This window comes from Ananas comosus, linkage group 9 (genome assembly GCF_001540865.1).
Source record: "Ananas comosus cultivar F153 linkage group 9, ASM154086v1, whole genome shotgun sequence".
In the NCBI taxonomy this organism is placed as follows: Eukaryota; Viridiplantae; Streptophyta; class Magnoliopsida; order Poales; family Bromeliaceae; genus Ananas; species Ananas comosus.
This window is the reverse complement of record NC_033629.1, coordinates 4838325-4907241: the sequence shown is the minus strand read 5'-3', so window position 1 is coordinate 4907241 and position 68917 is coordinate 4838325. Positions and strand designations below refer to the sequence as shown.

The following is a 68917-nucleotide window of genomic DNA, read 5'->3' as shown; positions in this document are numbered from 1 at the left end:
ATTTCTAGAAGTTTTAAATGTTCTACATAATGTTTAACGGTATGGATCGTCGATTCGGAAGCTCTATCATCAAAAACAACTTATGAGCACGAATGCGATCGTACTCATAAGAGTATGGTAGCCGGAACTTTTATATATATATATATATATATAATTTTTCATCTGTTTTTTTTTCTTTCAACCAAACAACCGTTGTTAAAAATTAATTTTCTTTTTCTACAAACCAAACACTAACGATATAAATCCGTTTTTCCATTTCCTACAAATCAAACACTAACGACATAAAATTATTTTTTCACTGAAAATTTTTTTCACCGAAATTTTTTTTTCTACAGTTTTATGTGAAACCAAACACACTCTAAAATACAAAATAAAGTCATGTAACTCTCTCTAAATCGAAAGGCCAAACAGGCTCTCCCACTTGGAGCCATCCCAACGGAATGGGCTCCTTCGTCTGAGAGCTTATTCAGTTCTCTGACTTCGAAGAAAAATATTCTTTAAAAAAAAATAAATAAAAAATTGTTTTTGTACTTTACCTTTCTATTTTTAAAAGTCTAAATGTAGTTTCTTTAAAATTTAAAGTTTTTAATGCAAATACACAAAAATAAAAATTTGACTACAAAAGAATATGAACAGTGTCGCTAAGTCTGATTAAATCGAGGGACGAAAATCTCGTTCTTTTTAAGAAAATTCAAGCTCTCTACAATTGGCAAAGCACTTGAATCGATGTGGCAATAATGCTAATACGATAATTTTCGCAAGATGTAACTCTATATACATCTATGGAGAAAACCATCTATATGAAAGTGTCCATATATTATTGCGACTATACGATGTGGGCTATTCATAGAAATTCTTATGAAAAAAAATTAAGATAGTGTGTATGGCCATTAAATTTATAGACTTGCAATGAGAAATTCTGTACTGTATATGTAGCTGAAGTTATGGCCAAAAAAACGTAGTTCAAGAGCTGATTGACTTTAATTCTTTTACATGGAAGTTACTTATACTATGTAGGATTTAGTTTTTTAAAGATATCGCGCCTATTCCACAGTTAGGGTTGGAACTAGGCTAGGTTTGAGTCGGGTCATATGATGCCGAAGCCCAAACCAAAAAACTATTTTGGGCTTTGGTTCGGGTTTCCACCCAATTTTTTAACAAATTAAGGTTGGGTCCAGGCCCAAACTCAAAGCACAATATCCATCGGGCTTTGCTTAGGCCCATTTTATACATTTGTCATATTAGCCCATATATATTTTTATTTTGTATTAAATTGAAATAAAATGTGGGAATTAGATATTTAGTTACAATATATCCTAATATATATTAATATATATCCTTAATAATAAATACGATACTATATATAATATATTTTATCATTTGTTTGTTATATATATATATATATAACTAAATATTTTATTTTGGTAACTAATATATCCGGCTTTCGAGTCGGGCTCGGGCCGGCCATGGACATGTCCAAATAAGCCCAAAACTTTTTCGGGCCTAAATTTTTAAATCCAACACAAACCCAAAGTTATAATTATGACACTGCGAAGCCTGGCCGATGCATGGCCGACGGGCCGAGATTTGTTTAGACGTGGGCCCAGTTCTACCCTTAGGGACAGTATAAACATCCATTAATTTTTTTTTCAATTTTTGACTTTAATTCATATTTTTAAAATTTTAAATTTTGTGGGGGATTGTTGAAGAAAAAACTCAAAATTTTAAAATTTGAGTTTATTTTGTTTATATTTAATATATTATTATTATTATTATTATTTATTTAATTTTTTTGGCACGAAAGACAATGCAGAGGAAATTTTTTCCTATTATGTTTCTTGCGCCTGATGGCGGAGAATGTGGATGGTTTTTCCATTCCGTTTCGTACGCCTAACGATTAAAGGAAAAATGTAGAAAGAATAGATTCTTTTAATTCTCCATTCCTTGGCATATTCTTTTATTTAGTGCATATTGAAAGAATATACGTCAACCTCTGACACAATTGTGCTAGTAAGAAGAGAAATTCTGATCATACCTTGAAGTGGTATTCATGGTTAATCCCGCACAAAGGACGAGAATATGTCTTAAGATAGTACTATACTCACTTCTTGATTAGTAAAATCTGCTGAATTTTTAGTGTTTGCGTAAGTTTAATTTTATCTTTATTACTAAATTAATTAGATTTTGATTACAATCAAATTTGATAGTATACAATTTTTCTAACGAGATCGTATCTTTGCATCTAAGGAACGATCTATTGGCAAATAGATTGGATCGCGCCGCGTGTCAGGTCACAATTTTCTTCGCCAAAAATTTGAGTTCTCAAACTTGCAATAATTTTCTATTTTAGTCCTTATTTTATCATAAAAATTGTGATTGATAATGTAGTAGTATCTTCTCTGAAACGAAGCCATTAAAGTTTTAGATTGCTATGTTAAGTCCTACGGTATAATTTAATAAATTGAATAGTAATATGACGCTAATGTGATACTAAAGTGGTAGTATTGTAACTGATAACGTAGTAACGACTAAGAAACTACATCATCTTCACAATACCGTTATATCAATAGCACATTATTATTTAGTAAACTAAATTAAAATTTGAAACTTGATTAAAATAATTTATAAATTTAAAGCTAAATATTATAGTAAATTAAAGTTAGAAGATTCAAAAGTTACCTGCTTCACAGTAGGGGGAACCAAAAGTGTAATTTGGTCCTTTGCTTTCAAAGTTCCTCCAGACCGAGGGAACGGACTAAACGGATTCAACGGTCAGAGTCAAATTAATCCTACGGCTGAATTTTAATTACATCATTAAAGTCGAGGACACGGTCTCCGTCTTAATTATTAACTAGCCACTAGTACTCTCTTCTGGGTCCATCTCTTAATTTAATTTAATTAATTCATGGACCATATATATAGAAACCTAATTTGCATGTGATCACTAAATATGCATATTCTTTTTTTTATTTGTCTAATTTTGCTTGGATTAAAATAAATAAATCATGCATTTTACAGGAGATAAAATAGTTGTTTATAAATCTGATTTTTTTTTTTTTGTTAAAGATTATTTGCTAAAAGTGAATATGTGAAAATTCAAGCTGTTTACGTAAAAGGGCAAACCATAATTTGCCCCCAAATGGTTTTAGGGTATATTCACTTTGCCGCACTATAGTTTAAAAATTATATTTAACTATTCTATAATTTTATTCTTAATTTAATTTAATAAGATAGTAAATTGATATCTTAATATAGCATCTTACTACCCTATAATTTATATTTTCTTTAATTTAAAAAAATATTACTTTTCATTTATTTATAAATCNGAGCGGAGGCGGAGCGGAGGCAGAAACGGTCCGTCTCGCCTCTCACCCTCGTGCTCTCGCCCTCGCCCTTGCCCTAGTCCATGCACCCCCCACCTTCCTCGGCTCTGACCCCACCAAGGCCGCGCCACGACTTTTTTTTTTGCGTTTTTCTTTTCTTTTCTTCTCCGACTCTTCTCCACCGTCTCCGATGACGACGTCTCTCGCCCTTCCCCGCCCTTCTCATCTCTCCCTCTCCCTCATTTTCTGCCGCCTCTGACGACGATTTATCTTCGCCGGCGCCGACGTCGACACCATAGAGGTCACTGCAGCGCTACAGCCTTGGAGCGGGAGGTCCTTAGCGGCGTCGTCACCGGTGCTGTAGCTGTTGGCAGAGAAGGTGACAAAAAAAATTATAGAAAAAATAGAACAAAAAATAAAGATAAAAAATTAGATAAAAAGAATGATGAAGATGAAATTGTATCGTTAATTACCAAAAAAATTATAAATTGCATTATTTAAGATGTAAACTGCTGCTTTAATATAAAAATTATACTCTTTTAACAAAAATTATACTATTTTTTATCTTAAACTGTATCCTTTTAAGTGATATTTATACTATTTCTCCTCTTGTTGCACTGTTTCTCCTCTTGTTGCACTATTTCTCCTCTTGTTTACACAGAAATGGTGCAACAAGAGGAGAAACAGTGCAACAAGAGGAGAAACAGTATAAATATCTCTTAAAAGGGTGCAGTTTCTCCTCTTATTGCATTGTTTCTCCTCTTGTTGCACTATTTCTCCTATTGTTTATACAGAAATGATGCAACAAGAGGAGAAACAGTGCAACAAGAGAAGAAGCAGTAGATATATTTCTTAAAACAGTACAGTTTCTCCTCTTGTTGCACTATTTCTCCTTTTATTTACACAGATATGGTACGACAAGAGGAGAAACAGTATATATATATCTTAAAACAGTGCAGTTTTTCCTCTTGTTGCACTGTTTCTCCTCTTGTTGCACTATTTCTCCTCTTGTTTACACAGAAATGGTGCAACAAGAGAAAAAACAGTGCAACAAGAGGAGAAACAGTATAAATATCTCTTAAAAGGGTGCAGTTTAAGATAAAAAATAGTTATAACAAGAGAAAAAATGGTCTGCAACAAGAGGAAGAAACAGTTCGCAACGTATTGTTTAAAGGAGTGTTGTTCATAAACTTTCAATCTTTAATCCCGATGCAGTTTACATTCTGAAAGAGTGCTCCCCTCATCTCTCAAAAAAGTGTTAATTTCGTGTTAAAGAAGTGCGAGTTTTCATCTTAAACTGCCCAGTTTACATCTTAAGTAGTGAACTATATAATTTCTTTCTTGAGGTTAACATGCCAATTTCATGTCATCATTCTTTTAGTATTACTTTTTATTTTTATTTTTTTTTTTCTGTTTTTTTCTATAATTCTTTGTATTTGTCCACCCTTCTCACCGGGTGGCCGCGACGAGCGCGCGCGCTAAAGGACCCCCCGCTCGGAGCCCTATAGGCGCCGCACGTGAGCCGTGCCGGCGGGGTGTCCGACGGTCGCGAGTCGGCCGCCGGCAAGAGATGCATCGTCGTATGGCATGCGCAGGAATGAGGAAGAGGGAGCAGATTGAGAAAGGGCGGGTAGGAAGGACGAGAGAGGCGTCAGTTTCCTGGTCGCGAGAGGTGATACAAGAAGAATCAAAGAAGAAGAAGAAAAGAAAAAAAGCTCAAAAAAAAAAAAAAAAAAAAGGTGCACGGCGCGCCTTGCGCGGGGTTGGAAGGCGAGGAAGATGGGGATGCTATGTGAGAGGCGAGGGCAGATGGGCGGAGAATGAGGGGCTGAGAGCGCGGCAGGACGAGACGTTTTCCGCCTCCGGCTCTGCCGGCGCGAGAAAAAAAAAAAGAACCGAGAGAACGAAGAGGAGGCAGAAAGGGAAGAGAAAAAGTATTAAAAAGTAAAAAGGGTATTTTGTCAGTTTGCCTGAAAAAATGGAGCCGAATCTGCCAAAAAACGAAAAAAGGTGGCCCGGTTTGCAAAAGTCCAAAATAATGTGATTTTTTATGCAAATTGGCTATATATACTATATATATATATATATACTATATATTTATATATATATTATATAATATACTATATATATATAGTGTAGTAGAGACTTCCGATAAGCACCAACGGAGTTGGCTTGCTTTGAGGTTTTAGCTTTGGATAGATAGATGTAGGTTGGGATGTATGGTGATGCATATAATAGTGTTTGATCAAGGGTTAGTGAGTAATCAAGGAGTAGATCCAAGGGTTAGAAACTCAGAAACACCAAGGGGTTGGTGTTTCTAAAAGTATTCTAGCTCAATTATATATATATAGAGTAGGTCTTGTGTGCTATTAGGAGCACGGGAGCCTCCGTGCTCCTAAGCCGTTTTCGATGATGGAGCTTCCGAATCGACGATCGGCTCCGTTAGACTTGATCTAGCATATTTGAAGTATCTAGAAAATGAATTTTGTGACTTTTCGATATTATTTACCTAACGATCGAAAGGGTTCAAAATCAATGGCTAAAAATAAAAATCTTACAAAAAGTGGTGATATAGCATTAAAATTTTCGATCAAACATATTGATCTTGCTGTAAATAGTATAAAGAATTTTCTATCAAAATTTCATTTGATTTGAATACTTCTACACAGTTAAACTTGCAAACGGTATACATCAACCATTAAAAATTGTTGATTTTGATCGCTAGGAAAATGATACCAAAAAATCACAAAAATTATTTTCTAGATAGTTCAAATACGCTAGATCAAGTCTAACGGAGTTGATCGTTGATTTGGAAGCTTCATCATTGAAAACGGCTTAGGAGCACGGAGGCCTTCGTGCTTCCAAGTTATTTTCGATGTTCGGACTTTCAAATCGACGATCGGCTCTGTTAGACTTGACCTAGAGTATTTGAAGTATCTAGAAAATAAATTTTGCGATTTTTCGATATCATTTGCCTAGTGATCGAAGTGGCTTAAAATCAACGGCTGAAAATAAAAATCTTACAAAATATGAAGATATGGTATTAAAATTTTAGATCAAAGTTATTGATCTTGTTTTATATGGTATAAAGAATTTTCTATCAAAATTTCATGTGATTTGGATATTTCTATACCGTTAAACTTGCAAACGGCTCACCACGGTCATTAAAATTATTGATTTTGAGCCCCTTCCGTCACTAGGCAAATGATATCGAAAAATCACAAAATTTATTTTCTAGGTACTTCAAATACATCTTAAATCAAGTCTAACGGAGCTTGATCGTCGATTCGAAAGTCCCAATATCGAAAATAATTGGAAGCACGGAGGGCTCCGTGCTTCCAGAAGCATACCAGCCATTATATACGTATATATATATAATATATATATATATATATATATATATATATATATATATATATATATATATATGAACTAGGCTACTATACTATCGGTAGCACGGAGAGCTCGTGCTACAAGTTGGTTTCGATGATGCGGGCTTTCAATCGACGATCGGCTCCGTTAGACTTGATCTACACTATTGAAGTATTATGAAACTAAATTCATAATTTTTCGATATCATTTACTATCAAACAATGTAGTCTAAATTGAATGGCTCTGAAAATAAAAATTCATGAAAAATGATGATAAAAAATTTAAATTCAAGATCAGATATTACTGATTCTTACTCTAAATAGTTGAAAGTAATTTTCTATAAATTTTTCATCACATTTTGGATTGTTTTACACGTTAAATCACAAACACACCAATCGGCCATTAAAATTGTCAATTTTGAGATCTTTTGATCACTAGTCAAATGATGTCCGAAAAAATCTGAATTTAGTTTCAAATACTTTCATAGTGTAGATTAAGTCTAAAGAGCGATCGTCGATTTGGAAGCCGCATCATCGAAAACAACTTTGTAGCACGGAGCGCTCCGTCTGTACATAGCATAGTAGCCGGACTCTCTCTCTTCTCTCTCTCTGCTCTCTCTCTGTTTATATATATATATATATATATATATATATATAATTATATATATATATATAATATATTATATATATATAGATTAGATATTAATGGCTTCTATGATTTAAAAGTACCAAGTCATTGGTGCTTGTAAGTTTTAGCTCTTCGATTAAGGGATGTGCGTTAAGATGATGTGGACCCCTAGGGTTGAGTGGGTGTGTTGCGTTGAATAGTTTAATCTAACGGGTGAAAATGTTTTAAAGGCGTAGATCTAACGGTAAAAATTTACAAGTACCAAATACTTGCGTACTTTTACAGAGCACAAAGCCGAACTCTTATATATATATATATATATATATAGCAGGACTGCTGTGCTCTTAGGAGCATGGAGGCCTCCCGTGCTTCTGAGCCGTATTTTCAATGATGGAATTTTCGAATTGACGATCGGTTTTGTTAGACTTGATCTAGGGTATTTGAAGTTTCTAGAAAATAATTTTTGCGATTTTTGATATCATTTACCTAGTGATCGAAATGCTTCAAAATCAATAATTTTTAATGGTTGATATCTGCCATTTTCAAGTTTAACGGTGTAGAAGTATTCAAATCAGATGAAATTTTGATAAAAATTTTTATTACTATCTACAAGAAGATCAATATTTTTGATCGAAATTTTAGTGCTATATCACCACTTTTTATAGGATTTTATTTTCAATGTATATATTATATGATTTTGAATCCTTTCAATTGCTAGGTAAATGATATCGAAAAATCGCAAAAATTATTTTTTAGAAACTTCAAAAACGCTAGATCAAGTCTAACGGAGTTGATCGTCGATTCGGAAATTCGATCATCGAAACGGCTCAGGAGCACGAAGGCCTCCGTGCTCCTGAGAGAACAACAGTCCTGCTTTCTCTCTCTCTCTATATATACCAGTCAGTGCAAGTGCGTTGCACGTATAGATTTTTCTAATATAATTAAATAAATTAATAAATTAGTAGAATAAATAATATTATATTTAAATAGTAATGTCAGATTTAAAAAATTATAAAATATTACAAACTATAAACAAAATACTGGATAGAAAATATAGTAAAATAAAACTGTAAATTTGAACATCCATACATGAAAATAGTTTAGATTAAAATGAAGTAATAAAAGAAGAGTTAAATTCATTCTAATTTTGTTGTCTTAGTTGTCGTCATTGATGATCATTTTTTTTTTTAAGCGAGAAAACTTTGACTCGGTGATATTCATCACTGAAGCTTCGTCGTCGTCTTCAAGAATTTTTTTATGAGTATAATTTAGAGAAAATATCTTACTTCTTATTGATTCAAATTTATATTTTTCATTTTGCTATATTTTCTATATATAATACTTATGTGTATTTTGTTTATAGTTTGTAATATTTTATATGGGTACCTCTTAATTGAGTTATGAAATTTTGTTAGAAAAAAAAAAAAACAACTATTAGTTGAACAAATAAAACTTTCAATTGTATTCCTAGAAATATCAATGGTCAGGATGTAACCAATTGTTGTTACAAAATAAATGTCAAGTACTAAAGCAAAAGTTTTATTAAAATAACAAGATAAAAGTGATAATTAATTAAGGCTAAATTACAGAAAATTTTCTATCAAAATTTGATTTTTCACATTCTCCCTCTGTCATTTAAAAACCTACACTTTACCCTCTTGTAAAATAAAAAATGTTCACTTCACCCCCTGCCATTAGTGATCCGTTAGGGTTCCGTTTATAAAATATTATTATATATATTTTTATGCCAAAAATGCCCCCAGCCTTCTCTCCTGTTGCCAAAAATGATGAGGGGCAAAATGGTTATTTTATCATCACAGTTTACACTGTACCTTCTATGACTATTTTTTATTTTACAAAGGAGCAAAGTGTAAGTTTTTAAATGACAGAGGGAAAAAGTAAAAAATCGGATTTTGACAAGGAGGTTTTATGTAATTTAGCCATTAATTAATTATTTAATATAATATTTTAGAGAAGACAATTAATTTACAAAGTGAAAGCAAGTTACTATGCAACTAATTCATCAAATCATCGAAAAATATGAAAGTAAATTAAAAAGATTACTACAAGTACAATTTTATCGTATACAATTCACTCAAATATAAGTAAATAATCAAATTTTAAAAAAATTCAAAAAAACATATTAACAAAAAAAATTTTAAAAAATAATTTTACAAAACTAACTGTTCAGTAAGTGTATGAAGACCAATTAAATAAACATCACCAAATTGATTGAAATTCACATAATATTTAGAATATTTTTTTCTAATAGTTCTTTTCTCTTCAAATTCAAGTTGTAATTAATGTCATTGCTTATGACAACTTATATAGAAAAAAAATAGAGAAATAATAAAAATAAATAATTTATAAATATTTAATAATTATTAATTGCATTTATTTAAAGTGTACACTTTTTTATTCAACCTTTTTATTTTTTTAAGAAATCTCTTTCTTTCTTGGACAAAATATATCTCCTCAATCTCTTCGTTTTTTGAAGAAATCTCTTCGTTTTTTAGAGAAGATACATTTTCTCCAAAACTCTTAACTCCTCGTTTCTTGGAGGAACTTTTTCATATCTTGGAGAAGATACATCTCGATCCTTCACACTACGTTTATCGGATGCCAAGACGATGAAGAAATCAAATATTAAATTTTTTATTTCTTTATTAATTGAAAAAGTTCTAATATTTTTGTTTGTAGAAGAAAATATTTAAACCTCCATTTCTCCTATGCTTGAAAGATAAAAGGATTGCACATAATTTTTTTCTTTCTCTACTAATTGAAGAAACTATAAACTATTCATTTCTATGAGCACAAACATTTCTTGGGCTCTACTGGAAGAATAAAGGTCGTTGAGCCATATATATAAAGCACAATCATTCTAATTTATAAATTTAAAATTACAATTTAAACCTCTATAATATGTACTATTAGAATAAACTATTTATAAAAATTATATTTTTTAAAAATTATTTTAAAATTTAAAATTAAATATAAATTATTTACTATTTTTTTTAATATTGGCTATAGAGAATATCATACACAAGATGAATACTCTTTTCAATAAATCTTTTACTTCCTATCAATAATAGAGGATGGAAAATGCTCACAACATCAACCATGAGCTAATAAACTTTATCTATCAGAATTTAAATTTAAATCCAAACAATCAAACAAATTATGTTTATCTATTTTGTGATTTTGCATTTTAAATTTTACATCACTGATTTTTAAAGGTTAACTCTGGTACACTACATTTTTGTTTGTAGCTTCCTCATCGAAATTCGCAATGTAATTTATGAGTTTATTGGAACAAAATCACAATTATATTTTGTATACAAGAGAAGGAAAAATGTATTTAAATTTAAGTCCAAACAATTCAAAAAAATTATATTTATCTATTATATGATTTCACATATTTAAACTTTGCTTTATTAATTTTCAGAAATGAACTCTACTACACTATATTTTTTTTCTCCTTCATGATCAAATTTGTCTTTTAATTTAAATTTTCTTGGTATAAAAGTAAAATTAAAGGTTATATTTTTAACCTTAAGATAATAATTGAAGTTTAGTGTTTTGTAAAATTTTATAAATATCTAATTTAATATAATTTTCTATATTATTGTTGACGCCGGAGCTTAGAGGGGATGCGGAGATAGGACCAATATAACACGATAAATACTCGACCCGCCGTAGAATCCACCACGTCGAACTCGAGCACACTCACCGCTACGCGAAATCCACCAACACAATGGTTGAGTAACACTCTCCTCTTACAGAAAATCCACCTAAGAGATAGGACGAAGAAGAAATCCTTATTCTCAAATAAAAATAGAAACTTCAACTTAACTTAACTTGCTTTTCATTATAAAATCATTACTTATTTATAGGCTCTCAAATAACCCTTTATCTTCTCTATACATTAATGCATTCTTTAATTTTATGGAAAAAGTAAAAGACACTTTTAGGAATACTAAAAGACACACACAATTCTAGACTATCATAACTCATTTTAAGAAAACGAAAAGACAATTATAGAAAAACAAAGGGACACACTTATTTCAAAACGAACATTTATTAAGCAATTAATGACTTCATCCATCAACTTTAGGAGAGGTGTCAATTGTGATTTATAATTTAATTATACAACATTGTAATGAATATCTAGATAGTAATTAGTTGACTTTATTTTTTTTATTTTCTAAATAAATATATTTTGTTTGGAAAAAGAAAACTCCAAACAATTCAACAAATAATATTATCTGTTTTATGATTTTGCCTATTTAAACTTTGTTTTAATAGTTTTAAGAAATTAACTCTACTACACTATATTTTTTTCGCCTTCATCATCATAATTTGTCATTTAATTTAAAATTTTGTTGGTACAAAAGTGTAATTGAAGGTTATATAGTTAAGATACTAATTGAAGTTTAGTATTTTGTAAAATTTTAAATATTTTTTAAAATGATATAGAGAATTTAAATGAAAAATAAGAATTGCTCTAATTTAAAATAATTTTCAACATTATTTTAAATGATATAGGGCTGCCAGGTCCTTGTACCGATACAGGACCTGGCGGCTCCAACCCGAGAGCTGTCTGAGCTCTGGTCGCTGGTTGTACCGGTACAACCATCACCCTTGTACCGGTACAAGACATCCAGAATGCAGTTTTTGACTTCGATTCGGCTCTACTTCGCGTCGGTCGACGCCAAAATCATTCTAAGTCTTCCCAACTCATTTTTAGCCCTTCCAACATTATTGGAATGCAAGAGGAATTTGTCCATCGCTTTCCTTCGACACTTTAACCAATTTGGTTAAAGTTCGATTATCGTTTTCGGATTTCGATACGTTACAGTGTATCTAACTACACCGGTTCCGCATAGGGAAAAGTTAAAGTTTTATCTTAACAAAAAAAAGTATATAAACCAAGTTGCAGTAGCCAGTAGGAGAATGAATGAATAGTGTAAACACAATTCATATATAATTTGCTCTTTGTTTAATTTATTATGGACCATTCGAAACCGATGGCTAGCTAGCTAGCTAGATGCGCACGTGATAATTAAATAAAAGTAGCTAGATGCTAAAGAATCTCCGTGTGAGAGCTATATATATACACACAGATCTTTGACTTGGTCACTTCACTTGGCCTAGAGAAAAGGATTTCGCAGCCGACTTAATTTCTTCTAGAAGTTTATGATCGATCTCCCCGGTACTTGATAAGTAGGGCAAGTCTTGTGCCTGCTGCTGCAATCTCATCAACCCCATGGAGGATTTCCCTTGCCGTGCCGACTGTGCTGAACCGATATTGATTGCCGTGCGACAAGATAACTTCATTATCATATCTCAAACAGCTCTCTTTGACACTAACAATTCGCGATCTTTCTAAAAAGTTACTTGCCTGTTGGTAGATGATCCGATAAAACATAGGAAAAATTTCAAAAACCCCTTATATAGTTTTACACTTTTTTATTTTAGTACCATATGGTTTAAAGTGTATCAAGTTAGTACCCTGTGGTTTCTCACTTTATCACTTTAGTACCCTGTGGTTTTAAAGTGTATCAAGTTAGTATCCTGTGGTTTTATACTTTATCACTTTAGTATCCTGTGGTTTCACACTTAATCACTTTAGCATCCTATAGTTTAAAAAATCACAGATACTAACTTGATACAAAATTAAAACTACAGAGTACTAAAGTGATAAAGTGCAAAATCACAGGGTACTAACTTGATACACTTTAAACCACAGGGTATTAAAGTGATAAAGTGAGAAACCACAGGGTACTAACTTGATACATTTTAAACCACATGGTACTAAAGTGAAAAAAATTGAAACCACAAGGGTGGTTTTTCAAGTTTTCCCTAAAAAATAACTTGGTCTTCAAAAATAATATCACGGATCCATTAACAGCGATTGCTAGGGTGCAAATTAATCTTGACTAGATAGTCGAACGACTTTACTGGATTTTTTTTTTTTCTCCCTCATTGATTCTTTTTTTTTTTTTTTTTTCTAGGGTTATACGTAATTTAGTTCATGCTCCTGATGAATAAAACGGATAACGTGTTATTCTTCTCTCAAAAAAAAATAATTTGTGATCAAGTAAAAATTATTTGGTTTCACGTAAAACTGTTTGAAATAATTTTCTGTAAAATTTTCTTTTTTTAGTGGAAATTAAATTGAGTTTCTCGGTCCCTAGTGTTTTATTTGAATGCGCTGAAAATTAGTTCTCAGTTTGCTGTTGTTTAATTGGTTGGAAAAGTAGGTAACAAAGTTTTTTTTTATAATATGATACCGTATATTTCTATATATTAGATTATATGCATGTGAAAATTTATTTTTATTTTTTCATTGGACGTACGTTTACCTATTAAATATATTATGTTATATTATGTATGTATAGTACAATATATATAATAATAGAATATTTTATATATAAAAATGATATATATTATTTATTAGTTGGTGCATGAAAAAGAAAAGAATCGGTCCATACAAAACTTCCACGCCATGGTGGACCGCCCTGCAAAATGATGCCAGTGTACTGGTGAGCCGAAATGGGAGCAAGAAGTTTACGTTTTCCGCTNTTTTTTTTTTTTTTTTTTTTTTTTTTTTTTTACATAATCGAAAGATAAGAAAAATAATTTTATGGATCAAAAATCATTTTTAGGAATTTTTTGGGGGATCAAAACAGCCTCTTAGCAATACAATACTGAGGATTTATTCATAACGAGTGAAGGCCCGCGCTTCGCGGTGGAAAATTTATGAAACAAAATTAAAATAAATAATTAAATATTTAAATTTTAAAATTTTTTATTATTCAAAAGTTAAATTTAAATTTAGAATATAAAATGGTGAAGCTTAAAATTTAAATTTTAATATATCAAATTGAAATTTCAATATTTGTAATTTAATATTTGAATTTTTTAAATTCAATTTATAATTTAATATATATTTAAAATATTGAAATTTGAAATTTTAAATTTAGAACTTAAAATTTAAAAATTTTATATTTTATCTTAATTACTAAAACTAAATTTTAGAAGTTTACAATTTTAAATTTTAAGTTTCAGTTTCTAAATTTTAAATATTAAATTTTATACGTAATTTTACTGAATTCTAAATTTTTTTTTATGTAATTCTAACCTTTCACAATTATGAATTCTGAAACATCGTTGATGCAATTCCGAATTTTGAATTCTATTTTTTTATATGCATCAAATATCCTGATGCAGTTCAGATCCGAATTCTGAATTTTAAACTTTATATGCATCGAATAGCTCGTTGCAATTCTAAATACTGAATTCCTAATTCAGAATTCAGATAGATTATTTAGAATTCGGCTAAGCAATCCGGAATTTAGTTAGGTAATTCGAAATTCCATAAAAAATATAGGAAAAATAAATAGACTTTGCTCAAACTCCCTTAGCCAGTTTATTTATTATTTTTGGGTTTTGGCCAAATTTATGGATAACTGAGTTGTTGATGGTAAGGAGCTAGGCAGGATGGTCATTGATAGACTACACCGCTTTCATAGTTCTGAATTTGCTGGAGAGGTGTTTGTGTATGATGCGGAAAAAAGACGGTTCACATTAGGGTCTCTCCCACAACATAATTTCGAGGATTCAGAATTCATATTCAAAATTCAGAACTTAGAATCTACAATTCATAATGCAAATTCATATAAAATGTTGCTTATGACAATCATATTAAAACAAAAGGAACAATTGCACAAAAGAGGGTCAGATAAAGTCTCGAAAGTTAAGACATAATATCCGAATCAAACCATATAATTGAAGACAACAGCAAATTACATTAGATGGTCAAACAAATTAGGACTATAAAAACTTTATAAGAAACTATATTTTTCTATCTGAGATACATAGCAAAAGCAAATAAGGCTGTTTTGACAGTAAGCTGAGCAAAAATTAATACTTCCATGCTTGCAGAAATAGAGTATAGCAAGCGCAATGAGATTCCTGCAAAAAACTTGCATTTGTAGAAGCTTTAACAGTTGACCAAAGCAAGATTGTGATGCAAACATTTTATTATATAATAGATTCAATATTTCTAGAATTAGTATATTTTATATTTACAGAGTTCATTCGTTATTCTTCAAAGCACCATTGAGCAGGAAAAGAAACAGAAGACATATATCAATATATATCTGTAGATTCATGCAAGGAAAAAGTCCAATATCTTTCTTTAATGCTTAGTCCACAACCAACAGTATAAATAATTGTGTCATGGGAATTTGAACAGAGAAAAATTGTACACAAATTCAATATCTGCAAAAAATATAAGAGTCGATCATTAGAGAAGAGAAGTTTGAATATTAAACAGAAAACTAAAGCACGATATGGAAACCAATCAAATAACATAGAAATAATGCAGGTGGGAACAAACTACTTTGGAATGTAAAGTATCGACAAAATTCGAGAGTAAGGCATAAGAGGTGCAGATAAATTCCGAGAAAGTAAATGGACTAACATGCGGGGCATTCAAGAGGGAGGACATGGAACTGTAGGACAAAATTGTGGAACAAAAAGTGCGCAAGAAATAAAACGTGGAATTAAAATCTATACCTTTTGGAGCCGCCAATAATCAGAAATTGTGATAAATACCAAGACTCAAATGAGTAGCAGCAGCCAGACTCGAACCCTGCAAACAACAAAAGCTGGGAATTTAAACAGCTAATCAATGTTTGCAATCTTTGAAATACAAATTTGCATTGCAAATTTTAAGTTTCCAAGTGTTAACCTTTTAATCTTTGAATTCTGAATTCTAAAATGTTGTCGGTGCAAGACAATATCCAAAACTGCGAATACAGAATTCAAAATTTTGCATCCAAATTTTTCATATGCAATTTTAACCTTTAAAAATGCAGAATTCCAAATTTTGGAACATTGCCGCCGCAATTTAGATTGCTGCATTTGAACCTTTCATATGCACCAAATACCCTAATACAAATCAGCTCATAATTCCGAAATTCAAACTTTTATATGCACCGAGCAGTTTATTGTGATTCTGAATCATGCCTTCTAATTTCTGAATTTAGAATTCAGCTAGAGAATTGAGAATTCAAGTAGGCAATCCGGAATTCCACGAAGAATTGAAGGGAAACAAATATTCTTTGTTCAGATTGTCACGCCCCGGGACCGGCAGAGGCCCTCCCGGTAGCGTGCCCAGACCCGCCATATGTCAACACATATAAGGCGTCTACAACAACAGCGGAAATAAAGCAAGGAACATAGTCGAGAGAAAAGAGCAAAAACTAATGATATCAGAGCAGTATAATTCTACTTTCTACAACAAAAGAAAAAGGATACAACTAAACAATAAAAGTAAACCATAAGGTAATACAATATCTGTCCCAAAAGTACACAAAAGGGTGGTCTCTAGTACACTGGTACAGTTCTCAACCTCTCTCAAAATAAAATACATCGAGAGGTAGACCACCTAGCAACTCGTCCCTCGCTGAAGAGCTAGCTCGAAGCAACGCCCTTCCCACGGTCCCTAGGCTCTCCCGGCGTGGAAGGCTCTGAAAGAAAACATAAAACAGAGGGTGTGAGAACTATAATTTATAGTTCCCAGTGGGCAATTACTGACCTCAGCTCAATGCACCACTAGGCCCCAAAAGAAAATGGTAAGTACTGTAAGCAGTAATAATAATAATGATAACTGCGGTATGAAAGTATGCATGCTTACTAAGCTTACTATACCATAAACATTACGATGTCAATGTTTTACATTTACTCTTTCATAATGAATAACATTCAATGCATAAGTAATATGTCCCAACATGGCCCCAGGTAAATGTCACGGTCTACTTTATGAAGTTATAAAGATCATGCTTTATCATGGCAACAATGTATATATGGATGCAATAAGCAACATCTCCTAGCATACTACATGTATGTATGTGTTCTCAAGTGTCCAAAACTATGCTAGAAGCAAGTCCAAGTAATCAAACTACTAATCTCTATCTAGTAGTGATTATAACACACTCAGCACTGTGTCGATTTTCTGTAAGGACTGAGATTTTTGACAGTGCAACTAAACTCTCTGTTGATGATGTTTATGTGTGTAATTTAATTACATAAGCACTCGTCAAGTTTCGGGCGAAAATGAGCTAAAATGGAGAAGATACGCGACTTTTAGTTTTCACTTAAGTGAATAGTAACTCCGGTTTTTCGGGGAAGCCACGGAGTAGAGTTGGCTTCTGGTGCGTATCGGACTCCGTTCATATCAGTCCAATAGCTCGTTTCGACCGGTTCAGCTGTTCTGGAACTAGTGGCGCTGTTGGATTTTGAGTTTGACACACGGATTTCGAGAAAATCAGAAAATACATGTTTTATATGTAATTGTGCGTTATATTTGGCCTATTAGTGAAAGAGCGGATTTCGTCGTGAATCCGCGACCGTTTGAGGTGAAACGAAATCGCAGCCTTGTTGTCTCCGAGGTGCTGATCGCACTGGTGCAATCCGTTCGCAAATCCGACGGACGGATCTGCGGAGATCGCGCGTTGATCGAGGTGAGGTCGGTGATGGCAAAACGGTGATTTCGCAAAAGCTGCGACATTTTATGTACCGTTTCGCGTGAAATCGCACGTGGAGGGGTTTATGCAGGTTTTATTCGTGCGGTGAGGGACTAAGATTAAATGGTTGAGTCTTGGAGGACTTTTCGGCAATTTACACTTACATTTATAGGTTGATGTTAGATATTTTGCTTGGAAACCCTAACCCTAGGTCGTTCCTGCTAGCCCTAGTCCACCAGCCGCCTCAGCCATCTCCTGCCCTCCCCGTGCNGTTCATCTGGTTGTGGTTGTGTGTGTATCTATACTCTGTTATACTTGTGCGACGCCGTGCAAATACAGGGGAGACTCTGTCCGTGTGAACAGTGGATTCCATGTATTTGTGGCGGATCTGGCACTCTGGGGTCAGGTTTTCAAAAAAAAATTTATAGCTAATTTTTCCGCTGTGCTTTTGAACCTAAAATGAGAAATACTAAAAAAATACTAAAATAGTATAAAAACATATTAAAAAAAGAGAAATTTTCAGATGAAATCAAAATACCTTTTCAATTAAAAAAAGAGAAATTTTCAGATGGGATCAAAATACCTTTTCAATTGTTCGAAGGCGGTGAAGGTGGCGAAGGCGATAATGTATCGGCGTCGGTGATGATGATGACGATGTATCGGTGTCGATAACGGGGACAAATGAGAAAGTATATTACAAAAAAAATATTTAAAAATATTTAAAAATATTTAAAAATATATAGATAAAAATAAAAATATATATTACTAAAAAATATATACTTTATATTTGAGAAAAGTATATATGAAAATAAGAAAAAACAAAAAAAATATATACTAAACCATAAAGGCATATTAAAAATAAGAAAAAATTTCAGATTGAATTAAAATACCTATAACGAAGGTGGCGAACGCGACAATGTACCGAGACAAACAATGATGATGAGTAGGAGGATGACGATGTACCGCTGTAACAAATGAGAAAAGATATTACTAAAAAAATATTTGAGAAAAATATAGATAAAAATAAAAAAGGATACTACTAAAAAAATATATACTTTATATATAAAAAACGTATAGCTGAAAATGAGAAAATATCAAAAAAATATGCTAATAAAAAAGATATGATGTATATATTGTGTGATAAATATTATGATGAGATAAGATTGGGTAGTGTAAATATTATATGCGAGGGTATTAAGATATATTTTATATTTGAGAATGCGGAGAATATTTTGGTGGATATTATTTAAACATTGAATATTTTACTAAAAAAATTTAAAATTATATTTAATTATCAATTTAATTTTGATTGGATAGGTATTAATTTTTTTAGAAATATTTTATACTTTTATTACCCATTATTTAAATATTAAATATTTTGCTAAAAATATTTAAAATTATATTTATAACAATTTAGTTTTGATTTGGGATATTAAAATTTTTTTACCAATATTTAACGCTTCTATGACACGCGAAATTTTAATACTCGTCAAAATTAAATCTAATATCTTATATAAGGAAAAATCTAATACCATAAATTAAAATTCAAATTATCAAATTCGCGGGTATTAAATTTTGGCGGGCATTACAAATTTAAAATTTAATTTTGAATACTACTTGATTGGTAGGTATTACGTTTGAAAAAAAAAATATTTGAAAAAAAACTTGGATAGGAAATAAATTTAATTTTATGTATTACGTAATTAGCGGAGGTATTACGTGATTGGTGGGTATTACGTTAAATGAGATATAAATTTAATTTTATTTGAGAAACGCGTAGATAGGAGATAACAGATATGAATGGTATTTTTGTCAACAAAAATGATATATACTTTTATTTTTATTCGTTGGATGAGATCCAATGGCGAAAATTTAAGATATATATTTGAGAATGATTTATTTAAAATAGATAAAATATATTTTATATTTGAGAACGCAGAGAATATTTTAGCGGGTATTAAATTATCAAATTTGCGGGTATTAAATTTTGACGGGCATTACAAATTTAAAATTTAATTTTGAATACTATATGTTGATAGGTATTACGTTTGATAAGAAAAAGTATTTGAAAAAAATGTGTGGATAGGAAATAAATTTAATTTTACGTATTACGTGATTAGCGGAGGTATTACGTGATTGACGGGTATTACGTTAGATAAGAGATAAATTTAGTTTTACGTATTAAATGATTGGTGGGTAGAAAAAAAAATATTTAAGAAACGCGGCGTACATAGGAAATAACGGAGATGGAGGGTATTTTTGTCACAAAAATGACAGATACTTTTATTTTTATTCGTTGGATAAGATCCAATGGCGAAAACTTAAAATCTATATTTGAGAATTAATTATTATTTACAGATTTATTTAAAATGGATGGTTGAAAATTACTGGACATAAAAATATAAGTAAAAATGATATAGGCATTTTTGGAAAGGAAAAAATTTTAAAACTCACGCTTTTATAAGTAGTATAGATATATATATATATATATATATATATATATATATATATATATATTTCAATATTGGACTATTTGAAATCCTGGAGGCGTCATACTGTGTCCCCACCAACTTCTCAACTCCTAAGAATGTTGGATCTTCGTTAGACAATACTTTTACAGATAAGTACCAAGTTGTTACACCAATTTATTCTTCTTCTTTCACTACAAAATAATTACTATGCATTGATGACTAAAGTTGCCACTGAATATATAAAGTCACCACAAAATAGGGGTGCAAACGAGCAAAACGTGAGCGAGTTGGGGCTTGCTTGAATTCGAGCTTACTCAAATTAATTTTGAGCCAGAATAAGGTCTGCTCAAGTTCAGTTCAAAATCTAATTTGAGTCGAATTCAAGCTGCTCAAAATAGATTTTTGTTTTATTTTTTGTTTTTCAAGCTAATTTCAAGGCATGTTCAAATTTGACTCAGAATTGTTCAATTCCGAGCTAGCTCGTTTATGGCTCAATTTTTTTTTTTTTTTATTCTTTGTTCTGTTTTTTTTAATTTTAAAATGTCTATGAATATTTGCTAATATTACACTATGCAAATTTAACTACAATTATCATTATAACTACAAGCTAACCAAAATACCAATCACCAAAATTACAATCAACATACAGATAAAACTACAATCAACATACGTCTTCAAATTAACAATCCTGATTTATGCAATAGAATTTTTTTTTTTTTCTATAATCGTTTATCTAAAATGGAGATTCATTTCTTCATGCGCATGCAAAACTCCAGCTAGACTTGATCAAATGAAAAATATGATAGCGAAAACAATGTGAAAAAAGTAGAGAATTTTACCAGAATCGGCACTAATTTTTTTGAGGAAAACTCGATTCTTTGTCAAATAAAAAATAACGAGAGGCAAAGGTAGAGCCGTAGAGGGGTAATAGTGTGTGTCGTGGAGATCTTGTGATACATCCCTAGATTAGGACTTTCTTTTTCTCTGCCCGCTCTACCCTTCCATCGTCCCTGTCTCGACTTTCTCTGTCACACGCATTCGCGAAAGTTGTTGAGGAGTGCAACGTCGTCGCTTCGTATGCTAGAGAAGATCATTGCTAAATTTGACAATTCGCTCGACGGAAATGTTTATGGCATAGAGGGTAGCGCTTCCACCTCCCACACTAAAAAGGATCAATATCGAGGTGGATTAATAGTTGATGCCGGGCTTAGTGGCGATGATAGAATAGTTCAGGGCTTAGACAATCCTCGCTGGGGTCGATTGGAAGCTGGCATTGGGCTCCATCACTACGGCACAATGGTTTAGGTCATAGAAGGAAGCAGCAGAGACAGCCTGTCACGCCCCGGGGTCCTTTTTTGGCTAAAAAGAATAGCAGAAGTGCCCAAAAAAATTTTTTGAAACCTTGACCCCAGAGAATGACAAACCCGCCACAAGTATAGGAAATCCACTGTTCATGCGGACAGTCTCCCATGTATTTGCACGACGTCGCACAAGCACAAGTTACAACCACAAGTTATTCACCAACCATGAATACATTCACCACATCACATAATCACGAATTACATTCATAAATCCACATCTATCATTTGAAAACGTTTCCCACCTGAAAACTTATTTTGAAATACTAAAATCATAAAAGCAAAAAATCCTTTTTAAAACTGTTTTCCACATAAAAACTTTTTCTTTTAAAAGCAAGCTACCACGAGGGGTAGAAAATCATTTTTGCAAATCCACATTAAAACCACAACTTTGTTCATATTCAAAGTTGTACCATGAATGGAATAAAGTCAAATCAAGTTAAATAACGTTACACTGAACCACAATTATTTTCTATATTATTCAAATAAAATGGATGAGACTAAACCAATGGTAACCAAGCCGGAGAAGCCTACTCTCGCTAGGTATGTGCCTCACGCCTCGTCCCGACTCGGCCTCCAATGTCATCTGAAATGGGGGGGAGGGGGGTGAGAAACCAACAAAGGGTCTCCCAGTGGGTACCGCAAGCCGATGAAGGTGAGAGTACTCACTGGTAACCAAAAAATAGCTATGAAAAATGATACAGTACAAAGTAAAATAGAAAAATAAGGTATATAATTGCAACTACTACTACTGTACATCAATATGCGTCAACCGAGTGATCAGTCCAAAGTACCCAATTCAGAATCCGTCGTGTTGGTCCAAGGACCTTAGGCAAGTGCCACGCCGCTCTAAATGGCATATAACTCTAGTAGTGGACCGCTAGGCTCACCATTGCGGTGGCCAAACCGGAAATGCGTACGTGAAATACGTACGAGCAGTGGCGATCGATGCAAATATGATCAATAGCCGTCGGCAAGTAGCCAACAATCAACCCCTTAGGGTGTGTGGACCGAATAGGTCATCAACTAGAATCTCAACCGACCAACTAGGTCACAATGATGTCATATCATGCATAGAGATAATTATCAACCACTCTACTTCTAAATCATGATAATCGAGTACAGAGATATAACTGAGTAGAGCAATATGTACTGAAGTCATATGGTGCTCGCTCAACAGACAGGAATAATGCGAGAAACATAAAGAAAGAGGGTGGAGGGAACGTTACCGAGCGTGCACCACTAGACCGACTTCAGGTCGAAGTTCCTACCTGTATCAGTGTCGTGCCTGTCTCCGAACTGTACGATTTCGTCAACCGGACCTATAGACGGTCCACAAGGTCAGTGTCCAACCCACTAATCCAAAATACACAACTTAGGAACCCCACATATTTTCCTGGAATCGGTTTCCTAAAACTGATTGCTGTAACTCGCCGGAAGTCCCGAAAATCACACCGGGACGTTGCCGGGACCCACTAAGTGTCCCGAAACTCACCGATTCATGCCACGAGTCACCCGCTGTCACAAAACACATTGTTTTGGATGTCCTGGTAGCAAACTCCAAGTCACACATCGGAACAATTATCATTGAATAACCGTTCCGATCCGGATTCTCGAAAGTGTCAATTTCGACACCGAAACCCTCCGCCACTCACCCGTCATCTCCAAACTCTTGAAATGACGATGATGACCAGCCAACGAGGCTCGACAGAAAAAACCCAGGGTATTCCAAAATCGACGGATGAAATCCGAACCGTAACCGCGTTTCGCCGGTGAATTTCGTCGAAAAACGCACCGAAACCGACAGTCGGCCTCCGCGAAGAGCTTCAGACCATGGACGATTAGTCCAGAGGTCGTCTACCATGCATACATGCTACTCGCAGTAGCTATGGGGAAGCATTTTTGCATAAAAGCCCTACTATTATATATAATTACAATATTTTATGTAAATAAAGAGGTTTAATGGGCCGTTACCGCTAACCGAGAGTTTTCGAGGTCAGCCGAGACACGGGCTGATAGGTCTCGACAAGGCGGAGGCCGTGCTCACTGTTTGGAGCACTACGAATCATTGCAAAAAGTGTGGGAGCAAGCCGAAGTTCAGCGAACTACGCGCATGAGGAGCAAACCGGATCGAACACACAGATCCGGGACTCGCAGACTACAAATGAGGTGAGCACTATGATCAGTAGTGATCATGGGTCACCATGCTTATCTCTGAAGGCGTTGGAACAGCCTTGGGTCGTCAATAATATTCTCTAAAACTGCACATGTTGTCTTAAACATTTTTAACAAAATTGTAATAGATTTGAAGTGTGTACTCCAACGAGTATCACCGGCCCTTTACAAAGCGCCAACTTGATTGAGTCCGGTCCCGATCGTAAGCTCATTGTTTTCAATCAGTTCAGCAATTTCAAAACTATGAAATTTTTTTAGTTCATCATTTCGCTTGGTAAAAATCCAACAATTTTACAATAGTACTTAATTTTGAGTAAAATTCATAAACCTCAAGAATATCTTTAGATGCCGCAACCAAAGCCAAATGGAGACGATGGGCTAAACAATGGATATAGTAAGTTAGAGACAATCATTAGAAATTAATGCTTGTAATCCATTCTATTCACCTCTCATATTACTCGCTCTGTTATAACCTTGGCCGCGAATATTTTGAACATCAAGGCTATAATAAGAAAGAACGAAATAAATTGCATTTTTCATGGTTAATGCTTTAGTATTCGAGATATGAACAAGATCAAAAAATCTTTCCTGAACAAAACCTTGTACATCAACAAATCTTAAGACGATAGCTAACTGCTCCATTTTTGACTCTTCGCATGCTTCATCAACCATTATAGAAAATTTCGAGTCCCCAGTTTCATCTCGAACTTTTCTCCTTACTTTCTCCGCTAAAACTTGCAAAATTTCTTTTTGCGTATCTGACGAAGTATAAGAAACATTTTGTGGAGCATTTTCTAAAATAACTTTTGTCATATCTTCATTAAGAAAAGATAACACATCCAACTTTTCCCGAAAATTATCCCGATTAATAGATTCTTTACTTTCTTCCCAACCTCTTATAGCACATCCTTGAAAAGTAAGATATCTAACTGCAATTATTAATGCTTTGAGGCTTAAACGATTATTTGCCTTTTGTTGTGATGTATGAGTATGAAGCACATTTTGAATATGTTGAGATTGTTTCATCAATTTTTCGCAAGCTTTTTCGGCAACTTTATGAGATGAGTTTGGTTCTTTACTTGTATAATTTAGAAAAACACATTTTTTTTTATCTTTAACTTTCTTCTAATTATGAATATTGTCAACAGTGAAGGCATTTTGTGAAGAATACCCATATGGCTTGTTAAAAGAAAGCACGGTAGACAAAATGCGGCATCTTTGGTTGGAGAATATTCTAACCACGATTTGAATGATTCAAATCATGAAGGTTGAAAGCGACGCTGATGAGAAAGAGGCCCAACTTTTTGGATATTCCAAAAGTCTCGATTGATATGGACCATTGATTATATATGCCCGTCGAACTTCATCACATTGCTCAACGAGATAATTCCAAATTTGATGTCGTAATCCAGTATCACGCTTAAAGGGCATGTTATTAGCCTCCTTAACTTCTATTCTTGGAGATTTCAAACAACAACTTTGCGAGCCTGAAGTCTCATCTCTATAAATAGCTTCTTGTTCATTAGCTTCCGAGTTTTCAATATTTTTTCTTTTAAAAAAATAATCGAGTGTAGTTGTCTTTCACATTAAAACAATAACGATCTAGAGATCTACAAAAATTATGTCAAAAAATTAGGTATTAAAATCTAATCTATCTAAGATAATTTGCAAATTATGTAAAGAGATAAAATCTAAAATCAGTTCGGGAGATAAAAAGTTTTTATTCATAAAGAAGGAATTCATAAAAATTCAAAATTTTGGATCTACTATTGTACTTTATATTCTTAAATAATAAATGCTAAAAGTCTAAAATCCAATAGATTGCCATTGAAGGCCTCGAAAATTTTTAAAATTAAAATTTAAACATGAATAAATTATCAGTATTATCATAATTATTAATTGTAATCCAACAATATATGGACAACTCACAACTCAATCATTAATAATCAAGAAGCAAACATTAAATAATTGACAATTCAATACTAAATGCAATTATATAAAGGAAATTAGATCGTTAAAATGCTCTTATTGAAATAAAGTATGAAGCAATCTAAAGGAGAGAGAGAGATTACGAGTCTAATTAGATTTTGCTATTTTGGAGCGCTGCAGTTGAACCGGAGTTACGAGATTAGGCGAGCACCACCGACGGTCGGCACTCGGCAGTCTGGCGAGGCGACGAGCCAGAGGAGTAGAGGCGGGGGCCGGGGAGAGAGATTGAGAGAGGAGAGTGAGAGAGAGAGAAAATACTATTTACGTGTGCTTGTGGTGTGTGGGCGTGTCAGCATGCAAAGGTGCACGGGCGACGGCGTCATGAATGTTGTGCGTGGAGTCTTGGCCCACAAGTCAACAAATTTTTTTAAAGAAATTTTATTTTGTTCCCCTAAGTTTGCAATATTTTAATTTTCTCAATAGTTTAATAATGGATCTTCTTGTAATTAAAAAAATTTTGGGGTGGGGGGTGGGGGGTGGGGGATATGGCCATTGTCAGCCACTACATGGCTCCCTCTCTGCTCATTCAACTTTGGAATATGAATGTCCAAATTTATTTATGACTCAATCCGATTTTGAATCCAAAATTGTTTTATTCTAAAGTAAAATATTCATCGAAATGAAATTTATTAATATTGATAGTTATCGTTTGTTTTATAAAAATTAGATTTCGATACCTATTTCACTCTGAAATATGAAATGTCCAAATTTATTTAAGGCTCAATCCGACTGTAAATTCAGAATTGTTTAATTTCAAAATGAACTATTTAAAATCTTTTCTCCCAAATTCCTACTCTTTTTCTATTATCACTCTCCTCTTTTTTTTTAACCAAAATGCTCTATTAAAAACGTAAATATTCAATCCGATTTCTATTTCAATAATAAATCGAATAATTTTAAATAATTATTATTGTTTTTTTTATGTTACCGTCGCTCCGCTGTAATCTAATTTTACTTTCCGTTCAGATTCTGGAATCGAATATGTTGATGGTATTGCCACCTGCAACCATTTGATTTTGGGGAGAAAGAAATAAATAATAGGGAGAAATTACCGACGTACCTAACTCCCGAAAGGGAACGCGACAGTGTATCACAGCGGCGTCGGCGTCGGGCGTCACATCTCCCCTCGGCGTTCGACTCTCGAACTCCTCCGAAGAATCCGAACCAAATCGCCCGTCATCGATTCCCAGACCGAAACCCTAGCCAGCCCTCTCTAGTTGAAACCGTAACCCTAGTCTCTGAGGGAGGTCGAGAGATCGAGAGAGAGAGGGAACATGGCGACCCTCGACGAGGGGTCCGCGGCGGGGCGGCGCCACCCACTACCTGGTCAAGTGCGTCCTCAGGGGAAGCGCCGTTCTCCACGCCGTCCGCGGCCGCTTCCGATCCCCTTCGTCCGTCGACGTCGTCTTCGGAAAGGTATGCTTCCTCTTTCTACAAATCTCGATCCTATGTTGCCTTTTTTTTTTTTCGCCTTATAGAGTGTTCATCCGTTGGACCTCGTCTCTATTCTCTTGTAGCTTTTGGAATTGATGCCTCTTTGCTAATTGATTCAGCTAATGTCCGAGGGGGAAATACTGGGTTCTTGGTAGATTAGCTTGAAGATTTGGCACAAGTTTAGGATGGGCTATAATTTTTGAAGGTCAACTACAATAGAAACAATCCTGGTCTTTTGTTTGTTCATGTTGTCTTATGGCCTAGCATTTCTTATGGGAATTCTCTTATCAGAAGCAGTAGGGCATCTAACAATTGATTTAGCATGCATTCTACCAGCCTAATTCTCTTGTATGCCCACTTATAACGGCAGCTTTTTGTAATTCTCTTGTATGCCTCCCAACTATTGGGGAAGAAATCTTGGCTTCCTTCAAAGCTGTAAAGAGAGATAGAATAGAGGTAGAATATGAAGAAAGAACAAAGGGGACGTTTATAAGAGAACTATGGTAGTATAGCAAACAAGAAGATGGAGTAATGCTGCCATGGCCCAAACCATTAGAATTGTTCTTATACTCAACATTACTGTTGTTAAAATGTGTGGCTGATCCCCTAATTATAGAAGCTTTATGGTAGTGTTGAACATGAAAATGAATCTCTAGTTTCCTTATAGGAGTAAGTTAATCTTTTACATGATGTCAATCCATACCAAAATCATTTTGATCGAGTCTACGTCTAGGTTTTCTGATTGAACCCCCCGCAACCACCAAAACCACATTTCAAGTTTGAAGGAGGCTTAAAGATTTCTTCTAGTTAAACTTAAATAGCCCTGTTATTGGATGGCAGTGCAATGAATTGGTCATTTGTGGAGTGGTTGGAATTGTAGACCAGTACCAGTTTGGCTTGGTCTAGTCTTTTGGTTTTATTTGGTTTTAGCAGCACATAATATGGACTCGAAGTATAAGTTGAATATCTTATATTAGATAATGTTATGACTTCTAATATTAACATTTTTTATGCTTTCTGGTGCAATCTTGAATGCTATTGCTTACGATGGACGCAGATATTAGCTACTTTGGGAAAATAAAAAGAAAACAAATGAAAAAAGGAGACTTTTTAAGACATTTGACTATATTGGATTAGACTCAAGGAGTAGTGCAATTTACCCACCACACTCTATTGTCCCACTTTACCATATCATCACTATATTTGATATGTTTATTATAGTTTGTTCATAGCAACCTATGAAGAAAAAGGCTCGAGTTTGTCCTTGATCGCAACATGATAAAATATATGGCCATAGGATTGGCTTACTATAATAGTCCTGACATATAATATACTGCAAACATCATCCTTTTTAAAAATTCATTTGTAGGAATGTATTCATGTTACAAGTAGAATTTTTATGATATGAGATGCCAATAGAGAGACGAAATAAAAGCATCGATAGACTGTTTTCTAGTTTAACCATGCTACACGTTCTTATGAATAATCAGAAATATTGGAGCCTTGGAGGTGAGCTATAAACTCTAAAGGATCCTCTGATGCGTGTATATATTATTTTACTTGTATATATACAATATTGGTTTTTGAAAGAATAATCTGGCAAAATTTGAGGAGCATCTTCATTATTGTATTTTGATGCATATTATGGTCAAGGCTAGTTTATTGATATAACTGCTAGATCTTGTTTGCTTACACTTTTATCCTATTTTCTATTCTTAAGCTCAAATTCTATGTGTTGGACTGCCTGCAGATGAATTCCTTTCTTCTTCTTACGGTTGGTTAGCCTGCAAACTAATCTTCTTTCCAAAAAGGGAAAAAAATAGAGGAACAAGTTACTACTATGATTTTCTTGTTGGCAAAATAATGTCGTAAATGCCAGGATTTTGATCAATCCATCATCTGCTGGCACCATATTTACTTCGGAAAAACATAAAAATGGAAGTGGCAACCAAAGATGGCCTTAGTTTAGAATATTTGGTAGTTGTTTGAATTAGTGAGTTGGGAGGATATTTACATGCCACTTATGCAAGCTCTTTGTAGCAGGGAAAGTTGAGGTTTAGATAGTTGTAGCTGTTGGATGGTCGATTACACATGTTGAATGCATTTAAAATGTTTCGAAACTTTACAATATGTTGTCTAGTAGGGAAAAATGAGGCTTAGAAAGATGTAGCTGTTGGGTGGTTGATTACACATGTTGAATGCATTAAAATGTCTCGAAACTCAACAGTATGTTGTCTAGCTTGCTTAGTGGGGTCCAAATTCTTTTGACTTCATATGTTGGCATTTGCATGTTATCTAAAACTTGTCTAGAAAAATTTAAGTTTGTTATTTGCAATTTCGGAGTACGTTTGGCATCAACAAATGTTCCAATGTCATCCAGATGACTTAAAATAGAAGGTTTTTGCCATAAAAGAAGTTTTATGATATATGGAGGTCTTACATAGTAAAGTTTGGTGTGCCTCCCAATCTCTCTTCTCTTGTAAGTTTTCTCCTCTAATTAGCTATTTTTGTTGCAAAAAAGAAAAATGTTCCCATGTCATTACGAATCTTATCATCTAGATTAATCTCTGGGCGTGTTTGGTTTGGGTTATCCTGCCAAAATTACAGGTAATCTTGTCAGGATTACTATGTTTGGTTCATCTAGTTTGTAATCTGGTCGGCAATGTAGCATTACAAATGGTGTAAGATTACTCCGAAAATATTACCGAGCGGGGGGTGGGTATCTCGTATTACTGATGGTAGGGTTATCTTGCATGTTATATAAAATTACAAGTTTACCCCTCCAACCCCCAAAACTCTTTCAATACGCCATTTTAAAAATTTTAATTTAAAATTTTTAATTGTCAAATTTGAAATGTGAAATTTGAAATTTTAATTTTGAAATTTCAAATTTCAAATTTAAATTTTAAACTTTTAAATTTGAAATTTTCAAATTCTAAATTTCAAACTATAAATTATAAACTATAAATTTATATTTTAGATTTTAAATTTTAAGTTTAAATTTAAAATTTAAATTTTAAACTATAAATTTATATTTTAAACTATAAATTTATAGATTTTAAAATTTAAATTTAAATTTTAAATTTTATATTTTATATTTTAAATTTTTAATTTTATATTGGGGCAATTGCTTATATATCCCTGAAAAGTTTTCGACTTTCTGATTTACCATTTTTAGAAGGCTAATATTGAAAATACCCTTTTTACGTTCCAACCTATTTCAAATATACCCCTAGAGTTAAATTCTGTTAATGAATTGTTAGCAATAGCGGTTATCTCTATGAAATTACTATTTTGTACTTTCAAATATATCCTTCTATCATTAGTCCATCACCGACTTTTCTTATTTGCCCTTAAGTTAAGGGCACAAAAAGTATTTTGATTTTTGGTCTTTTCCAATATACCCTTCTACCATTACCAACATTTCTTATTTGCCCTTAAGTTGAGGGTAAAAGAGACATTTTGATTTTTTTTTTAACTCTAGTAGATATTTAACTCACGTTTAACCTAAGTTAACTTAACGAGTGGTAATTGCAGAAGTATTTTGGAATAACGGAGAAACATATGAAGGGTATATTGGAAAGAAAAAAAGTAGGGATAAATGAGATATTTCCAAAGTTTTGAGGGGTATATAGACAATTATTCCTTTTATATTTATAAATTTCGTATTTATATTTTAAATTAAAATATTAAATTTTATATTTTTGTTCAGATTTAAAATTTAAAATTTAAATTTAAATTCAAATTTTACGTTATTTAAAATAATTTAGTAAAAAAATTATTATTTGTAAATAATAAAAAAATTTGCCAAATATTGACTAAGGGCAATTTTGAAATAGACTACACTTTACTGTCTAAATTACTGAATTTTATAAAATGAACCAAACATAGTAATTCTATATACATTGTAAGCCAGCATTATATTACAGTATTAAACCAAACGCAGTGATGCAGCATCAGTAGTAATTTGATTCAGAAATCTCAGATAGCTGGTTATGTCGAAATAACTTGTAATGCTACATAATGTGAGCCAAACGCGTCCTCTGTGTAATCTTGATACCACTCTTACTTCCCAATAACCATATGCCGAAGTTGAATTGTTTTTGTAGATCTGGAAGCTACAGATTTGCATTTCACATGTAGTGATCCTGAGTGTGTTGGCTGGTCTAATTCTGGGAGGATTCCCATTCCATTTTTCAACTAATGCAGGTTGAGTAGATAGTCTTTTAAAGGACCGATCACATTATAAGTTGGTGATTTCAAAATCTTGAAATGTTTACTGTACTTTTATATGGCAATTATGCTGTAGGAATTTATTGCCTTGTGATGCCGTCTCTTGAAAAACTTTTGCTGAAGATTTTACTTGGGAATTGTTTATGCTCTGATATACATATCATGCCCTACTTTTATGTGATTGTTGTTGTCAGGAGACATCGCTAGAATTGGTGGTGGTTGGTGATGACGGAGTTGTACAATCAATATGTGACCAAAGTGTATTTGGCATAATAAAGGATCTTGCTGTGCTACAGTGGAATGATAGGTTCTATGCATCCATGCCAAAGGTCTTGTTACCATTTATTCTTCTTAGTACTTTTGTTCTTCTTTTCTTACTGAGGTTCTCTATAGATATTATGAAGATTAACTATAAAATCTTCTTCAGAAAGTAATGAATCTGCCTGCAGACATGTTCTCAAGAAACAACAAGAAAATTTTCTTCAGGATTTTTTTTATTTTTTTATTTTTTATATATTATGGTTCTTTTGTTGTATGTCCAAAAAATTTCTTCTGTATATTTTGCAGGAACAAGGCAAAGATCTTCTAATTGTTCTTTCAGATTCTGGAAAGCTTTCTTTTCTTAACTTTTGTTCTGAGATGCATAGGTTGGATTGCATTTGTTTTCTTTAAGTTGCACATTTCCATCTCTTTCAATACTTGATAAATACACTGTTTTGCAGCAAGTGATACTTTAATTTTTCTTTAGGTTCTTTGCCATTGCTCATATTGAATTATCCAAACCAGGAAATTCAAGACATCAATTGGGAAGATTGTTAGCCGTTGATCCAGAGTAATCTTTTTCTCTATATTCTGTGGTAAAAATAATAATTTAGTGGAACTTTATCATATCCTGTCGAATTTTTTCATCAGATTGTGCTTACAAATTCTTCTGGTGGGATTAAATTTAACTGGTGTTACTTTGGTGTGACTGCAGTTTGTTTCTGGCGCATTGGTAGAGTGTCATGTTTTAACTACAAGTCAATGTTTCAAATAGCGACCATTGCTCCCACCGTAATATTTATAGTGGGATTTTGCAGAGTGGGTTCGCAATGGCTGCTTTAGCGGCATTACACCTGCTAAAGTGCATGCTATAAAGTTGGGTCAAAGCGGATCCTAGGGGCCCGAAAGCTTGGAAATTGCAAATGGGTCAAAATGCTATCTGGATGGGTTTTGAAGTTAAATTTAGCGGAGTGGGTTCGTAGCGGTTGCTTTAGCGGCATTAGGCTCGTTAAAGTGCATGCTATAAAGTAGGGTCGAAGCGGATGCTAGGGGCCAAAAGCTTGGAAATTGCAAACAGGTCAAAATGCTTTATCTGTTCAGCCCTTCGGTACCCTCAGGGCAGCACTTTTGTTAAAAACTTTGCTCTTTAGGGAGGGTTGGGTTTTGAAGTTAAAATATAATAATCAAAACCTTGTAAATGGATTATAGATTTTCAAGTTTTTTTCCTTGTAAATGGATTATAGAATTTCCAGCTCTTTTTTTTCTTTTTCTTTTTGGCTTGCTAAATCATAATATTTTGAAGTTAGTCTTATAGATAATGACATTAAATAAGTATAGGCTTGCAATAGTAGAAAATGGTAATGATTAGTTGTCTTTTCTTTAAAATCATATGTATTTTTTTTATAAGGAATTGAGACATATTAAATAATTTTTTGTGAAACCTGCTAGCGCCTGCTATTTGCTTTCCACTATGAGACATAGGAGTGGAAACGAGCCGAGCTCGAGCGAGCTTACCTCAGCTCAAATTTGGCTTGAAATTAATTTCGAGCCTAAATTTAGGCTCAAGCTCGGCTTGAAATTAATTCGAGCGAGCTCAAGCGAGCCTGATTTCGAGTCGAGCGAGCTCGAGCCCTAAACGAGCCGCTTGAAATTCTCGACATCGTACGATCAATAGTTTAATTTGTATAGAATATTATCTACAATTTGATGCAAAAACATGTCTAATAGTTCAAAATACAAAATAATCATATGAAATACGGTATTTGCTAATTCACATTACAATTTCATCAATTTTTTTCTTTTTTTCTTTCTAACAAGGTTATTTCAAGACACAGGGAGGAATGGTCACTAAACCAAAAAAATGTGTATATATAACTAAACCCCAAATGAAAGCATCAAAATTTTCTTACAAGGGATCCGAGAGCAACGGCGAGCGGAGAGGAACTTGGTGGGGGGAGGGGAGAGGATGACGAGGGATCGGAGAGCAACGGCGACGATGGCGGCGGCGGCCGAGGAGGTCGGCAATGGCAACGCCAAGGTTGCTGGCTTGTGGTGATGGCGGCCTAAGAGGTGAGCGACGGTGAGCGACGAGGTGGGCAACGGCGGGCGCGTGCTCTTACTCGGTAAAATGGTAACTTGGGGGCTTCAGGCTTGACCGCTTGGGGTGAGAGACAAAGAGAGAAAGAGAGAGAGAGAGAGGAAGAGATTAGGGATTTAGGGCTCTGTGAAAGAGAGGGAGAGTGTAAATTTAGTGGGATTTTGCCCTTTTGTTGGCGTGTTGGGTTTGTTTTATTGGGCTAGCAACATTGGCCCAATTTTAACTACCCAGCCTACATATAATTAAAATATTATATATATATATAGAACTAGGCTACTATGCTATTAATAGCACCAAGTCATTGGTGCTACCAAGTTTTTGGCCATTGGATTAAGAGATGTGTGGTTAGGATGATGTGGGTCCCCTTGGGTTGAGTGGGTGGTTGGTTGAATAGTATGATCTAACGGGTGAAAATGATCAAAAGGGTAGATCTAACGGCGGAAAACTTGGTAGCACCAAGTGCTTCGTGCTATTAATAGCATAGTAGCCGAACTCTATATATATATATATATATATATATATATATATATTAAGCAGAGAGAGAGAGAGAGAGAGAAGAGGAGAGAGTTGAGCTAGATAACTATCGGTAGCAAACGAGCCCGTTGTCCACCATTTTGTTTTCGATGATGGAGCTTCCAAATCGACAATCGGCACGTTGAACATGATCTATACCACTTAAAGTATCTAGAAACTAAATTTCAAATCTTTCTGATATCATTGACCTAATGATCAAAAGATTTCAAAATTCGTAATTTAGTGGTAGATAGAGGTGTTTTCACGTTTAACGGCGTAAAGCTATCCAAATCAATTGAATTTTGGTTAGAAAATTTTTTAAACTATTTAGAACAAGATCTATACTCTCGATCATGATTATAAAATTTCTATCATCACTTTTCAGAGGATATTCATTTTCAACCGTTCATTTTTACGCTCACTTGATGGACAAGAGAACAATATCGGAAAAGCATGAAATTTGATTTTTAGATACTTCAAGTGGTATAGATTATATTTAACGTGTGCCGATCATCGATTTGGAGGCTCCATCATCGAAAACAAATGGGTGCAACGGAGTCCGTTTGCTACCGATGTATTCTAGACTCAACTCTCTCTCTCTCTCTCTCTCTCTCTCTCTATATATATATAATATATATATATATATATATATATATATATAGAACTAGGCTACTATGCTATTAATAGCACCAAGTCACTGGCTCAAGTTTTTTGGCCATTGGAATTAAAAGATGTCGGTTAGGATGATGTGGGCCCTCTAGGGTTGAGTGGGTGGTTGGTTGAATAGTATGATCTAACGGGTGAAAATGATCACAAGGGTAGATCTAACGGCGGAAAACTTGGTAGCACCAAGTGCTTTGTGCTATAATAGCATAGTAGCCGGACTCTAATATATATATATATATATATATATATATATCGAGCTTTTTGAGCCTAATTCGAGCGAGCCGAGTAATACTCAAGCTCGGCTTGAAATGAATTTCGAGTGCTTTTTTTTTTTTTGTTTAAGCTCAGTCTCATTTAATTTCGAGTTGAGCTCAAGCGAGCCAAATATTGAGCCGAATGCGAGCTGGCTCGCTCATTTGCTAGCCCTAGTGAGACACTTCCCAAATGCGATGTACCCACTATCTGCTATCTACAACCTTGAACTACAATTAGATGTGAAATTGAAATTTTCACTTTGTAAGACTTCTTCATTCATGTGATTTATTTCTCTGTAGAATAGCTGTATATATATTTTGAGTTGTTGGATTAGGTTTGCTCTTCAAACTATTTAGATGTGGCAGGAAATCTCTCTAGCGTATGCAATTTGTTTGAGACGTCCTTTTGTTAAACTTCATAGTTTTAACTGATTTAAGAGGGTTCGGTGGAGTATAGTAGATCTGGTTGTTTTGTCAATTATATATTCTTGACTCGATATGGTTGACTGTACTACTTTGCTGACAGGGACAAGCTAAGATTTAGAACTTTAGTGCTGATATTTCCAATGGGTAAATCATGAAATGAATAGTAGCATGATGTAGAGGTTTGATGGCACTTATGCCTAGGTGTTGTAGAAGTGGGGTTGAATGGGTACAAATCTTAACATGCTTAATATGAGCAACATACTTTTCTATTTTCGGCGACATGTCACCTTTTTGGTTGTTAACAACAGAGGAGTAGGGACCTAAGAAATTAGAGGAGAAAGTGCTTTGCCAGACAAAAGATCAGCTTTCTAAATAAATGAATGGAAGGGCCTTTTCATGCCCCATCCTGTTGTCTAGGATGCTGACCAAGCAATTGAGTGTACTCATACTTGTAAGCTAGCAGGAATTTGTCAACTGTCAGGTGTAATTTATTTCATTTTCATTTCGTTTTCTTAGATAGGAATTAGTTTAAATTAGTATGCATGGTTAGATTATTATGCATAATTCATAGGAGTCTAAGCTGAGTTATATATTTATTTTGTTTCAATTTTCGATGCGTTCATGTTTGAGAGCAGCAATTGTTTAAGGGTTGGCAAACAGCTATTTAATATATCTCAGTGTTCTATTCAGATTTTAGACTCAAAGAACACTACATAGGGCTTTTGTTGAATTTCTGTCTTGGGAGACTTCAAATTATGCCGTGGCTGTCGGTTATTGGAAAAATAACTGGAATATGGTTGTTTCAAGAATATCCTGTAAGAGATGATCGATGTCGTCATTCTTTTCTTGATTGAATTGCCTTTTAAGGTTGTTGTTAGGACTTAGGATTGTAGAAAAGTTTCTTGAAGTTTCTGCAGTACACCAGTAACATTTCTGCTGAAAACCTGTTTGAGGTTTTCTTTCAGTTGCTTTTTCACCCTTACCACCTGAAACCTTGCATCTAGCAAATAGCAGTTATGTTCTCAGATTTAGGTCTACAACAATCATGTATTGAGAGCTTTAGTAATCACATCTTGATTTGGGAAGTTCACAACAATGAAAAGGAACATTCTTGGTTTTTTAGCTACGGCAAGTTTCACTGTGTTCATCAGTTCATCCTGCATTAGTATTTTTGATAGATCTCCAGCATTTAGATGTAAAAGCAAAAGAACTTGGGAATTGGAAGATTTTTCCTTTGATTTTTTGGGTCGATAAGAAGCAAATGGATATACCAATTAGCATAACGTGCAATACATAATCATTGGTTGACGCTGGTGCACATGCCTTTCACCAACTTGCTCTTAATATTGGTTTGTTCATATTGTTTCTTTGTTTGTTGTGTTATCAATGACTAAAAGCAGCACTTTTAACTCATTTCCTGCTAAAATCTCTTTCCTTTTACTTAACATAACTCTCCAATGTATGTTGCCTCCCTTCCCCCAATCCCTCCGACACCCACAAACACCGCCCCCCGTTCTTTGGACTTGTCCCAATGCAACTGTATCTTGTCCTGGCAGTTTGCCAGAGATACACTCTATTCATGGAGTGCATTTATCTGCCTCTATATAGGACATATTGGGAACTCATGTTCTTCGACTTCTGCTCTGTAAAACCAAGATTCTTCGTCTTCTTCTCCTTTTTTGCTTTTTCTCGTGTTTAAGATTAACCTTTTGTTACCAACATCATACTGATGTTGACAGGTTCTATTTAGCTTAAGGGTTCAGTACATTCTTTACGCATCTCCTAAAATTGCCATGCTTATGATTACTCAAGTTGTGGGCCAAAATTTGTTTCTATAGTTTCTATGCTTGATGTTTAAATTGCTTTTAGATCAAGAAAGTTTTACACTTTGATTTGAGCTTAAATTAATACTTTAAAATTCTATAAATGCAGAGGTCGTTTTATTGCTGTTAGTGCATACGAGGACCATTTCGCCCTATTTTCTGTGGTTTTAAAATCCGGCAGCAGCATTATTGATGAGGTTAAGCTTTGTTACTCTTGCTTACTTTTTAAGGGCATCTTTTATTAGTTTAATAAGTCCTTATATCTAGCCTATATGGTTTCTTTGTAATAATTTTGGATTTTGAAGATATTCATATGTCATAATTTCAGAAAATATTTTATCCATCAGAAATTGAAGATACAAGCAGTGTGAGTAGTACGTCTAGCTATGTTGCACGTGGTACAATTTGGAGCATGTGCTTCATTCCAAGTGGCGTTAATCACCCCATTAAAGAAAACAATAATCCAATACTCGCAGTTATAATGCACAGGTTCTTTTTTCTTGCGTTAACTCTCTTTCTATTTTTTCTTATGTATTGTGTGTCTGTTCATTATTCAAATGTAATTGACGTGACTACCTTTAAAAAAATTTATGTAAGACTGCTAAATTTGTTGGAATTTCTATTGCAGGAAAGGCTCTTTCGTGAATGACTTGATATTGTTTGGTTGTGATACCAGGACACGGATCATTCATGTAATATCCCGTTATGTAGAATCTGGGCCTTTAGCTCTTAGTATATCTTCTGTTCCTCATCTTTTCGGCTTAGCACTTCTTTTCCGTGTTGGCGATATACTTCTGATGGATCTTCGAGATCCAGAGAACATTTGCTGCATCCACAGGATTGTCTTAAACTCACCTATTGTAATTGAGGATTATAAGTCTGTTGATGATTCATGTAGAGGATTGGATATTGATGATGAAGGTATTTTTACTGCCGCTGCTTGTGCTTTGCTGGAATTGAGAGCTTCTGATGATATGTTGAAAGATGATGATCCTATGAACATTGATATTGGGAATGGCAAAGAAACTTCCAATTATTCTAAGCTTGTATGTTCGTGGAGTTGGGAACCTGATAATTCGGCAAATCCAAAGTTGATATTTTGCTTGGATACAGGGGAACTGTTTTTAATGGATATTTATTTGAATATTGCAGAAGTGATGGTTACTATATCAGATTGTCTTTACATGGGATTGCCATTTATGGCTCTTTTATGGGCTAAAGGTGACCTGATAGCAGGGCTTGTGGAGATGGGAGATGGAATGGTCCTCAAGATGGAAGATAGTAAATTATTGTACAAAAGCTCCATTGAAAATATAGCACCTATTTTGGATTTAGCAGTTGCTGATTACTATGATGAGAAACAAGATCAAATGTTTGCCTGCTGTGGAATGAGTCCCGAGGGATCACTCAGGATAATTCGAAGTGGCATAGGTGTGGAAAAACTTCTAAGGACCTCTTCTGTTTATCATGGTGTTACTGGTACATGGGCATTGAAGATGAAAGAAACTGATACTTATCATTCTTTTCTTGTCTTGTCTTTTGTCGAAGAAACTAGGGTTCTCTCGGTTGGTGTGAACTTTAGAGATGTCACTGATGCTGTTGGCTTCCAGCCCAATGTCTGCACTTTGGCCTGTGGTCTGGTTTCGGATGGTTTACTTGTGCAGATTCACAACAAAGGTGTGAGACTCTGTTTACCTACTACAAATGGGCATCCCGAGGGTGTCCCCCTCTCTGTGCCAATTTGCAACTCATGGTCTCCGGATAAGATTACCATTAGTGTAGGTGCTGTTGGACATAACTTGGTTATTGTCACCACATCAAATCCTTTCTTTCTATTCATTCTCAGCATAAGGCCACTCTTGGCGTACCATTACGAATTGTATGTGATTCGAGAAGTAAAACTGTATCATGAAGTGTCTTGTATATCTATACCACGAGGAAGTATCAACTCAGATACACTAATGACAGAATTTAGATCGAAGGACAAAGATAATAAGATTGTTGTCATTGGTACTCATAAACCTTCAGTGGAAGTCCTCTTATTGGAACCCAATGAAGCCTTTAGGGTACTTGCAAGTGGGTTAATATCAATAAATAATGGACTTGGATGTCCTATTACTGGTTGTATTCCTGAAGATGTTAGGTTCGTATCAGTTGATAAGCTTTACGTTCTTGCTGGGCTGAGAAATGGAATGCTACTTAGATTTGAGTGGCCTGCTTGTTGTCAGTTGAAGCCAAATAGAGAGAACCTGAACACTGCTAGCTCACCGTCTGGTTCTATGACTTCATATTCTTTTCTTGATTTGGAGGAGAAGACAGAGAAATGTATCCCTGTTATTCTTCAACTGATTGCTATCCGTCGAATTGGGATTACTCCTGTAAGTTTGGTACCTCTTCATGACTTAAATAATGCAGACATTATCGTCCTCAGTGATAGGCCATGGCTATTGCACTCTGCTAGGCACAGTCTTGCATATACATCAATATCTTTCCAGGCAGCCACTCATGTCACCCCAGTTAGCTCTATAGATTTCCCCAAGGGTATCTTATTTGTTGCGGAGAACAGCCTACATTTGGTAATTTGTTGCACTCATCCTAGTGTGGTTAAGTTTGTTATTATAGTACATTAATTTGGTCAATGTTTTGTATATGCAAGTCTGCATTCAATTATCTATTAATTTTCACAAATATGCAATAGAGCAGACATGAATGTTTTTGGGTGACCTGTATATCTTGGAACATTAGGAGTTGCTGGTGTTGTTACTATTTAGTTTTTTTGATTTTTCGCTAGGTTCCCTAGTTCATCACATTCTGATTGCTGGACTTCTCTTTGGCAATTTTCCTCTTTTTCTGCTAAAAATGACTAGGGAGCATGAGCATCTGATGCAATCTTAAGGCCCTATGCGGGTTAAACGTCAGTACAGCTTAAGCCATCATCTCATGCTAAGTGAGGTTAGCTATATTACTGATTGAATATTAAATAATAATAGTCATATCTGGATTGTCTAATCCAATTCAGTGCATCAGGATCGGCAGATCCATGTTCTGGATCAGAGAACAAATTTTAAATTCAGAACTCCTTGTAGGATCTGGATCATAAAAATCTGCCTATTGTTTAATGTACTGTGTTTCCTAGAAGATTGAGAAATTAAATCACTCTTCGGAGATTTGAAAGCCATAGAAAGTAGATTGATTTACAAAAAAAAAGAATATTCTTTGATAGTTTGTACTAAATTTTTTCATAATTCATAATTTGTTTGTTCGCTGTCAAAAAATTATTTGTTATGTAATATCTGTCTTTAGCTCCTAATTAGGATATTGAAATGCGTGAATTGTTTTAGGCAAGGTTTAAAGTGCGTCACGGGGCGGCGCGTACCGTGCACAGTATAGGGGGGGTTTTCGACCCCCCTTCGTGCCGCGGCATGGACCTGCGTATCGTGTGAGACAGCGTGATACGTAGGTCTGTGCCACAGCAATATGCCGGGCCGGCACACTAATTTTTTTGCTTGTTGCTTTTTTTCTTTTTGTTTTGTTCTTTGGGGTACCAAGAAGCATTCGAGGTATCTCACACCCCCCAAAGACATTACAAATCAAAGATCTACCTGTTAGGTAAGTCAAAAAAATTATAATTTAATTTTTTTGTTTATCAATTTATGGGTAAATTTTTAATTTACATCCTATTTTTTTCATAAATTATTTTATCAAAATTTGTCGCACTGCAAAACTTTTGGCGAATTAAGAGAATAAAACCAAACTAAATAAACAAATTTTGAGGCACATCAAATATAAAATTTTATTTTTGCTTTTGAAAATTAAATTTACTGATAAAATTAAAAGCTAAATTAAATCAATTGATACTTAAATTTATTTAATTTGTTTGTCATATAATTTATTTTTTTATATTTTATGAAAGAAAGACTGTAATATGGTCAAAAGAAAGAAAGAAAGATGTCTTTGCATTTTAAAATTCTAACCTATAAAAATATCTATTTTGCATCAAGTGTAGTTGTACTTTACGTACAAAAAGCTTACATTTATGTTAATTGATGAGTATAGTAAGCTATACATAGCAAATATTCATAATTATTTAATTAAAATTTTCAAAATAACATTATAACTTATGAGAGCTTATTGTAATGAAAAAAAACTGAAATAAGTTCGTGCCAAAGTGTGCCAGTAGGAAGTCATGTATATCTATCAGCACGTGTGCCATGTGTCGGCACGAAAGCATGCTGGTGCCGTATCGTGCCAGGTAGACAGCGGCACACCCGTGTCACGGCACTTTAAACCTTGGTTTTAGGGAATTGGGGGTAATCAGTTTGACTCTCTCATACACCTTATACTCCTGTGAAAATGTTTCTATGTTCTATTACTAAATACCTTCTCTTGCAGGTTGAAATGGTTCATGGAAAGAGATTGAATGTGCAGAAGTTTTCTATTGGAGGAACTCCAAGAAAAGTGTTATATCATAGTGAAAGTAGGACATTATTGGTCATGAGAACAGGACTAAATGGCACTTCTTATTCCTCTGATATCTGCCGAGTAGACCCTCTTAGCGGATCATTGCTTTCAAAATTTAGGTTCGAACCTGGAGAGACAGCAAAATGCATGGAAATAATGAGGGTAGGGAATGAGCATTTGTTGATTGTTGGAACCATGCAGTCGTCCGGCCGCGCAATCATGCCAAGTGGTGAAGCCGAAAGGTTATTTCCTATTCCTAGCCCCATTCATTTTTCTTGTCCTTTTTCATCACAACTATGAAAGGTGCATCACTGATGGCTATATATAAATGTTAAGCTTCCAACATTCTTTTCTGCAGTGTATCATGGTAAGAACCTAATGTTTAATATGGATTTAGTCCTTTTAGTTTGGCTCTGGTTTTAATTTCATTATCAGAGTTTCTATAATGACAAATTAGTCCCTGAAGTTTGACCTGTGTAACAGTCAAGCCCTTCTGTTAATCTTACTGTTTGGGAAAAAGTAAAAAATGGTCCCACATTAGCATCATTGTTAGAATTTCTGATGTGGCAGTTTTTCAGGTTTCAATTTTAATTTTTATTCATGGTTATAGGTAAGGCTCTTTGTGAATAGATTTTTACAACCAATGTTAACCGGCAGGTCTGATGGGTGGCTTTATTTCTGCTATTTAATATCTATTTCCTTGTCCTCTATGTGATTATATTGAAGTTATATTGTATGGGTGGTTTGCTTTTCTTTTTGGAATTTCTCTTCCTGTGTTGTGTTACATGTTATACTAACTAACCAACTCTCTTTTGAATGATCAGTACCAAAGGTCGTTTAGTAGTTTTAAGCTTGGAAGGAGCACAAACTTATGCAGAGAGCAGTTCACCGATTGGCAGTTCTAATCTGAGTTCTGGTTACCAAATTGATTCTCCATCCCGAGAAAATGTTGGCTATGCAACTGAACAGTTATCAAGCAGCAGTCTCTGCAGCAGCCCGGAAGACACCTACTGTGATAGGAGTCAATTAGGAGAGATGACTGCTGGACACTGGAGATTAGTTTCCCAATCTACGCTGTCTGGTGCAGTGCTTTCTGTCTGTTCATATTGCGATCGTTATCTTTTGGCATCTGCTGGTAATATGGTAATTCTCATGAACTTTTGTTGTAGCTTTAGAAATTTTTGACAAAATTACTGTTACTTATTTATATAATAAGTTTCAATTAATATGTCTATATCAACTTAAGTCTCAATCTAGTTTAAATAATCACGCTGTATAAGGTCTCATTTGGCCACACATTTTCTTGCTTTTCTGAACTTGAATTCTATATGATTGATTGTGCCGGAGGATGAAAAATTTGAAGAAAATATGTTTGTGTTTTTTGTTGCCAACGGAAGCCTATAGATGCATAGACTGCAAACTATCCATCATCGGCCAGCCATTTAGTTATGTAAAATTTGAGATTAAATAAACAAATAATGGGGTTTGATGGTAGCTAATATGAACATATTTTTACAGAATTTTCTTGGCTCACACATATCCCACACCTAAGAAGCCAAACAGGAATTTTAATGAGGAAAATTCCCTTTTCAAGCGAAACGTCCCTTTTCAAACCGAAAGCCCTTGTTTAGGTGAATGGCTCATGAAGCTAATCGATCTCTCTTAACAGCTCATTATGTATGGTTTTTCGAACGAAAATCATCGGCCCAAGAAGCTTGCTTTCACCAGGACACGATTTACTATAACTTGCTTGAAAACGCATCTTACAAGAATAGCAGTCGGTGACTGTCGTGACGGTATCCTTTTCTACTCTTATTATGAGGTATGATTTGTCCCAAGCATCCTTTTTTTTCCCCCTATTTCTCCGTGTTGTTATCTTGTGCCCAGACTATTCATTGCATGTGATGATAATTATTGATTATTAGTCAACAGTTTGTCTAATTGGCAATGTTCGAAAAACGGTCCATGCAGCTGCATATGCGACTGCCTATGTGGTGTAGTATGCGCTCGGACCACATATATATATAGTAGGTCTTGTGTGCTGGAGGCCTCCGTGCTCGTAAGCCGTTTTTGACAATGGAGCTTCCGAATCCACGATCGGCTCCGTTAGACTTGATCTAGCGTATTTGAAGTGTCTAGAAAATAAATTTTGCAATTTTTCGATATCATTTACCTAGCGATCGAAAAGGTTCAAAATCAACAATTTTTAATGGTTGATGTATATCGTTTACAAATTTAACGGTGTAGAAGTATTCAAATCAGATGAAATTTTGATAGAAAATTCTTTATACTATTTACTGCAAGATCAATAACTCTGATCGAAAATTTAGTGTTATATCACTACTTTTTGTGAGATTTTTATTTTCAACCATTGATTTTGAACCCTTTAAATATCTAGGTAAATGATATCGAAAATCGCAAAATTTATTTTCTAGATGCTTCAAATACGCTAGATCAAGCCTAACGGAGTCGATCGTCGATTCGGAAGCTCCATCATCGAAAATGGTTTAGGAGCACGGAGGCCTCTGTGCTCCTAATAGCACATAAGACCTACTCTCTCTCTCTCTCTCTCTCTCTCTCTCTCTCTCTCTATATATATATATATATATATATATATATATATATAGTAGATCGTCGATTCGATTGGATAAGCTAACTATAATTAGATAATAAATTTTAATTTAAATTATAATCTTATTCTTTGTTCCAATCTAATATAGATAATAACTCCGTTAGACTTGGATTAATAATTCTTATTCCTCTTGTTTGCCAATAATTATATAAATAATTTTGTAGTTGTTAGTTTAGTGATGAGATCCTTTACGTGAAATTACTTATTTTAATTTGTGAATTCTAAATTGTTACTTTAGGCTGCATTTGGTTCTCGTATAAGTAAGACTGCTTGTTTTAGGGATAGGTACAAGTTCAGATATAAGCAAAAACTAATCTAATTTTGCGTCTGGAAGAAAATTGGGTTGTTTCTGGAATAAGATAAGTAGTGTTTCGATAGTTAGATTGGAACAAGAGGAATAAGAGTTATAATTTTAAATTAAAAATATTTTATCTAATTAATTAGCATCAAAATATTAATTAAAAATAATTTGATAAATTAATAAATTTATCAGCTATGAATATTGTATAAGATAATGAAAATATGAGTAGGTCTTGTGTGCTATTAGGAGCACGGAGATCTCCGTGCTCCTAAGCCGTTTTCGATGATGTAACTTTCGAATCGACTATCAGCTCTATTAGACATGATCCAACGTTTTTGAACTATCTAGTAAATAAATTTTGCAGTTTTTCAATATCATTTAGTGATCGAAAGGATTCAAAATCAACGGTTGAAAATAAAAATCTCACAAAAAGTTATGACGTAGCACTAAAATTTTCGATCAGAGATATTGATTTTGTTATAGTTAGTATAAAGAATTTTCTATCAAAATTTCATCTGATTTGAATATTTCTACACCGTTAAACTTGTAAACGGCATACATCAACCATTAAAATTTGTTGATTTTGAATTCTTTCGATCGCTAGGTAAATGATATCGAAAATCCGCAAAAATTATTTTCTAAATACTTCAAATACGCTAGATCAAGTCTGACGGAGCCGATCGTCGTTTCGAAAGTCTCGTCATCGAAAACGACTTAGGAGCACGGAGGCCTCCGTGCTCCTAATAGCACACAAGTCCTACTTATGAAAATATATTAATTAATTAATTAAATATAAAAAATAATATAACTTTTTAATTAGTTAGTAAATTATTTTAGTTAGATAACTAGTAAAAAATTAATTAGATTAATAAAAATATTAACGGTTGATCAATATAAATATTAGTTTATGGATGAACACATTAAATTATTAATAATTAATTAGCTAATTAATTATAAGTAATAAATTAATTAATTACTTTATTATTTAAGCAATGGATAATGATTTACATATATTAATTAGATTAATTAATGATTTAATACCATAATTAAAATTAAATTTACACTTTAATTAAGCTTGTTCCCACTTGGGAACAAGCTTGCTCCAGGGAAAAGGGTGGAACAACAGTTCCAAGCTTATACCGGATTATACTAACTTATTTCAGAAACTCGAGAACTACTGTTCTCGGGTATGAAAATTTACGTTTAGGAACAGGGGTGGGGTTCCCCCCGCCCCGTCCCCTCCCCTTTCCCGGAGCCCAACACCACCATTAGTGCTATTTGCTTGATTAGAGAGGTATATACTGAATAGTATAGGTAATAGTTATAGGTATATGACGGTATATTATTAGTATATATATTATAGGGGGGCGACTGCTGTGCTCTCAGGAGTGCACGGAGGGCCTCCGTGCTCCTTGAGCCGTTTTCGATGATGGCAGAGTTTTCAAGTGCGACGGATCGGCGTGCCGTTAGAAACTTGAGATCTAGCGTTATGTGAAGTTTCTAGAAGAAATTTAATGTTGTGCGATTTTTTGCGACTATTTTACACTAGCAATCAACAGGATTCAGGAAATCAGATATTTTTTAAGGGTGAAGAATAAAAAATCCTATAAAAAGATATTTAGCATTAAAAATTTATCAATCAGAAAATATTAGATGCTCTTAGATAGTATAGAAGAATTTGTAGTCAAACAACTTCATCTGAGTTTGAATACTTCCTAACCGTTAAACTGAAAAGGCAGATTATCATCTATTTCAAAATTATGGATTTTGGAAACCTTTCGAGATAGGTAAATGATATCAAAAATCGCAAAAATTATTTTTGCTAGAAACTTACAAGATGCTAGTTATCAAGTCTAACGGAAGCCGATCGTCGATTCGGAACAGTTCAATCACGAAAATGGCTTCAGGGAGCACGGAGCCTCCGTCTCCTGAGAGCACAGCAGCCTGCTCTCTCCGTGCATATATTATTAGGTATATAGTCGCGGGATACTATATTTATCAGGTAGCACCAGGGCCCCGTCTGACAGATGTTTGTCGGGATGCGGGGCTCCCAAAGTCGCGATCGGGCTCTGTTAGACTTATCTTACAGCTATTAAGAAGTATTTGGAGAGACTTTAGGAATGTCATTTGTAATTTTCGAGTAGTCAAGATAACCTATCGAAACAAATAGTCTAGAAATGTGAGCGGCTGAAATAAAAAATCTCATAAAGAGAGGTGAGATGATAAAAAGATTTAACAGTTCAAGATCAGATATACTGATCTTACTCTAAATGATGAAAAGAATTTTTATGTAAAATTTGCATTCAGTTGTGGATTTAGTTTATACTGTTAAAAGCCACAAAACAGTCAGAATCGGCCAGTTGATGGAAATGGTCAATTTTGAGAGGCTTTTGAATTCACTAGTCGAAGATGTGATGTTGAAAAATTTTGAAATTTAGTTTTTCAAGTACTCTTTAAATAGTGTAGATAGCAGGTCTAACGGTTAGCCGATCGTCGATTTTCGGGAGCCGTATCATCGAAACAAACTTGGGTAGCACGTGTAGGCCGATGGTATAGCAGCTGGGATAGATAATATATAGTGTAGTGATCAAAATATTATCATATATAGCGTATATAGCTAATATTATATAGTGGAATATATATATAATACCAATAAATATGTTTTAATATTTTAATAGATGGACCACATATGTATCTGCATACCGTGTATGTGCTATGTGGTAGGTAATCGCGTGGATACTGCATACTGCCTTTTGGAACATTGCTAATTGGTCTTTCTGCTTTTGGCTTACAGGATTCCAGAAAACTTGAGCAAGTATACTCTGATCCAGCTCAAAGATTGGTTGCTGATTGTGCTCTTATGAATTGTGACACTGCTGTGGTATCAGATCGTCGTGGGACCATATCTGTACTCTCATGTCCAAATAATAACTTAGAAGGTATTTATCTCACTTAGTTGTATCTATAGACACCTTAATTGTGCTTATTATGGTTTCAAGGGGTAAAACTTTGATAGTAAACATTATTCATTTACTGTCAATAATATAGTGGCACGACTCTCTCTCTCTCTCTCTCTTTATATATATATATATATATATATATATATATATAAAGATCTCTTTATATATATATATATATATATATATATATATATAAAGAGAGAGAATCTAGCTTGTATACTTTCGAAAATACAGAGGCCTCCATGCTTCCAAGTTATTTTTGATGATGGGACATCCGATTCGACAATCGACTCCATCATGCATTATCTACACTATTGGCGCCATTTAGAAAATAAATTTCATAGTTTTTCAACATCATTGGCGAAGTGATCAAAGGTTGGCCAATATGGAACATTTGTAAGTTCAATGGTATAGAATAATACAAATTAGGTAAAATTTTAATAGAAAAGTCTATTTAACATCAAGAATATGATTAGTACTTTTGATATGAAATTTAAGTCTTCTATTATTGTTTTTTTATGAGATTTTTATTTTCAACTGTTTACTTTGCTACTACTCTCGTTCACTATGCGAATGAAGTCAAAAAATTATAAAATTTAGTTTTTAGATAGTTCTAAACTGTAAATCATGTCTAACGGAGCCGATCGCCAAATTGGATGTCCTATCATTGGAAGGAACTTGAAAGTACGGTAGCCACCGTGCTTTCCGAAGCATTCTAGCCTAGTTCTCTCTCTCTCTCTCTCTCTCTCTCTCTATATATATATATATATATAACAGTTCAACCTACCCTAAGTTTCTTTTCATGTTTTTATTTGCATAAAAATGTTTTTCTTAAATTCTTTTTTAACCTAGTTTCTATAATCGTTTGTTTCTTGCTTAGACACATACGTACAACTTTGAATTGCTTCATTATTGAAGCATTTCATTTGTTTGCTATTTAGATTTCACATTTGCATATTTTTCTTCCAAGGTTAATGCTTTTAGTGATTAGTTCTTGAGGGTCTTCCTTTGATACTTCTCTTAAACTGTTTTATAGTTAACGAAAGCCCAGAGAGGAACCTAATGGTAAACTGTTCATTCTACATGGGAGAAACTGTTATGACCATGCGAAAGGTAAATTCATTTGCTTACAACTATTTCATTCCACGTAATCTGAGGTTTTCTAAAAGCGAATTGGATTTCCGTAATTAAAAGTGATATGCTAGCTTTATCTTAAGTCAGTTTTGACCTCGAGTGCAAATAGTTTTGCAATGAACTTCACTATTACTAGCATGATAAGGCTCAGGAGAAATATGACCCTTCATTCTTTTGTTCTTTTAGATCAATACAAGAAAGCAGGGAGGTTCATCATTCTCCGTGAACTGCTTCGGGGATAATCTTGAACATTTGTTGTTCACTCTATGCATTTCTGTGTGCACCGAAACCTAGAAATTTTTTTCTTGTTCATTTTTTGCTCATAATTCTGTGGTGTTTGATATTAGCAACAACAGTTCTTTTCTTAAATGATATTTTGTAGATACCTTATGTCCATTTACTTTGCCATTTCTGTTGATGCTATTCTTCTTTGATGTATAAATATATGACAAACTTAAGTAGATTCTTTTTGGTTCTTTTAATCTCTGATAGAAGATGAAATGATCTTTGTTTTTAGTTGCCCAATCTGTACAATCTGCACATAGTTTTATAATCTTAAACAGAACATGTCAGAAAATGTATTTTTGAGTTCGTGAATGGAGATTACTATATTGGAAGACAGTTGATATACTTTCAATTACATTTAGCTTTTCAACCTGCGATTTTCTCCAGTGGAGGTCTGATTAAAATTTTGGGTTATTAAAGAAGTGAATAACAATGATCAGACCTGTCACATCAAGTTGAAACTGTCCTGAATGATATACTTTCAATTACATTTAACTTTTCAACCTGTGATTTTCTCCAGTAGGAGGTCTAATCAAAATTTTGGGTTATTAAAGAAGTGAATAACAATGATCAGATTTGTAACATCAAGTTGAAACTCTCCTGACAAATTTGATTTTAATTAGCTTATGGTTCTACAATAGGTTGTCCTGAACTCTAGCCTTCTTGGCAAAAATTAATTCTATCTGGCTTTCAATTTTTGTCTTATCTAAGATTAAAGTTAATATGAAACTCTCATAATAGAGCTCTAGGCTTTGGGCCTGTTTGGCCTGGATTACGTGGGAATCACTTGAGCACTTAATGTCTAAGTACTTTGGGTTAAATCATCTCTTGCCAGCTTCAGGTTTTGTGCATTGTTTTTGCTTCTACAGGAAACTAAAGGTGCTTTTGAGTGTTTGCCAAAAATTCTAGATAAGTGCAGAAGTGATATCCTTGCTGAATCAAAAGCTAGGCCTAACAGGCCTTTAATCTCCAGCAAATTTAGATTAAAGATATATTCTAGTTAGAAGAGTTAATAACCCAGAAATTCTCTCTTCATATTTTTAAATGAAAATTCTCAGTATAAATTGTTGAAAAGCATTTGGAGTGTAAAAAAAGTTAAAAGTGGTGACTTCGTCTGACTGAGTCAAATAGGCCATGTTGGGATGGCTTCTGCGTCAGGGTGCAAGCGAGAACAGTCATTTATCTCGTATGATCGGTCGTTTTAGTTTTGTGTTTCAACTGTCAATAATTTGTGAGGATTTTCCACTATATAGGCTAATGTTATACATTCTATCCCAATGTGTAAGTGTTTTCTTGCTGTTTCTAAATGATAATCATTCTGATGATGGATTTTCTAAAATTAGACATATATTTGATATTTGATTATTCTACTTTTGGCATCTTCAGGCTTCATTTTCCTACAAACTTCCAGTCGATGATGTAATTAATGATTTTAATAGCTCCGAGATTGTAGTAGGCTCAGCTTACAATAGTGTTGTTGCAAGTTCACTGCTAGGAGGTGTTTTCATTCTAATCCCAGTTACGAGGTAAGTCTTTAGATATCTCAACATTTTTTGCTTTCATGACATGATTTTGAACTATATACAACATTATGTGCAATTGTGCATGGATTACATGTTCCTTTTCTGTATATGAAATGACTTTATCAGGTGTCAAACTTGATAATTGTTCTGTCTATTTCATTTGATTAGAGCAAATATGAAAGTTTTTTCTCACTTAAATGTGTTAATGAAATTTTAAATATGTGAATGTGGTAATGAAATTTAAATATGTGAATGTCCATGCAAGCAATGATACTTGTTTGGCACAAGGGAACATCATGGAATAAATTGATCTATCAACAATATCTATTTCATTTGATTAGAGCAAATATGAAAGTTTTTTCTCACTTAAATGTGTTAATGAAATTTTAAATATGTGAATGTGGTAATGAAATTTAAATATGTGAATGTCCATGCAAGCAATGATACTTGTTTGGCACAAGGGAACATCATGGAATAAATTGATCTATCAACAATATTTGCTTTTCAATCCAGAATTTCCTAACATCCCTTTCTTGACTCATAATTCAATACCTGTTTAGTAAGTGTCTCTCAATGTTGAATTCCTCAAGCATAAAACACATGCTTAATGCAATCTTCATCTAGGTGTATGCCAAGTAGGCTTTGCAGGTAAGGTATCCAGCACTAGCAACTTGGTGAAAGTTGATACTTTATATGTATAGGTGTGATTTTTGGGTGGAATGGATGATTTTTTATTTTTAAAGAGTTTTTTTTGCATTAATAGATTTAAATTTTTCTTGTGGTTCTATGGTTGTGCCATACTTACATATATACTATTAGAGAACATGTCTCTGCTAATTGACAGTTGTTGATGTGAGTTCCCCTGGAGGACATGCCTTGTTACATAAATGTTCTTTTATCTGTTTTTGATTGTATTTCATGATATTGCAGTGAAGAGCATCAGTTATTAGAAGCTGTCCAAACTAGACTTGCGATACATCCATTGACATCTCCAGTCTTGGGAAATAATCACAAGGAATTCCGTGGGCGTGGACTACCAGTATGATTGCATTCTTTGATTTACTTTTCGTGCTTACATATCAGTTATCTATCCTCAGGTTATGGTTTATTGCTTTAGTTATGAGCTAATAGCAATAAGCAATATCTGAAGTTGGATTCTTTACCTTCCAACTCTATTGCTTTCATGATAAGCAAGGTTTTAAGTGCCCATCGACACGGGCCGTGCCCATTGTGCAATACCATGCCAATAAGATATTGGCACGATATGATCCCTATGCCAATGGCATAGCTCAACATCATCTATTCTTAGAAATTAGCAGCTTGTTATATCAATAAAATGCAAAAGATTTGATAAAGATATATAATAAACAATTAAAATATTTTATATCATAATGTCGGCACACATGTATTTTTGTGATAGGCACACTGGTACAGAACAGCATACACCATGCTGTGCCATATCAGTAAGTTCTCGACACGATCTCTTGTCATGGCACTTAAATCCTTGATGATAAGTCTCTCTAGTCTCTTCTATCTTCTTGTCCCTCTGATTGATTGTTTTACGGTAGTTTCTTGACACTTGATGTCTGGTTGGTATCAGACATCTAGCTGGTTGTATAGTCCGTAAATTTTTCGCAATCTTCTCATGCTCTATTCAACTTGATACTGGTGGGAAAAGGCATGGATGATGGCGATGTAAAATATTATTGTCGAACGCCCTTTATTTAGTATGAGCACCAAGTATAACTCTGTAGATACAGTTCTGACGATGTTCGTGCTTTTCTATTGATTTGCTCTCTCGGTTATTCATGAAGTCCAAGCTTTGTTGCGTGAAGTTTCAACCTAGTTTTAGCTATCGTTCCAAAAAGAGGTGCATGCACCTGCATTTGCCGCTGCAGTCATTTGCATATGTCACATAGACCTTATATGTCTTGTGCAGTGCAAGAGCACATTAGTTAGCTGCATGCTATCTTGCATTTTAAGTACATAAAAATTCATATTCACTTGAATAGCTATTTAATATATGTAACTGTATTGATTTATTTTCATTATTGATTATTTGGTAATTAGAATAATTTCTTAAATGAGTTGAAATTTGACTCACGATGTCACAATATTGTATAATATAGTTAAGTCATCAAAGTTTTCATTTATTTCTTATTCTTGTATATTTTTTTTTGTGCTACATATTCTTATGGTTTTACTAATTTACTTTTTGTTCTTTCATCTTATATGGATGGAACTAGCACCTACCTGCCTATGGCATATACAGTTTGTCATACCTTAGCCAGGTGTAGGCTGATTATGCTTTTCGAAACATTGCTTTTTTAACTCAATTGATCTTTATTTACCATTATAAACTCATGATTTTATGCTAAAACTCACATAGGATTTTACGCTAAAACTCACATAGGTATTAGCGACTTAGTGGGCTTTAATGTGTAACCCAAAATGCTCAAGATAAAGTTAATAATAGTATAGTACTTGTTCTTTTATTATACCATTATACTCGAGTAGTATTCTCCATCTCCAATGTAGGATTTTTGTGATGCTCTATTTCCCAGAGAGTCACCTAGGCTTGCTTAACCCTCTTAACCTCTTGGATCTAGCCACCGCTCAAAATGCTATAGCTAGGTTTAGAGATTTAGTCATATTATATCTCATATATAGGACTATTTCAAATCTTGGGAGTGTCACATTTCTCCCCCCTTTAAGCCTTATGTCGTCAAGCTCAAGCGCATGCACAAGCACCGTGCGATGTGAGACTAGCCTTGATGTCGTCAGGCTCAAACGCACTCACAAGCACCAGGTGATATGAGACTTGTCTCACTAGCCTTGTCATTCAAACCACGACTTAGCTTGTGATTTCTAGACCCTGACTTAGCTTGTCATTCAGAATTTGGCGCAGTCGAGATTCATCTCACAAGATCCGATTGGTGATTGGCTCTAGTACCAATTGTGACACTTCACTTCCCAGGGGGTCACTCGTCCTAAAGCTACTCTAGCTTTAGGTTCGCTTTAACCCCCTTTAACCCCTTGGGCCTAGCCACCACTCAAAATGCTATAGCAAGGTTTAGAGGGTGGTGTTATTCATACTTTTAATAAACAAATGGAGTGTGGCGTTATTCATACTTTTAATAAACAAATATAATTTCAACCTTTAGCATCTAATTAGTTAAAGACCCGCGCTTCGCAGCTGGTGGAAAAATATATTGTAAACATACAATAATAATTAATAAATAATAATAAAAATTAATGTAGAGAAATAAAAATATTCTATATATTAGAGATTACTTAAAATCATACGTCACAACAAAACAATCAAGTCCAAGTCTATACCTATGGTTACATCATTAAAAATAGAACAATCAACAATCGAGTCGAGGAAAAATCAATAACAGGAATTTGTACTGGGTATACTGACTAAAACTACTAACTTAAATGCCCACATTTAATTAGAAGATCATAAAGCAATAGAATATGATAACTTAGCTGATCATAAACAATAATTAATCACATTCTTATACTTGTCATTGAAGCAGCTACTTACCTAACTTGTTTAAATAAAGCAAAAATAATACAATATATATCATGTTTTACATGGTTTGAATGCTCTCTTTGCATTCAATTTTCAGTCCGAGCATATCATAATAACCTAAAAGTTATTTATGTACATCTCTGGTATAAATTGCCTTCAAATCAAGGATTACTGATTAACTTACTATATTAAATGAAAAGAGGATCCACATAGTAAATAAATAAATTCAGACCATAGTCGAACGAACTACAGGGAAAAATAGGAGCTAGCGTAAAGAATCATTCATACTACAATTTTCTTGGGAAGTAGTGATAAAAAAAGGTATTATATTAAACAACCAACTATTACATATATACAATATATAAACATTCATACATGTGTACTCACTTGTTGATGAAGGAACAATTTTTTTTTTTCTCTTTTCTGTGTAAACTCAACAATGCATCAAACAAAGGCCAAGCAGTGCTGGATAACTAAACTGAGAGTAAGATCAGTGGGATAAAAACAGGTTACTGTAAAGAACTGTTTTGTATGCTGCGCCACATTGTCATCATTGCCTCACATCAAGGAGTGGAAGTAGCAGTAGCAAACAGAAGAAAATGGCTAGGGAAGAAATGTCAGTGCAGGGAATGAAAATCGAATCCAAACAAATTAAAGCAGAAATCTTGTAGAAAATACAACAAACAATATAGCACCGTAGAGAATGAACTAATTAATAAAACTAAAACAACAATGCATGTAAGGCTCAGACTCTATTACCCCCAAAAGAAAAGAACTATGTTGGCCATCATGTTGAACCAAAATCTAAAGTTGTACTGTAAAGGCTGCAGAGATTGCCCGAAGGCTATTCGACATGCCATGCCTTATGTACGTAATTACGCTGAACCAAAATCTGGAGTAGCACCGGAATGGCTGCAGCGATTGCCCGAAGGCCTCTACGTAATTATGTTGAACCAAAATCTGAAGTAGCACCGTAAAAGCTGCAGCGATTGCCCGAAGGCCATTCGACATGCCACGCCTTTACGTAGAGATATTAGCAAGAAAAATATGAGTTGTTTGCATCATCATTGCCTTACGTACGCAGAAAATGAAGAGATAAATGATAAAAACCAAATTTAGGCGACCGAGGAAAACAAAAATAATAGAAGAAAAACAACAATACCTGTAGAGAAGAGAGGAAAGCAGAATTTAAACATACATAAGAAAACAAAGAGAACAGCAAGTAATGAATCTAGTTTACTACAATTTACTAAAAATGTATATAGTAGATGGACCACCTGAAGAAAATGGTGACATGAATAGAATGCAGTTTGATACAATATTCTAAAATTTACATATATTTTTTTTAAAAAAGGAATAGTAGACAACAACCCTGAGAGGACCAGACCTCTCCTCTGCAGATGTAGGCACCAACACCACCAAGAAGCAGGTTGCAAGCTTCAAAGAAGATGGGTAAAGAAGCTTACCATTCGAGGCTTTATATATATATGTGTGTGTGTGTGTGTGTGTGTGTGTGTGTAGCAGGGAATCATTCCCAATTGGACCAAGGTCTCATAGATGAAGAAACAGTAACTACAAAAAATAATCTAATCATTCCCAATTTCAAACATCATCTAAAATCTAAAGGAGCTAATCAAGAAACAATCAGATCAGGGTTTTGAAATCACATAAAAATGATCAAAGCAATCTTAAATCAACTTAAATTTAGGGAAAAAATCAAGATCAAAAAGGAAAAATCAAAAGAACTGATGAGACCGATAGGCTGGAAAATTTTTGAGAAAGGAAACTAATTTTTAAGAGAAAAGAAACTTGGGATCCGGCGTTCAAAAAAAGCAAAAACTAAATGGGAAAGAAAAGCAAAGAAAAGAAAGCGCAAAAGAAGATTTGAGAAGGTATCTTTATTACAACCAGACTGGGGTAGGGGTGGAAACGAGCCGAGCTCGAGCCAGCTTACCTCGGCTCAAATTCGGCTTGAAATTAATTTCGAGCCTAAATTTAAGCTCAAGCTTGGATTGAAATTAATTCGAGCCGAGCTCGAGCGAGCCTAATTTCGAGTCGAGCGAGCTCGAGCCCTAAACGAGCCGCTTGAAATTCTCAACATCATACGATCAATAGTTTAATTTGTACAGAACATTATCTATAATTTGATACAAAAATATGTCTAATAGTTCAAAGCATAAAATAATTATATAAAACATAATATTATAATATAAAAAAAAAATTTATGAGTTGAATATCTAATCTTTTCAGCCTCACATGTCTTTTCTTCCGCCTTCAATCTCCATATTATTTATTTTCATTTATGCAGTCAAAAATAAATAAATTATATAGATAAATATTGGATTAAACTATCCAATCATATCTAACTAAAATTAAAATTTTATATGAATAATAATTTTTACTTTAAAAATATTCTGTATATTTTCTCAAGCATACAATTAATAGCAAGATAGGCAACGACAGGCATATGCTGCTACTTGGTAATTTGGAGGGCTTCCGGCTTGGCCACATAGGGTGAGAGACAGAAAAAGAAAAAGAGAGAAATATATTGAAAATTTAGAGCTCTTGTGAAGAAAGAAGAAAGGAAAATATATAAATTTAGTAAAATTTTGTTCTTTATTTGTCTATTGGGTTTGTTTTATGGGCCAACAATATTGGCCCAATTTTAACTAAACTCAGATTATTCACTCAGCCTATATATATTAAAATATATTATATTTATATATTTTAATTATTATATATGGTGTAGTAGAAACTATAATATCGAAAATATTAAGCAGGATTTGATGTTTTCAAATTTTTAACCTTTGATAAGAATGTTATGGTTGGAATGATTGCGGTCCCCCAGGGATTAAATAATATCCCTAGAATTGAGTGGTCTCTTTTTTTTTACATATAATAATGTATAATTTTCAAAGAAATTGATAGTTGAGTCTAAAATCAAAACATCGAAAGATACCAATGTACTCTATACTTTCGATAGCATTAGTGTATATATATATATATACTATAATATTATATATATATATTATATATATATATATATAATATTATATTTGTGTGTGTGTCGTGTTCGAGCTTTTTTCGAGGTCTAATCTTGAAAACAACACCGAGTAATCTCAGCTCGAGATTGAATGGAATTTCGAGCTTTTTTTTGTTCAAGCCGGCTCATTAATTTCGAGTCGATGCTCGAGCGAGCCAATATCGAGTCGAACGCGAAGTCGAACACGAGCCGGCTCAGCTCATTTTGCCAGCCCTAGATTGGGGCAGGGAATAGAAAATGAAAAATAATATTTAAAAACTTAATTAAGAAAAGGGTATGGTAGATGAGAAAGGGCTAAGGTCTATACAAAAAGAAGGCGAAGAGAGATGCGAGTAGATAAAGAGAGCAGAGAGAGATGCAGGATGAGAAATGGCACCAATGGAGCTTGCCTTTGGTCGACGCGGTTGTTCGCAGTACGGACGCTGAGGAGCAAGTATGCTCAGCGGCGTGTAGCGAGGTGCGAGCATACGGAGGAAGAGAAGAGGTGACTTAGCGGTGCGTAGGCAGGCGGAGGCGTACGGGGGGAGATGCAAGCGGGCGTTTAGGAGAGCTGAGGCGTACGGGAAGAGAAGAGGTGCTCAAGCGGGTGTTACGGAGGCGGAGGCGTCCAGAATGAGAAGAGAGACAAGAGAGAGAGAGATGATGGGAGAGAGAGAAGAGGGGGGGGCGGGGTAGCGGGATGAAGGGCCGTACAAAATAAAATAAAAGGAAATTAATATTTTGAGGGGCCCACAGACCGAAATCACGGAGAGAATGGGTGAGGATTCACCCTTTAATGTAATTGTATTGATTATAGACATGTATCTTATATGTATCTTGTTTGTTTCAATCCTTAGCAGTACTCAATCTAATTGGTACTTGTCCACGACCAAGTGTAGAGAAGCAAATGTAGATTGTATGCTTCCTCGTAGTTAACGAAGGTGTGAATGAAGTGTGTATCGCGTTTTGAGTCCTTATGTTAAAGTTGTGTGTGGGACCTGGCTTGGATAGGTTATGACTTGGCTATCTTCATCTGAAAACCGAGGCCCAACCTAGGATTTATGAAGTTTGGTCTATTTGAATGAAGATCCAACTTAAGTGTGTGCAAAGCTGCTAATAGGCTGTGTCGATGTATATCCAAACCTTGGGTCCAGACAGGTGAGATCTGGACCCGGTGCTTTGAGGCATTCAGGTCCATTTGCTAGTGTCAATCTTGTGATTTTTTTATAAAATTTCTTAAACCATGTTTGATCTTCACATCACTGGCTCTGGATGTGCTTTGGAATTCATAGTAATTCCATATCAAACTACACTATCAAATCTCAAAGAAACCTAAGTAGACCAGAATTTTTTGTACTCTGCTAGAAACCTTAATTGAGGGGAATAGTCTAGAAGAGAGGTTCTAGGACCAAGCAAAGGACTTCCTTGAATTCCCTACTATTTGGTTGTAATGTATTTTTTTTTTTTTTCTTTTGCTTATCCTCTTTCTTTTATAACATTTAGGTGTATTAAACCTTATAATCATTGTTCTAGCAGTATTATCTTATAATTATCTTTCATGGTAGTACTAGCTCAAATTACTAACTTGTTTAGATCTATATCTTTTTGAAAATCTTTTGGCGAAGCATGAAAATTTATATGAAGAACCAAAGGCAATACCCCTTTATTTAATTGGGTGATATTGAGGAAATGATTTACTAGAATTCATAGATAACAATCACTTGCCTTAGTACAGAAATCTTACAGAAAACCGAAAACCAAGAAAGCTGGTACAGTAATAGGAAGTGGTTAACAGATCATCAACAAGCAATGCATCGCTGCCGAAGTGAATATGCATAACCGAAAAGTTGAGAGTCATGAATGCCAGCAGATTATATTAATTGACGATGTGATTATATTCTCTTTGTGCTGAAGCCCAATTGGACATCAAGTTATGAATGTCCCTTGGTTGCTTAGACACTGATATCAGGTGCTCTGCCTAATGATGGTTATCCTGTGAAGTGAACTTCATTAACTTCAATGAGGAGTCACTTACTTTTGACTTCCCAAACCCTGTTTGTTTTGGCCTTTGAGATCCTTTCTCAAAATCAGGCATGATTGGAACTCAATTTTCTTTCGAAAATTCACTTTGTAGCAGACAAAGTGGATAAAAAAAGTGTCCTACTAGTGAGGAATTTTGGACTGACAATGGGCCAATGGTCATGGACAGTTTCTTTTTTTTTTCTATTGTTATTTTTGGGAGAACAGGGGAAACAACCATCCTTCAGGATAGGGGTGTTTGTCAGACCCCTAGCTGACATTTCATATCCTATATAATGTGCACAAGGGGTTAGTAGAACAAGCATGTTTCATGATTACAAGGAATTTCAACAAGACGGCCTTCAACTTGGAAGTAAATGGAAGTATGGTTTCTAAAGTGTTGTCTTGGAACTTAAGTCTCTACCTTGTTTAATTTATGTGAATTAGTGGTTAAGAAGTTCAGATGCAGTCCTTTACTGATAGGATAGAGATATAAGAGAGATTAAAAAAAAAATGAAATCCAGTTCGTTCTACAAACTCATACAATCATATTTTAGGGTGGTCGCACGTGCATTTGTCTTAAAGAGTTATTGGCTTGAGATATCCCATGCCTCTCATTTTTTGTGTATTGTTTCTGATGTTGTTCTCTAGTGAACAAACTCGTCATATGCCAACTAGAAAGTGGATATGTGACTATGTCATTGTAAAAAAGAACAGTAAACAGTGATATTTGAGATGTGCCAATTTTCTGAGTTTACTCTCTGCTTCTATTCTTTAGTTATCCATGAGAGTCACCAAATGCTATGATGCAGGAGAGAACATCAACCATACTAGATGGGGACATGCTTGTCCAGTTTTTGGAGCTAACAAGTAGACAACAAGAAGATGTCCTCGCATTAACTGGCGTGCCAAGTTCAATAGCATCGACTTTGGACTTGCAACATCCTCCTGTATCGGTTAACCAAGTTGTTCGGGTCCTTGAACGTGTCCATTATGCTCTCAACTAAGGGGTTATCTCATTTGTGCTCTCCAAAGAAGATCGATAAGTTTTTGCTCAATGTCGAGCTCCCCTAGGTAGTCTGGATGGCACATTAGGTAGAACGGCTTCTGTTGGTTGTTGAGATAGGCGACTACTTACACAATTCTTCAGTTTTTGGACTAGGAGCAGATTTTCGCAGGAGCCATACAGAGCCAGGAGTGAGTCATTGTAATCAATCAAGCAAAAGTGTCCATGAAGGCAACACTGCCATCCTATTAGAGGTGACTGTTCGGAAATTTGATCTTTGTCAGATATGATTGCCTCTCTACCTGAAAGATTGTTTCATTGTGTACATAATTTTTTCTTTTTGCCAAATCGTCTGAAGGATATCATATTGCTTACATTTGTCTTGTGAAACACTAATGAGAATATAACGTTGATCTGCTTGAAGTGTGCAGTAAGCTGACTAAATTAGAGAACAAGAGCGGGGCCCAGGACCATATATTTGGAAGAAAAAGGTCTAAATTACACTTTTTGTTTCCTCAAAACTATGAGGCCCCTGACATTTTGGTTCTCAAACTTTAATTTGTTATAATTTCTGGTTCAAAACTTCGTAAATTATTACAATCAAGTTTACAACTAAATTTAGTTAACTAGACGGTGATTTGTTGCTGAGTATACTAATTACCGTCTCATTATCAATTAAAACACTATTATGTTACTTGGATACTAATATTAATATTTAGTTAACTAAATTAGGTCGTGGGACTTAATTGTAATAATTTAGAAAGTTCAAACTAAAACTGTAACAAATTAATGTTTGAGAATCAAATGTTACACCTCATAGTTTGATGATCAAAAGTATGGGTTTCAGTAATTGACATGAAATTGTGTCGATCCTACGAAACAGGGACGAGAACGTAGAATAGCAGTATGTCTTTGATAGAATTGGAACAATTTTGCTGAACCGGGTACATGTAAATGAACAATTTAATGCCCTATCCTCTGTTTGTCACCTACCTATTATCTCTTTCCTGTAATGTCTGAATATCAGTGAATGTCTAAACAGGTTTTTATATTTCCTCTAATTTTGAATTCGGAGCATTTTCAAGTGTGAACACGGGTCATGGCTCAAAGAAAGTGGATCTATTCCAAGCCCCTGGCTGGATATCAGAATAAAATATTTAATGATGATTTACTCTGTCCGAAGACTTTCTTGTGTGATTGAAATCTATGAGTTTAATTTTTTGCTCATTAAAAAAAACTTGGTATCCACGATTTAGTAGGATATTATATTTCACTAAAAAGGTGATTTATGTTATTCTGAAAAAGATAAGTTGAAAGTCGAATGTGGTATCTTTTCTAGATATTGGTTGCACTCCTCATCTTACAGGTACTCTTTATGTATTTTTTGCATATTTGTCGAATAGGATATTCATGCGTTAAAATGGGGTTTGAGCATCTGAGCCTTTTAGACTCCCACATGGAAATATGCCTAAAAGAGAGATTGTTCCACTTTATATGCCAATATGTATGTTTGCAGTTGATTACTATCACGTAAGAATAGCGGACAATTACTTGCTGATGATCACAGGATTCACATGTGAAGTTTGAAATTCGGGTTTCGCAAGTTAAAAATGGTTCCACATATTAAGAGTGTCGAAAGAAGTGAAGAAGAGTTTGACATTCACTATTACTCTCGCAGATAATAGCTAAGATTTTTGGTTGAAAGAGTTCGAGTGTGCGCTGAATCTTTGTTTATGCGATCTTTCTCTAGATCGCAAAAAGTGCTCTTCCTTGAACCTTCATTTGCTCGCATGTCGGCAGATAAAAACCGTGCGAAAACCACTTTTTCTGCTCACAGTTGACTACAGTGTAAGATCTATGATTTTTTACTCTTACTAAACCTTCAATCCCACTCTCAAGTCCAAATCAAAACAACTAGAATGGTGTTGATCTTTCAGTCAGCTTGACCAAAGAAAAAGATGCTCCACCTGTTGGGGGGTATCCTGTCCCCCCACAATGCTTGAACTACACACAAAGTGAGTCTATAATCCCTTGCCTTTTGAAGAGAAACAGCAGGCAGATCCTTTGGTGATCCTCAACAATGGCATTTGAGTCCGATTCGAGAAACTCGCATCGGCACTACGACCTAAGTATGTCGAGAAGAACGAGGAGACCTGCAAGCTCCTCAAGTTCCTCTCAAAGCCAGAATGAGGAGAAAAAGGAGAGCAGCGACGAACTGCACCACACATCACTGAAGGAGCTGATCACAGAGGAGAGCAGAGGACTGAAGGAGCTGATCACAGAGGAGAGCAGAGGGGCGGGGAAGGATGAGGGCGGCAATGCTAATGTTTGTCAAAGCGACGGTGTTCATAGCAATAAAGTTGCGGGAGGAGAAGCTGAGGAGGATAAGAGCTTACCTGTTGTTGTAGTGGAAGAGGTGAAAACTTCAAGCATGGTGAGCCACTGTGTGAAGGTGCTGAAACATTTGATCAAGGCGAAGCGGACGACGCCGAAGAAGAAGAAGAATCAGAAGAATGTGGTTCCTCTGTTGATGCAGTAGCCCTGCAGTTCCACATAACATTGGTTTGTGTGTGTGTGCAGAGAACACTCTGTTCCTTTTCTTATATGAGGGACAGAGGTAAGTATATTGTTTTGGTGCTGGTAGTTCTAAATTCTAGTGTTGTAATATTGGAAGAAGTAAGGATTTGGTGCATGCCATCTTATTTAAAGTCTTAATCATATTATTGATAGTTGATTATGAAGTAGAGAAAATAATAGCTACCCCTAGTTTAAGATTTTGGACCATAATTTATGATTTCTCACCTTAAAAGGAGAATTGCTTAGTTCAGTTCTAGTTGTGCAGGGATATATATATATATATATATATATATATATATATATATATAGACACACACACACAAGCAGCTGCAATTATGAAACTGTGATAATTTTTCTCCTATTAATTCTGCAGCATCTGTTGGGGCCAATTTAACCAGAAAAATTTGCCAATTTACATGAATTCTCTAATCATCCAAGAGACAAAGGGGTAGTCTAATCCTGTTAATTATTGTTCTCTTATCTTTTTTTTTTTTGAGAGATAATTAAAAAAAAAAAAATTATTGTTCTCTTGCACAAGTATTCAGTAGCCTCTTAGCTTATAATTTGGCAACGGTACAATTGGTGCAAATGGTGAGCACTCGATTACAGATTCAGCTGAAAAGAAGGGGGAAAAAAAATGATATGAAGTAGTAATATTAGATGCCCTTTTAGTTTTGTGATTAAAATGAGCCAGATCTTTTCTTTTCTGAGGAAAAAGAAAGCCAAATAAATATTTTCATACTTTTTTAAAAGAAATTGCTATCTGTGCAGCAATATATGGATGTAAAGTTTACACCCTTCGTATCCGAGGGTTCACAAATTTTTTTGAATTTTAGTTTAAAATAAGATGATAAAACTAGAGAGTGAATATCAAAATATGAACATTTGATTGCGTGGAATATAAATCTTACGCCGAATTTAGAAATATATGTGAAATAATGTGAAACAAATATTGTTCTTCAGTAGCTTAAGACGCTAAAAAATAATATTTTTTATATTTATATTGAACATTTTTCTTCAAAGTCGAGATTCGAGATATTTTGATAGATCCAGAAACTAGACTTGAATTCGATGAGTGAGTGTGAAATATAAACTTAAAACCACGTGCCTAATATCATGTTAAATAATATTAAACAACAGTTAATTTTCTTAAAAGGGTTTGGCGATTTTAATATTTATATATATTGAACACTACTATAGAGGTTGCATTGCTCTTGTTAAACATTTTCAGTTTCCCTCCCAAGTCCCAAGTGTGCTCTTCCCCCTCCCACGCCCTTCTCCTCACCTCCGACGCCGCCCATGGCGACCTCCTCCCTTTGCGCCCGCCCACCACCTGTTCGACCAAATTCCCCTTCTCTTCAACTCCATCATCCGCGCACCCCCACGCCCCTACGCCTCCGCCGCTCCGATGCGCGACAACCCGACCCGATGGACGATTCCGACCGACACGCTATATAGAAAAAAAACAAACGCTTTGCGGCGTCGTAATCTCTGATCGCGTAGTCAGCACTCAACAGTGCCTCGCCCGGGAGAGCGCTCGCTCAAAATTAGGCCTCGTCGATCATGCGTTTAAAGTGTTCGACGGAATGGTTACGACGATTCGGAGGTGCGCGTGAGTTACTATTGTTGTTGATCATAATTTGCACGTTCCGTCCTCGACCTACGAGCCTCGTGACGCTTTAATTTTTAAACTTTAATTTATTAAAGTTTTGACTTAAATTTTTTCGAATTATTACAGTAAGGTGTGTTTGGTTCGTGCTATTTTTTTTTTAATTTTAATAATTCGATAGAAATAAAAAAAAAATATGACTATATTTGGCTAAATCTATTAAATAATCTAATCGGTAATATTAGATTTATTTGGGAATAAGATTTATCCTAAAGTACTAATCCCGTTCTCTTGAATGAGGGTTTGTATTCTCATATTAATAAACTGCGGTAATTATAATATGTCTAATCTAATCCCTTTTTTTTCTAATCTAGCTTCTTCTTCTTTTTTTTCTTTCTCTCCACCCGCTGATTAGTTAGTATTATTTTTGTTTACTCTCTAACCTCATATCTCTTTCTAATCTTACCTTTCTCTTTATAAATTTAAACTTTTTTTCTCTCTCGAAGCTAAGCACTCTCCCCCTTTCTATTTCTAAAATTTCAACTCTCATACTCCCACTAATTTTGATTCTATCTCTCTCTATTTTTTTAATTATACTCTCCCTTTCTAATCTATGCGCTATTTCCCTCCATCTCTAAAATCTCTACGTCAAATCTCTCTCTTCAAGCTCTTCTTCAAGCTCTTCTTTCTTTTTTTTATCTTTCACATCTTTAACTTAAAAAACTTTCTTTTTATCTCAACATTCTATTTCCTTAGCATCAAATTTTTCTCTCTCTAAGCTAAGCTCTCTTAATTTGCTTAAAATTAAATTCTTCATTATTGTTGAAAAGAAAAAGATATATTAGCTGAATATTTTGTTTATTATTATTTAACTATTAATATTTTATCCAATTTTTTCTAAAAAGATGTTGAAATTTCTAATTAACGAAATAAATACATTTAAGTATATTTTTTGTGATCTTAAATAATATAACTAAATAATATGACCGTGTGAACCAAATATCGAAATTCTATATTCTTAGTAATAGGTTGGGTATAAATAAGATTTTTGGGCGTCTTTTTATTTTTAGTAGTCTTTCATAGTGCGATCCAAAAATGCCGTAAGTTCCACATCCCAGTTAAGTTGATTAAATGTTGACGCATCTCTGATGTAAATGTGATGTAGTATCTTAATTATTGGCGCGTCATCGATCAGAACACTATAATATCACTTTTATATTAGCGGTATATTAATATTTAGTCAACTAATTTGAGTTATAAGACTTAATTAGAACAATTACAAACGTTTGAGCAAAAATTTACGATAAATTAAAATCTAAATACCAAAGTGTCACTTGTCCTACAGTTTGAGGACCAAATGTGCAATTTACCTTTATTTTAAGGTTAAATTATAAAAAAACCCTTTGTTCTCTAACACTCAGCTCAATTACCTGCCTACATTAAAAAGTTGTGGTTATTACCATGTTGTACGTTGCTACCCTCTTAAATAGATCCAAAAATTTTAAAAATTAATAAACTAAGTTGTAAAATTTTACTAAAAAGAGTTGACATATCATATTACACAACCTAACATCTATTTAATTTGTAACTCAAAAAGTGGATAAGAAATATAGATAAAGAGATTTTCTATTTCGCTAATACTTTGATTTTTGATAGCTTATTGAGCAATTTTATTTAACTTTTAAACTTTTATTACATTACCTATAAGTAATTTTATCTACAAATTTATTTTTTCAAAGTTTCATAGCTAAGTTCAACAATCATTCCCAATAGCTAAAGCTGTTTGAGATAATGACAATGTGTAGAGAGTAATTAAGATGGGAATTAAGGCGCAGGTTTCTTTTTATAACTTAGCCTTATTTCAAATTTTATTTGTTAAAAGTAGTTTAAATTATTAAATTTGATAAAATATTTTTTCATATAGTTGATAAAAATCATTTAATTATAAAAAATTAAAAATTAAAATTAAAAATATAAAGTTAAGGCGTATAATTACCCTTTTTTCACTTTTTTAACACTAAATATTTATAATTTGATATGTTGGGGAAACGGTTTTTTTTTTTTTGTTGTTACAGTTAATTAATTAGCTTATAATGCATTCCGCTAAGTGATAGATAATAATTTGTATAAAAAATTTGAAAGGAAAAAAAATAATTTCAATATTTTATTTTTTGTTGTTGACTCGAGTAAAGATCTTTGATAAAAAAAATTACAAATAATTCACCGCTCATTCTTACATTTTTTAATATATAAAATTTTATTAATAATAAAAAAATAACTATAATATCCAATATAGAGGCCTAAAAAAGCTATTTCATAAGATTTATTGAGAGAGTCATTTTTTTTGGGTTAATTATATACAACTTTCTGTAAACATAGCAAATTATAAATATATTTTTATGTTATCCGTGCAAAAGTCTTAATGTTTTTAAATATGCCCCTATTGGTAGGATCCATTAGAAAAATTTAGTTAATCAGAGGTAAAATACTTAATTCTGATTAGTTAATAAGGTAAATTGATATCTTTATCTCTCTTATATTACACCTCTCAATCAAAACTCTAGCAATAGAAACCCTTCTTCTTCTTCCTCTTCTTCTCTTTTCTTTATGCTAGTTTCGCCCCTTCCTCTCTCTCATTTATGCTAGTTTCGAATCCGCAATTAGAATTTCTCCGTCTCCATTCATTCACGACGAATGTTATTTCGCCCATATCAAACTTGTGTTGCTTTCTTATTCAATTTCATCTATCATTTTTTTATATATATTTTTGCTCAAAAAAAAGTTTAGAAAAAAAAAAGAGCGAGAGAAGAGATTGCAACAATGGTGGATTGAGTTGGGTGTTAAAAAGAAAAAGATGACCATTGAAAATTTTTTGGATAGATATTTCTGCACGATTATAACAGCTGGGGCTTTTGGAGAGATGTATTTGTGATGACAAAATTGACATTTCACTTATCTGCTGTTAAAAAATAAACAGTTCTCTAACGGTATCACTGGACTTTTGTAGGGATAAGAGTTAAAAGTTGAACTTTGTTGAGATATATTTGGTGTTCACTATATTTACAAGGAGTTGTATATAATTAAGCCTTTTTTTAGCCAAGTAAAAGCATTCATTTCAGCCATTTTGCACCCGTCATTCTCATCCATCATTAGGGATGTCGATGGGTACAAATACTTGAAATATTACCCGAATTCGAATGGCACAGATATATTTAATGCTAAACGGATATGGATTCGGATGTGGATATCGAAAATAAAAATCCAACGGATATGGATTATGACTATACCCGACCTGAATCCGAATCCGACCCAAACCCAAATTTATTTTGCATTATATATATACTAGTTGAGACATACGTGCAACTGCACGTAACAGTTATTTTAATTTATTTTAAATCAATAAATATTTGTAAATTATGTTTATTCAAAAATTTAGAATAAAATATTTTCTAAATTTATATGTTATATTTTATTAGAAAATATTTACAATATTAAATTTAAAATTTAATTCACAATTTAAACTCAAATTTAAATTTTAATGTCAAATAAATATATAGAAATGCAAATTTTTTACAGATTGAACATAACAGTTCATTTTTATTTTCAATATTTTTAACCAATTGATCATAACTGTTTGTAGAATTGAAGTTATAGATAGGTATGAATATTTTTTTTTAACAAATTGATCATAATCGTTCTTATTTGAGATAATTGTTTACAAATTGATCATAAATTTATATATCATATTAATTCAAAAATATGATTTACAAATTTATCAACCAATCTATCTTTTAAATTATTTTCATTGTAATATATTGATAGCCCCAAAATTTTAAATTTTAAAATTTTGAATTGAAATATAGATTTACAGTAGATATTCTGGCAAAATTTTGGATAAGTATGAATTTTTTTTCTATTTTAGATATCAAAAAAATTAAATAAAATTTTAATTAAAATATAGATTCACAGTATAAAAATATCTTTCGGTTGGCAAAAATTTGAATAAGTGTATTTTTTTTTTCTATTTTAGCGATAAACATAAATTAAAAGTTTGTTTCATTATGTTATTTATTTTACGTAAGAAAAGAGAAATCAATATTTGTCACGCCCCGGGACCGGCGGAGGCCCTCCCGGTAGCGTGCCCAGACCCGCCATATGTCAACACATATAAGGCGTCTACAATAAAGCGGAAGTAAAAGCAAGTAATAAAACAAGTAGAAGAAGTGAAATAACAGTAACTAATGATATCAGAGCAAATATAGTTCTAACATCTACACCCAAGTAAGGAGATA

The 68917-nt window shown here is 33.9% G+C and overlaps 1 protein-coding gene across 1 annotated transcript; it reads left to right on the top strand.

The window, feature by feature from the left end:
* On the top strand, nucleotides 22195–60862 carry LOC109715425 (DNA damage-binding protein 1). Its single transcript, XM_020240401.1, has 17 exons — nucleotides 22195–22229; nucleotides 22871–23026; nucleotides 27098–27266; nucleotides 31712–31846; nucleotides 32085–32164; nucleotides 32266–32349; nucleotides 37668–37755; nucleotides 37887–38047; nucleotides 38187–40134; nucleotides 41951–42261; nucleotides 42844–43162; nucleotides 43689–43841; nucleotides 47747–47891; nucleotides 48949–49025; nucleotides 50718–50857; nucleotides 51785–51893; nucleotides 60246–60862. The coding sequence occupies exons 1-17, from the start codon at nucleotides 22195–22197 to the stop codon at nucleotides 60438–60440; spliced, it is 4305 nt and encodes a 1434-aa protein (XP_020095990.1). The 3' UTR covers nucleotides 60441–60862.

Excerpts from the sequence above, each read along its gene's own strand:
- LOC109715425 (XM_020240401.1), top strand. The coding sequence starts at position 22,195 with ATGGTAACCAAGCCGGAGAAGCCTACTCTCGCTAG. Across the intron at positions 31,847-32,084 it reads TCTATGCATCCATGCCAAAG|GAACAAGGCAAAGATCTTCT; the intron begins GTCTTGTTACCA and ends TATATTTTGCAG. Across the intron at positions 50,858-51,784 it reads ATTCTAATCCCAGTTACGAG|TGAAGAGCATCAGTTATTAG; the intron begins GTAAGTCTTTAG and ends ATGATATTGCAG.